This window comes from Ixodes scapularis, unplaced genomic scaffold (genome assembly GCF_016920785.2).
Source record: "Ixodes scapularis isolate PalLabHiFi unplaced genomic scaffold, ASM1692078v2 PGA_scaffold4__175_contigs__length_147842914, whole genome shotgun sequence".
NCBI classification, from domain to species: Eukaryota; Metazoa; Arthropoda; class Arachnida; order Ixodida; family Ixodidae; genus Ixodes; species Ixodes scapularis.
The window spans coordinates 144,748,440-144,820,528 of NW_024609879.1; the positions used below are offsets into that span (position 1 = coordinate 144,748,440).

The window sequence follows — 72,089 nt, forward strand, 5'->3', positions numbered from 1 at the left end:
CTTAACTTAATTCTTCTTGTGGTTTATAAAAAAAGAAAAGTAGCCGCAGCGTTCTTTTTATTTTTGACTCGGGCTCCGGGGGGGGGGGCGAGATTTTTGACGGCAGTCGGCACTCCATTTCGCATTCAGTCAGACCACAGCCGACACTAAGATCCAATGAAGCCAATCAAACAACGCCAAATACGCATCGTCACGACGCTCGTCATATTTGTGCGCTTTCTATCACTGACTACAGGAATCACGCACTAGCAGCGATGCTGCGTTGTTTTTTTGTTTTTTTTTTGTGCGCGATTGGTTTCGCCCAGGGATGGGCAGTATTTCAAACACAAGTATTTGAAATACGTATTTCAAATACTTTGTGTATTTTGCATTTGCATTTAATTACAAATTGGGTAATGTATTTGACGTGTGTATTTAAATACTAAAACGTGGGTATTTCAAATACAATTGTAATTAAATACAATTTTGTGGGCAAAAATACATTCCTCAAATTTATTGTCACTGTCCAGAGCAGGAAAAAAACTACGTTCTGCACCGAATGCAGTGTCTCTCAATCAAGCACGAGTGTTTTGTGACTTTGTGATTACGGGGCTAGTCCAGGGCAAGAATAGTGACGAAATCGACGTTCACAGGCAGAGTGGCTAAATAAGTGCCTGTGACAACTTGTGATGCTTTCCAGCCTGATTTTCATCCATGTTTTTGCCTGGAACATTCTAAATGCGCAAGTCGTCCAGATTTTCGTAACTGGTGCGAGTTGCAACAATAAAAAAATTCTCTAGCTAGTGCTGCGCGTGTTGGTCGTCTCGGTTCTTTGTTGGTCTATACCAAAATGTAATCGACAAAAAAAGCTGCTTGAAGCTTTGTGCTTTTTTCACCTATTACGTCCAAGCTGATTACATTTTTGTGATTACATTTCTATTAGGTTACTAGAGCCTCGCACACTAACTCCCGAGTGTGCGATGCAAAATTAAAATGAGATACCCAGAAACCCGTTGCAGGTGCCCTGAAGTCGCTGACGCAAATTTTGAGGAAAGTATTTGGAAAAGTATTTAGAGAAAACCCAATACATTTGGTTGTATTTGTATCTTGTACTTAAATGCTTTTTCGGAAATGCAATTAGATTTGCAATTAAATACATTTTTGACGAAGTATTTTGTATTTGTATTTCGATACATATTTGCACGTATTTCGCCCATCCCTGGCTTCGCCAATGATATTTGACCCCCAAAGAAAGGGAACACGCGACGAATCGTTTTTAGCGCTGCTTGATTGACTTATCGAATCGTAGTATTGGCCGCGACCGGACTTAAAGTCAAACAGAGTTAACAACACCACTGCTTCCCTTAAATTGTCTAAAGAAACTTGGGTTCTAGAGTTTACACGCAATACATTGTGATACCTTCCCGAATCTTCACGTTCCACGAAACCAGCAACGCTCCTGTTAATCTGCACGTGGTTTTGCAGTGCCACGGATCAATAGGGATGAAAATTGCGAAAAAAGTGAAACGACTGAGGCTACCTTAGTACAGCCGAGGAAAAGTGACCTTATAGCGACAGCAATGAGCCTCTGGCGCGCAGTCATACCTGTTACCAAGGTATAACGGACAAATAGTGTTTTAGGATGGAGGGATAAAGCAGGATGAGGCACGGGGACTGAGACTCAAGAACAATATATTCCGTGACATGGCCGCACTCCTCTCCAGATGTTTGGAGAGTCTGAGGAAGCGCGACGGTTCTTTGCTTTGATTTGCTCAACTCCGGTGGAACTCTGACCGTAGCTTGGATTTGTAAAAATAATGGTCTCTCTGTTTAATGGCCTAAACCTTTCTGAGAAATATCTCAGTCTGTAGCAGAAATAATGCCGTAAATCTGTGGCAAAAAACAAAAACAAAAATATAGGCGTAAATGGGCGTCAGGCAAAAAAAAACAACATTTTGTTGGACTGATTAAAATTTACAAACAAGAACGTGAGGCAAACATTAAATGAACGGAGTTACATGTGGGCTGATGTTTTTCGCATTGCCTGGTATTCTTACAATCTTACCATTGACGACTGACATATCTGACACATTACAAGTTTCACTAACCACAATTACTCCAAAGCAGTTCAAGTTGAAATCGCAGAGATATTTACTACTTACTGCAGCTGTCAGAACGGCAGCGTAAAGCGCCACATCCATTGGTTTTGTATAATGTTCATACCGGTCAATGTCCGTCAGAATTGCTAATTCAGGGTGCACATTTTGGGGCATTTTACCTGGTTGGAAATAAAATCTTCCAATTTGTTAGCTCATAAAGTAATATTCCTTCTGCCTCAGGAGTCAAAATCACAACTACTGTACCTTGTGAATTCCTCGGCGTGATGAGTTTAACAGGCAGATCAGACTCCGGTACTGGAAACGCTGCGGGTTGTTTAAATATTAGTACTTTAGCATACTGGAGTTTCTATGAATCATAGTTCTGGTAAAATGTCCGCTATATCTACGATAAAATTCCTCACATGCGCGAATATAAGTGTCGATGGCTTACTCACTGTCGCCGTCTGTACTTGGAAAAGTATCTTGAACCTCAAAAATTTCATGAACAATGAATTCATCATTCGATCGCTCCAATAGGGCAGCTGGTCTTATTCGCAGTGAGTCGTGGATTATTCCTTCCTGCGAGGCAGATGTAAGCCAACATTTACGTTGTGGAAATGTATACATTATAGTAGTGTGCAGAGTTTACGCACAGAGACGTTCTAAAGTGTTAGTATTTCGATAGATGACCTTAACTAACGAGTCATTAAATTTCAATTTAAAAACGAAGCAATTGACCCTGCAAGTTAACACCAACCATCTCTAAATTAAAAAAAAAGATCCTAAATCAGTCTGTTTCTTTTTTTTTTTTAATATGGGTTTCAGCTTAGCTTTTAGCTCCTACAATGGTCCTGAACAAGAATCAGTAGTATAAATAAATAAAAAAATTAGCTATGATTTATGTATCGTTCTGCACGAAAGTTTAATTCGACGTTCACTAGACGAATAAGGGTACGATTATTTTTGCCCCAATGAAGTTTCTTTTAGCGTAGAGCGTGTGTACGCATTGCTATTATTAAAAAAAGAAAATGAAGTACTTTTCGAGAGATATGAGTTAAAAGCGGACTTCCATAGCTTTTAGTCTTGTGAATTCAGTTATCACACTTATCTTGGGAAGAGATAAACGTAAACCGCATTTAGTTTGACAAATATGTGCACGATTGCCGCCGGGCATGCGGTGTTCTTCTCTGCCGCCCATTATTTGTCTAGAGTGTCGTGACGTCATTGACGGCATCCCAGCTTAGGGGCAAGCATGGGTCATCTGACCCAGCTGATCTCTTCGCTTTTGCAAGTATTCATATCCTTTCTCGCGCGTTCTTACCTGTCGGCGCACAGCAACGTGCAGGTTTACGTTGATATTTTAATTGACTATTAAATGCTCCTACTATTAAGATCGAAATAAAGCTTCCAACATGTGACTTCTAAGGTCTCTAGATTACAACTTTTACTGTTTGTTTATTTGAATTAAAGACCTCTGCAGCTTTCCTGTAATGCATTACTGGTTTCTTTTATTTATCTTCTAGTCGTGACGTATTTTGGCGCAATAATCCTCAGTCAGTGAACTTCAGCGCTTTATTTACGAAAATGCGCTCATTTCTGCACATGAAATAGGCACTGAAGTACATCCATCATAGTTAATCATTTAAAATAGCCCCAAAAGAAAGACACGTACAAGAAGTATCCAAGACAAGCGTCTTGTATACTTGAAGGTAAATTTAGCTCAAATTGTAGAATGAATACTGGATGCTGCAACATAATGACAACTTTATATCCTTCAAGCTTTACAGTTTTGCAGATTGACAATTTACATATTGAGGGGGCCAGTGTTACCTGTCGTGATAAATTTCAAACTTAGTAACAAGATACTCCCAACCGTTGCCCAATGTTTCTGCGCTACAATTGGCTGATGTTATTTTCTTGTTCACGGTTACCAAGACAGATGTAGTAAACATGTTGTCGCTGCAAGATTTCCACTCTCTCTTGTTCCTTGAATGCAGCTTGTAACAACGCTTGCAATTTGGCACTATAGACACATACATTCATAATTTCTACAAAATGATACATATTGTGGAATTTTGTATCACTGCGGAGCCAAAATATCTGTGCCAGATCATTTACACAACATATTACATTCCCCAGATATTTCGGCCTCTGTTCCTATATTTGAAATGCATTAGTGAATTTCATGTTTACACGGAAGGTGTACAAACGTATTTTTAGTTCTGCAAAATCTATTCAAGGATATGTATTGAGAAAGGTTGATAATGTTATATCTTATAAAGCATAATGGCTCGATCACCTAACTGCTTTTATCTGAGTGCTCTTGAAGTATTATTATATTCGTAAAATTGTTAAAGTAAGTAGCAGTCTCAAAAATAAGTGTCTGCATTTGTCTGTCTCCATCATCTCAACGCACTCGGATGAAGCACAGGCATCACAGAAGTCATATTATATCCTTCATATTTGTAGTTTTAACAACACATAAAATTCAAGCAAATATAAAGTTACCACGTGCAGTCCATTATCTTTTTTAAGTGAAACAACCGCCCTTTGATCCTCATCATAATATACCATCTTTCTAAGTTCCGCACCCTTAATCTGAAATGCAAAAGAAACAGAATGAAACTACACTTTTATCATATATTGTTATATCAGTGGTTGGAACATGAAAAAAATTACTGAAAACTCTTACGTATTGGTTTACTGAGATTTCCCCATCATTGAACTGTAGCAAAAACTTATCCGGAAAAATGTCGACTGGTTGCAAAGATAATGTGATTTTCTCATTGATGAAAAGCGTCAGCAGATTACCAGAACTGCGAGACTCTATTAAACGCGGGTACACAAGCCTTGTATCTCCAAGTCCTGTAATGCAAAAAAAAAAAATCAGGAAGAATATAAGGTCGTTTTATCGCACTGTAAATAGGCCGCTCACAATATAGCGAGGAAGAGGAAATGCTTTATAATAATAATAATCCTTTATTTGTATAATGCCCCAGAACAACCTATTGGTTACAGTGTGGTGGCACATAAAAAGTTTAAAAAAAGAAAAAAAAAGAACACCTAAAACAGTACACAATCTCAAGCCCCCCCCCCCCCCCCCCGACATATGCTCTCGAAATTAAAACATTTCACAATCATAAACCAAAAATATGCATATCAAGTAGTCGTTTGAACGCAGCAAAATTTAAGAATATGTCTACATGAGTCGGAAATTCATTTAAACAAATTTGCATTCTAGCCAAAGGGGACGGTCTCGTTTGGATAGATCTATAAAACACGCTTGAGTTTCTAACGACTCGGGCCGCTACATGAAAGTTTAAAGACGACACAAGATTGCTATTAATTTGGCCGTGAACCACTTTGTATAAAAATATAATGTCACGAGCAATCCTTCTTTTTGAAAGGTTCTGGAGTGAAAGTTCTCTAAGAAGGTATTCATAATCAAAATAACATTTTCTATCAAAATATCTATCGTAAACAAGGCGTATAAATCGCTTCTGAACTCTTTCTATCCGTGCAACGTCGGTCATTGTTAGCGAATTCCACACTGAACTCCAAAACTCAAGTTTAACTCGTACAAGGGAACAAAACAATCGAACTACGCACATTATATTTGAAAAATCATGCGTCAAACGTGATATCATCCCCATTGTTCTAAAGGCAGAAGCAACAATTTGTGTAACATGATATGAAAAGGTAAGATTACTATCGAAATAAACACCAAGGTCACGAACTTGTTCCACACGTTCAATGGTGGAATTGCCGATAAAATATTGATGTAAAATTCTTTCACGTTTTCTGCACATAGATAGCACTTTTGTTTTATCTGGATTGACTAGCAAAAAGTTACATGAGCACCAGTTTGAGATACGTGATACATCTTCTTGCAAAAGAGCACAATCATCTTCCGAATGGATACTAAGATAAAGCTTAATATTGTCCGCAAATAAGAGCAGTTTCGCATTTTGTATGCACAATTCTATATCACTGATGAATATAAGAAAAAGTAGCGGCCCCAAATTCGATCCCTGAGGGACTTCCGAAGTTGGAGTAAATACATCTGGGAAACAATTCAAGATTCTTATTCTACTCTTTCTATCCGACAGATAACTACGGAATAAGTTTAAAAGAGACGACGAAACGCCGTATAAAAAGAGCTTATACAAGAGTAAGTCATGATTAACCTTATCGAAGGCTTTTGATAAGTCAAAATACACAATATCAACTTGCCCACGTGTAAGAACAAATGGGACAGTATAATCAAGGAGAGAACAAAGGTTCGTTTCTACTGAACGCCCTTTTATAAATCCATGCTGAACGGTGCTTAGTTTTCGACAAAAGTAAAAAGAAAGACGAACATGTAAAACTATCTCAAAAACCTTTGAAAAAGAACACAACAAAGACACGAGGCGGTAGTTATCTACCCTAGACGCGTCACCGGCTTTGTGTATTGGCACTATCACTGACCTTTTCCAAAGACATGGGAAAACACCATTTCTCAGCGATAGGTTAAATATGTGCATAAGTAAAGGGGCAAACAAATCAGCGCATCCTTTAATAATAAAGTTAGGTATTGTATCATCTCCCGCTGACTTCTTCGGTTTTAATTTTTGAATTGCCTCTAAAATATCATTTATGTCGACCTCACTAAATGTGAAATTGTCGTTCCAACCAGTAGCGCAGATTGAAGACTTGCTTTTGAATTCTTCCTTGGAATAGCATTCACGAAAGTAAGTTTGGAATAAATTAGCTATTTTTTCAGGGTTTGTAACGTAGTCCGTATCAGTACGTAAATAAATATTTCTTGCAGACTCTTTCGTGTGCTTCCTGACAAATCGCCAGAATTTATCAGGCTCACGGTAGAGACTTTTTTCTACCGATTTTTTATAAATGAATTTGTCGTGTTTAAACAGTTTCTTTACAAGTGCTCTGTAAACACTGAACTTTATGTACCATAACTCAATGCCGGTTCTTTTAAACAGTTTATGATAGTGTTATTTTTTACGCATGTAGTGTTTCAGCTCCCTTGAGAACCAGAACTGGTATTTAGAGGGCTTAGACAATCGCTTTGGAATGAACGCATCGATTGCATTTTTCACTATCTTCGTCAAGGATTCAGTCGCAGAATCTACACAGCTATCATGAAGAACCGTTGACCAGTTATTATCACGAAGGAACGTATATAAACCTAAATAATCACCCTTATGATAGTCATATCTGGTTAAATTTTGTCTGTCACGAGACCTCACCGGCAAAAAGAACATACGATGAAGGGCGGGTGAAAAACGTCAGGTTTCACAAGAGTATCGCTAACTGGCATGACACTGTCTATAGGGCAGTTTGAAAGAAAAAGATCAAGAACATTCCCGGCCGTGTTCGTGAACTGATTATGCTGAGTTAGACCATTAAAATTAATAAATCTACTAGACGTGACACTTTTACCACCGTTTGATTATTTTCACTACTGCTTATGCCGGTCGACCAGTTCACTCCTGGTAGATTAAAATCGCCGTACATATGTACTTTAAATTTCGAAAAATCAATTTGCTGCTCAAGCTTTTGTAAATGGTTTACGAACACACTCGAATCCGAGAGCGGAGGAAAATAATAGTTTCCGACGAGGTAATTAAACCCATCGCGTGTTAATAATTCAACCCATACGCACTCTGCATAGGTTTCCAAATCTACCCTTCTGCATGATTTAATGTTATCCCGCACGGCTGTCAACACCCCCCCGCCAAATTTCTTCCCGGTTGCACCGTTATCCCTGTCCCTTCGATAAACACTGTATGATGTTGGAAAGTAACTGGTGCTGCAAATTTCTTTCAATAGCCAAGTTTCAGTTAAACAGAACATGTCAAAATTAGTGGAAACAATAGCTGACATACAGTCATCTGCTTTTGTCCTCAAACCGCGAATGTTCTGATAATAGCATTTAATCTTAATCTTTCGAATGGCTACGCTGTAAGGGCTGGTATTTTTAATATTAAAGGAGTAGCAACGTGGGTTTTAAGTCTTTTTTGTGGCTCAAATTTTGAAAATTGCATTCATGCATGGCCATTTGGTATTAAAAAAATGTGATCCAGGATCGCGTTATTATACTATTCTGAGTCATATCTCACGATTATTAATAATGACCTCCTTTACAGCTGGAATTACAACATCACTATTAAACATTGACGAAATTTTATAAAAAGCTATTTATTTATCCTACTGGTGATGACGGTCATCCTCTAATCAAATATATATGGGTGTTTTTTTTTTCAATTGAAACCTGGTTTGAGGTTCAATTTCAAGTTTGACCGAACATATATGTTTTGTGAGAATTCTTGAACTGAAGAGGCGCAAACTTGAAGCTTGGCGGACCTTTTGTTTCCAAGTTATGTACTATTGAAGTGGCAGCGTCAAAAACAAATATGTTTTTCCCACCTGTCTTCGACTGCATGCATGAAGGCTATTTTTTTTTCTCAAAAATCAAACCCTCAGAACGAACTGTTTTGTGACACCTAAGTAAATTTAATTAGGCCTAAGAAAATAAAAAACCGTATATTTTAAAAGAATAGTTCTTAAACGTCACTGTGTTCGTTTGATGATTTTTAGCTGTATGGGACGTTTTACGTGCGAAATAATTAAACTGGCAATACGTGATATTGAGACAGGAGAATACCTCTAGAATGTTTTCTATTGTCGTGACAGCCTCCTCTCGCTCTTCCCCTACCCACACTAATCGTTCACTGTTCAACAAACCAAAGGTAACACTTACCCCTTACACCAAAAAGAACGTTGAGTGACTAAAGGAACTAAGTTAAGATAAGATCTTGGTAAGTGTGATTTTATCCTGCATGCATAGACACTATCAGTGCTTCGGGAATAGCCGTTTGGAACGGGGAGCGCAGGTTACACTTCGTAGTTTATGTAAAATGTTTAAGAAGGGCTTCGTAATGACCCGAAATAGCGCGATTACAGTTTGGGAGGGCGGCAAACATATCAAACGGGAAAGGAGATTAAGACAAGTTCACAAATTTGGTCTGTCATGTAGTGATGTGTGTTCTTGCCCCGGCAGATATGCAGCTGTTACGATATACCCGTGGTGTGCTGGGCGAGTAGGCGACATTCCTCAGGTGGGCGAGGAAGACTGGCTATATAATCAGACGCAGGGTCTGATGTAAGGACGGTAGAATTGTGAAGTATAAGTGCTTCTCGCCCATGAAGCACGCCGAATGGCGAGTATTGCGTGGGCTCTTGAGAGCAGTGTTATAAGCATAGGTCAAAAAATGAAGTATTTCGTCCCAGTTTTGCTGATCCTGCTGAATATATATTGCAACCCTAATGAAAAATACACCAGGCAATCCTGGTGTGACATCAGAGAATCCTGGTGTTACACCAGAATATCTGGTGTGCCCACCAGCGATGCTGATGTATCGAGCACAGCAGCCTCGTGTGCCCACCAGAAATGCTGGTGTACCCGCACATCAGCCTGTTGGGTACACCAAGAGAGTCTGGTGTCACACCACAAGGACTCATGCAACGACCAGGCAGCCTGGTGTGCACACCACGCAGTTTGATGTGAAACCAGAGTTGTGTTTTTGTTAACTTTTCCTCCCGTCCGCGCACGTGTTTTCTATTAGTTTGTGTGCCGCTCCGTCCCCCGACGGGGTGCCTTCTTTCCTCCCGTCTTGGTGGTCGCCGGAGACCCCGCGGTGGGCTCCTTTGTGCTCAAGAAGTGTCCCCCTTCGTCCCGAGCACTTTCCCTTGCGGCCTTGAGCAGCTTGGGGCGCTCGCCGGCTCGCCTCTTCGAGGGTTTCTCTTTCCCTTTCAGCCGCTATTCTTGTTTAAGTTTGAGAAAGTAAAGAAGTCTTCTTTGTGAATGGAAACCGAAAAGATGTGTTGGTGCGCTTTCCTTACTTCCGACGAGCTTGGTTTGGTAGCAAAGCAGCAAAGGAAGCTAGTAATTATTACAGTTTTTGGGGCCGAAATGCCTACTACGAGCGAGGAGGGCGTCGACCGTTTGAAGCGAAAGAGGATTACCCTGCGAGCCGCCACAACAAATATCATTAACGAGATTGGCGTCTGCTGGCCACGGATCCAACCGACATCGGTGAGCTCGAAGAAACATTTGATATTCTTCTACTTAAGGAGGCTTCCCTGAAAGAGCAGGACAAGGAAATCAAGCTATCTGTCGAATATGATGCCTTAGAAGAGGAAATTTCTAGTGCGGAGGGGAACGCGGAACGGATCAGCGTAACTAAGACACGAGTCAACCGCAAGCTGAAAGGCCAAGAATTGCGGAACGACAGGGCGTCCGGTTCTTCGACGCAGTGCAGTGGCTCCGGACAAACTCCAGTTGATCACGGGCAACTCCCTACAACAGTAAAGTTTCCGAAGCTGTACTGTTGTGCTTTTTTGCTTTTTTGAATAAAGTAATTATGGCAGCAGCGTTGTTGTCAAACTTATCATTGTACCCTTTTTTTGTGAGTAAAGCAACACCCAGTCAACAGGTGGTCTGGTATCACATTACAACAGATCCTGATGTCCCACCAGAACCCCAGATTTCTGGTGTAACATCAGAACACCAGATTTCTGGTGTCATACCAACACATCAGATTTCTGGTGTCACATCAGAACACCATATTTCTGATGTCACACCAGAAAATGTCCCAAATCACATCTGTGAAAAAGTCTGGTGTAACATCAAGTCACACCAGCCCTCGAGCTGGTGTATTTTTCACTAGGGAAGCATCGAGGGAAGTGCACGGTTAAATCGTTCCATTATACAATTGGTCTCAGGATGATATGCCGTGGCGGTTCGGTGGATGGTTCCGCAATTTCGGAGATGTTGTACTACGAATGACAAAAAGGATCTACCCCGATTGCTTACAAGTAATCGGGGAATCCGTGACAGAGAACAGTATTGTGAAGAACGAATAATGCGATTTCAAAGGTATTTGACGTGCTCAGTCCCTTTCTTTCCCCATACTTGGAAAGTTAGTCGGTGGAGACAACAACCCAGTGTTTGCATTGTGTGGACTTTGGAGAAGGTCCAAGAAAGGTCGATTCTGGTGCTCTCAAAAGGGTTATTGGGAGGTCGTAATGGGTGAAAGTTGCCAGCGAGAACGAGTGTGGGAATCTTGCGGCGTTGACATGCATCACATGATTCCACATACCTATGTATGCTGCTGTACAAATGGAAACAAAGAAAAAAAAAGACAAGAACGAAGATGGTTCTAAGTGCGAGATACACCTAAGAGTTCATCAGTGGGGTCATCATGAAGTGTCAGAAGAATATCATTCCACTGGTGATTGGGAATCACAAGAAGAAGGTGTTGTCCTATTGGCTCATAGTCTCACTTATGAAGATCCCGGGCAACTAGCACTTAAAGGTTGCTCAACTTGGCGCCTTGACTTCGGTGTGTATTGTCGCCCCTAATTTGGATGATGTGTAGCAGCTTGCGATCTCCGTGTTATTCATCGGGTATGTGAATCTCTGGAGCAAGAGTGGAAATAACAAAGTTCATGGTGTCAAAGTTGTCAACAGCGCGTTTGAGAGGAGGGCGAGACAATGCATTTCCGTCCTGGTGTGCGAGACCAGCCTTGTATAAAATTTCGACGTTGTATTCTTCTAGACGAAGGCACCGCAGCGCGAGACTATACAAATGACCATTAATGTTGGTCATAACAACACGAAAGGGTTGTCCAAATAGATGTGGTCTGAATTTCGTTATGATCCATATAATCGCCTGAAACTATTTCTCTGTTATGGGGTAGTTGATCTATAATTTTGTTAGTCTTCGGCTGGCGTACGCGATAACATGATCCTAGCTTTGATTTTTTTTTTAATTACTGCTCTATAAAAGTAATAAAGTCTGTTTCATACATTTGACTGAACGAACGTTTCGAACACCTAGCAAATTCAAAATCGAGTTTTTCAGAAACCCGATTTCTTATTTACTTCAATTTTTCATTTGTAGCACTAGCAATGTATGATAATGTTTTTCAAAAAATATATATATTTATATATCTAAGTATAATCTATAGCATTTTGCTGCTATCACCTAAATTACAGCTTAAACTTTGAAAGATGAGCATTCCCTTAAAAAAAAAAAAACATCTGTGGGGCCCATTTCGATGTCTTAAAAGTTTCAACGTACCTCATGGACAGAAATTAGCGATAAGCGCTTCTAGTTAATTTATCTGGCCTCACGAGGCGCATCCACCCTTAATTTTTACGCCGTGTGCTAATTCCCACCAAAGCGGAGTATGTGCCGAGGAAAAAAATGAAAGGCGTTTACAAATCCCTGTAACGCCGAATTGGAGCGCAGCTCTGGAGGATGAGTAGGAAAGGGTACTGAGGGGGGGTCACGTGACCTCGGGGGGAGGGGAGTCACGTGACCTCGGGGAGGGGTTCACGTGACCCTGAGGGGGTCACGTGACCTCTAGGGGGAGGGTCACGTGACTTGGGGAGTCACGTGACTTGGGGAGACTTGACTTTGGGTGTCACGTGACCTTGGGGGTCACGTGACCTTGTGGTGACCTTGGGGGTCGCGTGACCTTGGGATGACCTTGGGGGCCACGTGACCTTGGGGTGACCTTGGTTACGCCGATGGCGACGGCGACGGTGACGGCGACTCCGCTCAAGCCGGGAATGGGCCCCTAAGAGCTGCGTTCTAAAAACAACAGTAATTTCAAAAATAAAGAAGGACGAGATAATCACTGCATGGTTGGCGGTTGCAATATACTGATTACTTTTAGAGCGCAGCTCTTAGGCGCCCGGTTCCGGCTTGAGCAGCGTTGTCGTCGCCGTCGGCGTAACCGTAAGGTCATGTGACCCCCCAGGTCACGTGACCCCCGCCAGGTCACGTGACCCCCCAAAACACGTGCAGCTCTTGAGGAGGAGGCAAGGGTACTGAGGGGAGGGTATACCCCTCTTCCTTCATCCTCACCTCCTCATCTTCCCGGCTACTGCTCCTCCCCTCCTCCCTCCTCTTCATCCTTCTCCTACCCTCCTTCTCCACCTTCACCTCCTCCTTCCCACCTCTTTCAAGGTTCTCCCCTACCCTCCTCTCATCCTCCTCCCCCTTCCTCCTCTCCTCCTCCTCACTTTTCCACACCTTTCCTCCTGCTCTTCCCCCTCCTCCAGCACCTCCTCCTCCCCCTACCCTGCCCATCCTCCTCCTCTCCCTCTTCCTCCTCCCGTCCCCCTCGTCCTCCTCCCCCTTCTCCTCCTCCCGCGCGGTGCATCATGGGAAATATCCCATAATGCACCGCGCGAGACGGAAGTGACGTCACGAAAGTACCGAGTGGTGCATTATGGGACATTTCCCATAATGAACCGCGCAATTACGCCGACGGTGACGGCGACATCGACGGCGATGGCGAGGGCGACGCCGACGGCAACGGCGACAGCGACGCTGCTCAAGCCGGAAACGGGCGCCTCAAAAAATAAGAAATTTTAGTGTTTCGTAAACCCCTATGAATCATGCAATATATATATAAGAACATCCAAGAACCATATAAGAACTATATAAGATATATAAGAACCCTATAAGAGACTTGTGAGAAGTTTCTTATAAGTTTCTTATATGGTTCTTATATGTTCTCATACATCTTGTATGATTCCTATGTGTTTATTGGACACAAGGTATTTCTCATACAAACAGCTTTTTCACTAGGGGTGTCTTCTCAATATCTAATCGCAATGACTTTCTATTGTCCCAGTACCATAAATCGATGGCAAATTCTCGTAATAAAGTTTTACAACCGGGTTTGCCTTGCTAGCGGACGTCAGGATGGCTTCGCGGGCTCGGTGGTTCTCTCTAAGGGAGTCTGTGACTGCGTTGAATGGAGTTGGTGACGATCGATGAAACTTGTATTCTCGGGGTCAACTTTCTGCGGGATGTCGGAAGCAAAGGGTGCCCATACAGAGCTTCGATAGACGCTCGAGGTGTGCGAGCGGGCGAACGCCTTCAGTCAGTGTTGCGGAATGGGCACCCCCATTCCATTCCGGGGGAATTAGAGTTTCCGACAATTCCATCTTTTTCAACTTCTCAGAAAGGAGACACTGAGCCCATTGCCACTCCTGGAATGGCTGAACTCCACAATTCCATTCCTCGACTTCCTAAAAGCGAAAAAGGGCCATTGGCGGCTATATTGTGCTACTAGAAAAAAAGCAGCGTAAAACTGCTGACATCATACGCAGATATGACTGCAAAAGTATGCAAAAGCTTCCTCAAGGTCCTCATTCCAATAAGCCGAACGGTGGTCGGACGAAGCGCTTCGTGGCACTTGGTATCACTGCAGACATCGATCGCGGGATCAAGTGTAACAAGCTCGCGGGTCGTAACAAACGCTAAAAAATAGAACAACCGATTTTTTTTCGCAAACAGATCTTATACCTTCCGCAGATACATTGTTAGCGAGTTGCTTGTTTGATAAGGCCTTAAAATATCTAGTTTGTGCGTGGCGCAGGAAGCTATCTTGCTCTCTGCTTCGAGTACTTGTACAACAGCACCTAAGGGGCGCTGTTAGAAGCGACGCCGCGTGAGCCTGCCCCAAATTACTGCGGCAAGTACAGAAAACCGCTGACAAAGTTCAATCGGTAGACGGCGCCAGCACAAGCGACTGTAGCACTATATTATGGAACCTGCATTAGAACGAAAACATTTACGTTTGCTGCTAGATTCTAGCGCTTTCTTAACATATTGATTCCAGTTCTTTATTTGTGTTCCACACAAATACACTAGAAGATCGGCTGGCTTACAACTTAAAAACAGGGAGTCGAACCGGTCAATATGCTGTTTCGGTTCGGGTTCTGGTTCAGTAGCTTTGCATATTGTTCCGGTTCGGATCTGTAGTTTCAATAATGCTTTTGAAATAACGGTTCGGTTACCGGTTCCTCCGAGCACGAACCAGTTCAAACTGGTTCTTATAAAAATATCCACAGCCCCAGTCTTTAACAAGAAAAGATTAATTCTTCAACACGGCGTCACCTTCATTTTAAGAAAAACAATAGGTCACCAGAAGCCGTGCTGCGGAAGCGAGGACAGGAAAAGAAATATATGCCTAATTTCGTTTTGGGATCTTGATATTTTAACGGAAACGGCGTTTTATGAAAATTACGTGGTTATGCAGGTGCTTGGAAACTACGAAAGTACAGTGCTCACATCTGAAGTCAATCAGCCAGCACTCATAGTGATCATTTTTACCCAGGGTAGATGAGTTTAGCCATTATAGTAGGACTGCTAGCCTTTACGGGCTTACGCAGTAGTGGTACACGACCCCACACCGGTACTATGCTCATCCAGATCGAAATGGCAAACAACCCACGCCGCACGCTCAAACCACTTGCTCGAACCACTGAGTTGAAGAGAAGAAAGACAACGAAGGCAAATCAAATAATGATTAAAACAAAAAAAAAATATGGACAGGAATACAACGGGCAACTTGCTGTTTCTAGAAAACGCAAACACACACAAAAAAAAGCTTGTTCAAGCCTCGTTCAGGCACTGGGCGACTGTCGACCGGCGCCGCAGTGTCGCACTCGTCGCGACTTCGCCTCTTGGCATCTCCAGATTTCACCACAGCGGAACAAAAGCGCCGACAGCCGTCAACTTTTTGTTTTTATTTTGATAGTTATGTTCGCTTTCTCCTTCCTTGAGGAATATTGCTTAGCCCCAAGAACAGAAATCACGCGCACGTACAAAAATAACTGTTCTTTTGTCTTTCGGCATAGGCAGATACATTTCGTTTCACTTGGATGGACGCGACGACCTACACGAGCCAATCCATAGGTAATAGCTTGTCTCGTGACCTCACGTCCCCGCGTCGTTCCGCCCCACCGGAAGGACATGTGACACCCTCCGACCTATGAATTGACTCCGTGGCTGGTAGACTCCTTTGCGGTCTACGATGCGTGGAAATAAAAAAGGATAGAAGTGTAGGTCCCCTCACCGACGCCAATTCGTGCTCCACATAGACGTGAAATATACCCATTTGTTCAGTTATTATTGGGCTGGCTCCATTTCGTCGCTGCAGTTTGTTCAGTCAAAACTGAGCCACTGAGTCCACGCAGCGAACATTTATTGGCCTCGCGCCGCCACCCCCACGAAGGCGCGGCTCACATTTTATTTTGCTTAACCGTTCGAATGAACCGGTAAGCGCCACATAAAATTACAGTTCTGTTCGGGTTCGGATTCAATATCAAATGTTCGAGTTGGGTTACAATTTTGTTCCAGTTCAGTTGAAAATAACGGTTTCGCTCCGGTTTTCAGTTCGTGTTCGGTTCGACAGCTTGGTTAAATGCTACATACTAATCGCGAATGATTACAGAAGTCGCTTTGTCACGTCTCGGGGCGCGAGGAAAGACACCTTGTCTGGCTACAACTATTCAGCTTTGCTTGTATCACCGAAGACGTACCATATTCATCCTCGAAGGAGCATAAGCCAGTAAGACAACCAAACCGTAAGTCACCTTCAGCGCAATGATGCAGTTTTAAGAGCTGCTTACCAAGCGCTATCGAATTGCGACATCAGCCCGTAGGGGGCCTAGACGATAATCGACACAGCTCTCATACGAGCCAAGCCCATCCTTTCCAGCTCCACTCCGGGCGAAAAGATATATCCTATTCCATTTTCATTTCATTCCTCCCAGCACTGCCGCATTCCATTCCCATTCTATTCCGGGGTCGCGAAAATGCGGAATGATTCCGGAATCATTGCAACTCCGGAGTGGCAACTCCGCTACACTGCCTTCAGTGGAGATCGGTTCCGCAATATTTCGAAAGATGGAAACACTGTGAAGCCAGATCACGTATAATGACGACGTGCCGTGGATCAAGGTTGAAGTGTAGGCCAGCACACGTTTGAATGATATCTGACAGCATAGCTCTTCAGTGCACATATATGTGATCAAACGAGCACACATATATATATTGCCACGTGCATGGCCGAGATGGAACGCCTTTTGCCTGTTCCCCGCACCTCCACCAGACATGTCGCGGATGGCTGGAGCGAGAGTGAATGTGGCTTGCCATTGGGGGAATCTGATTGAGTCAGCAAAGCCCACGCTAGACTCCTTATCTACTACACTAGGCATCTTGAACATTCGATATAGAACGTTCAAGGCTCACTAGGCAAAGTTATTCTGGCCTCCTTGTCTTTTGCATTCGGGGTAAGACTAAACGCGAACATTCTAGATGTAAGGAGAACCGTTCCATCCCGGACGTGCGCGCGGCAACATAACTTGACGGTCTTCAGCGGCGACAGAGGCGTAGCTATAGTCGCCTGCCTTAGAGATTGTTGACTCTGGTTCATTTTGCATTGTGTTCTCAGTGGTGCCTGTGATTTCTTCTTTTTGGGGATTCAAGGCTGACTTTGCTTCGCGGAAACCCCCAAAATTCTTCTTAGGATAGATAATATTGTTCGGCTCTTTAATTCATTTTTACAGAAACGTGATATGGCTTGCTGCTTTCAACTGCATTTGGCGCATTTCACTGTCATGAAAGGACATACATCTGTCCCGTCATGGTGTTTGTTGCCCCCAACGGCGACAGGCACTCAGACATTAGCAGGCGACTTTCTTGTGGCGAAATTCATTACAATTGCGACATTGTAATGGTCTGTTTGTGAACGGTGAGACTGGATGACGAACGTGCCCTAGACGCGAAGCCCGTAGCCTCGCAGTTTAGCACTAGTGAAGGCGATCACCAAGTCGCGAGAGTGTCGAGGTCTCCGAACGCGGGCAATCTTGCAGCATGTCTTCAGCGTGGAGATATCGTGCAATCTCGACTTGGGCCATTTCAGCGTCGACACCTTACATGAAACCATATGTACTGAGGCCTGACAGTGGTCAGTAGGCTCTGACTGGAACAGCGCAGAGCACTGCAGTACTCTGCAGAGTTTTCACGGTCTGCCATTTGCGAACATAAACAGCGATTCAGGTTCAGTCGGTCGTTGGGGCGCACTTGGATGATGCACTCTTGGTAGAGCTTTTCAAGGGTGCCGGAAAATTTCAGACAGTTGAGCGCTGTAAGCCTGGTCTCCTCTTTTCCAGGAATGAAGATGACGGTGAGGCTAGTGTTATCTTGCTTCTTTGGTAGCTGCGGAACATTTGAAGGCGAGTCGCTATTTTTTGTACGAGTACGTTTCCTGCCGGATCTGCTTCATTGGCCTCCTGAATCTTCGCTCTCCATGTTGGCGAGGTGGCAATGCTACTCGCGCCGGATTGGCTCTTCTTCGAGGACGACGCTGCGCTGTCACACACAGCAACGGGCTGTTGCTTCGCCGGCCGGCAGAGGGCGCGTTGCGTGTGTATCACTTAAGGTCTCTATAAACTGAAAAGTAACGCAAACCATTGTTTGAAATAGAAAAGAGAAATTCCCTCGTCGCCTATGTCCTTTCCCTCTGAAAATGTATCTTTCCCCTCGCTTCAACTTGATAGGGCGCGACACGTGACCGTTACCTTCCTATGATACTGTGCGATTCGGTCGTCCGCTCTGAACTAGCGCCATTTTCCTGCGACGTATGGCGTTGGCTCTGTTGCTTACGGGACGGCTGTACGTTTTTTCCTTTTTTTTTATGTACCACGATTTCGGCGGCAACGCGATGCCATCTTGCTGCGCTCTGGGTTGTACTAGCAGCGTCGCGAAACGAAATAAGCTTTTTATCGTCCCGACGGGAAAAGAAAATCTTTCAGTGATGAAGGAAATGACTCCACTGGATCGGTCGGAAAAGTTTCGATCTCATTAAAACTTGGGTTTTGGCTTGTTGGTCTATTACTGATTAAGAGGTTTAAAAGCGCGAACAAACCGGCACAATGAAGAAACATGAACGACAGGACAGGCGCTTCACTCTCAACTGGTTTTATTATAACCATCGTCTCCTATATGTATAAACATTGACCAAACCATATCGCACCCAATCGCCACGATCAAAGGATTCAATCTGAAGCAGGTACACAGACGGAGCGCTGACGCATTGCTTTCCCTCTTATTTTTATATATAGAATGCCTATATAATCTCTCTTTCCGTTTTGTCTTTTGCCTTTCTTAAAAAAAAGAATCTTGTAGGAATCACGTCAGGCTTACACCCACATTGCCTACTATGGTCAGCAAGATGGCCCCGCGTTGTTGCGCACACACAGATTATGCTCTCGTGCCCCACCATTGAAGCAGCGCCCGGTCCACCCAATGTAGATTCCGCCACAACTAAACCGAATCTCGTACACCACGTTGATGATGCACGCAGTATATTGCACCGCCTGTTTCTTTGAACACGGTGATTTTTTTCTGTCTTGTCAGCATCGGACAGATCCTAACAAGTTTAAGCGGTACCGAAAAGACCAGGTTAATGTCGTATCTTCCAGCTACTCTTTCTAGAATATGTGACACGGTGTGCATGTACGGAATGACTGGTATTCATTCCCTTTCTTTAGTTGCCTCGCTGCCTTTTTTTTTTCTTTCTTTTAACTTTTAAAGCAAGCTCTCGCAATAGCTAGAGATTAGGTTAGGGGGCTCTCCCGCGTCTCTTAACCTTTTTGCTTCTCGTTCAAAACTGATTTTTATCTGATGACTGAAACTTTTTTCCGGAGCCACTCTTAGACATGTAAAGGCTATTTCCCTCTTTACAAGATTAGAGTGGGCACTTCCGAAGAAATCCAGGCTTTTTTTAGTACACGGACAATACTGCCAACAGGCATGTTCGCCAGAAAAAAGGATCAACATGTCTAAAACTGAATGCAGTTATACAAAGGCAATTCCCGGGTAAGATTAAGTCAGCCTGACAAGTCCTTAAACTCCTCGACGATCTTCTCAACCGCTTTCTCCCAAACCCGAGTTTCTATCTAAAATTAAAAGATAGTCGTCTACACATCTATACATCGGACATATCCTAGCAAGTTTACACGGTGCTGAAAAGACCACATGAGTATTTATCTGCCAGCTACTTTTAGTTTTAGATTATGAGATACGATATGCATTTACGAAATGACTTGTACTCGTTCCCTTTCTTTAGTTGCATTGCTCCCTTTTTCTTCTTTTTTTTTCTCTTTACCACATTAAAATCTGCAACCCTATATGAAATTTGCCGGTCCAGTGGTGCTAAGACAGTGTTGCACGGAACAGGGGCAACTGTCAAAGCAGTACACACACCAGACGTCTGTACGAAACATCGCTCGTCAAAACTGACGGCAGTCCACTGTAGCCAAAACACTAGCAGCTCCAAAAAAATTGTAAAAAAAGAAGAAAAAAGGCAGCAAGGCAACTAAAGAAAGGGAGCAAGTGCAAGTCATTCCGTAAACACATACCGTATCTCATAGTCTAAAAAAAAGGTAGCTGGCAGATGCGATATTAATGTAGTCTTTTCAGCCCCGTGTAAACTTGCTAGGATATGTCCGATGTTGACAAGGCAGAAAAAAATTGCCGCGTTCCAAGAGACACGTGGTTCAATATACTGCATGCGTCACCAACGTGGTATACGAGATTCCGTTTAGTTGTGGCAGAGTCAACGTTGGGCAGACTGGGCGCTGCTCCAATGAGAGCACGAGAGCACAATCTGTGTGGGCGAAACAATGCGGGGGGCCTTCTTGAAGACCATTGTAGGCGATGTAGATATAAACCTGACCTGATTTTCACTAAATTTTTGAGAAAGGCAAAAAACAGAACGTAAAGAGAGATTATATAGGCATTCTATACAGAAAAAAGGAAAGCTTTTGCGTCAGTTCTCCGTCTGTATTTCTGCTTCAGAGTGAATTGGCGTTTTCTGAATGGTTGCCTTTGATTGTGGCGATTCAGTGCGATGGGGTTTGGGCAATGTGTATATATATAGGTGACGATGGTTATAATATGAACCAGTTGAGAGGGAAGTGCCTGTTCTGTCGTCCGTGTTTCTACATTGTCCCCGTTTGTTCGCGCTTTTTAACCTTTTATTCATTTTCGATATCCTCCTAGGGAGATGAGTGTATTTGATGGGTAGTTAAATGCACCAGGTGCGTAAATAGCAGACATCGCGTATTGTCGCGTACGAATGTCTGAGCCAGCAGCTTGTTTCACTTCTACACCGCTCACTGGGGTTTGATCCCCGCCAGCGCTTGTCCATTTTATATGTATCCTATTTGCATGACTGGAATATTTCAGATGACCCAAGAATCTGGGGTCATCTGGATGATTGGGAAAGCAAGTAGGCATGCAAACAGGTTAAGGATAAACATAGTAACCCGAAGAGGTCTTTTATGACCAGAATATTTAATTTCTCTTTTTGTTAAATTCTACGCCGGCTAGATGTTTTTTACAATGACAAATATTGAATGCAGTGGTATTGGGGGGGGGGTCCATTTTGAACAATCACCATAAATCACGTTTTCAGATACAGTTTTCATTAATTGGTTAAAAGAAAATTGTACCTCTAAGTACTTGTTTACGAAACTGCATATCAACTGCATATCAACTGCATATCAACTGCATATCGCTAGTTTCGCAACCAGAGGCTAATGAAGAAAAGTGTAGCTAGTCTATTTAAATTACGGTGGCCTTCATGTGAAAACCACGATGTACTCGGTTAACGTTTGTAAAAACCTCTAAAACTATTTTCTTCATTCAAAAATAATCGGAACATAATTTTGTATATAATGTTTCCTCAAACATAGTCCTACCAGGTATGTGCTAGGATAGAAGATAATTAAGCAACAACGAAGCAAACTTACGTGAGGCTTCCAGAACTGCCGTCGTGAATGCCAAAATGAATATGAACAGCAGCTCGTGTGACATCTTGCAATTAGAAATGTGCTCTAACTTACTAGAAGTTCGGAAATTTATACGAATATTTGGTCTTAACCAGACCTTTTATATTTTGTCTTAGCACCACCTTTTATATTTTGTTTTAACCATTCCATTCTTTGTCTAAATCCAACACAGGCAATGAAACACAAAAAATCTAGCACCATTATGTGTTAAAAAGCATTTTAAATATCAGACTGACCATTTTAATGTTCTCAATTTTAGATGCCACTACGCATTTTAAACTGTATAAACTGTCACGTAGTCATGTCCTACTTGCATTCAGATACAAGGAACTTACCTAAATACCAACCTAAGTCTTTGATGGACAGCTGTGCAGAAAAAGAGTTCCATTGGCCAATTTGGAGAATTTCCGACAGAACAATGAAAATGTCACTTGTGTTGCTATTCTTTAAATTTTAAGCCAAATCTCAGTTGTGTATAAGTTCAGCTAATCTTGGGCTTTCCATGGTCTAAAATGAGTTCTATATTATTGTTTGTTCCTCATTTACTTATAATAATTTCACCACCAATAAAACGTCTAGCTTCTGTTCTAAATGATTCACCCAACTATTATGATGTGCAATGGAAACTGCGAAATTATGGTAGAGAGCAATATTACTACTACGTGGAGAAAAAAACAATAATAGAAGCACTTTTTACTGTCATCCTCATGGGAGACAGAGGGGTGCTTCGTGAATTTATGAGCAAAATGTACATACTGCTCACTCACGTATTTTTTCCCTTACGAATGTGGTGCATCTGTGGCTGGAAAAGTCCTTGCAACCCTTAATTGTTTTCATTCTGTATCCCCGATGCAATTTGTTTTTTTCGTTGCCAAATATCACAAGACGGGTTTTGATAGTTTCGTTGAAAAAGGGCAAAGGCAAACCTTTCAGAGACAGAATACGCAAACTTTGGGGACCAAACTTTTCAGTTTGAGGCATTTTGCGTTTAAAAAATTTGCGTTCCTCGCAAGAGGTTATACGAGTACATATCATTGACTGCTCTTGGTATATCCATTGAGACGAAATACATTATATGGTCCAAACATCGAAACCATCCTTAAAGCAGCGACGTATTTATTTGCACAATGTCAAGCTCTTGTCAGGTCATTTGGCATTGAAAATTAGCGTTCTTCCGTAGGCTTGAAACACCATATCACACCTTTTTGAATATATACAACACCAGATTGCAGTAAACGATCCCAGTGTATCGTAGCGCAAACCCTAAGGCATTTATTTTATTTTCGAAAATCATTGCCTGGGAAACTTTGTCCAGCCCGTCCGGGCAAATAGCAATGTACACCGAGAAACGGAGGGATAGAAGTAGACGACTGCGCGCTGGAACGTCAGGTTGGCATGTTTAGTGGGTAGACCTTTGTCTCTACTGTCTCCACATTCTCCACTGCGCTCGTCAAACCCTTTGTTTCCCCGCGCTCGTCGAACGCGTTCGAATGCGAGAGCCAAACATCAGATGCCGGCGTTCCGCGTTCTAACGCGTTGGACGATTACAGTGGAGACAAAAGCAGCTAGCCTTAGGTCAACCCACTAATCATTCCAACTCAAAGCTCGGCTTTCTTACGTCCCCGCGTGAATGTCGTCTCCTCGTCTCCCCCGGATTCTCGGCGCATATGTTAGGTGGTCTTTGTTAGAACTTTTTGTTTTATCCTGTAATACCTAGAGCGCTCGTCGTCATCACAGCGTGTCCATTGGATGCCATAGAACAAGGCCGTAGTGCTAGGGGTTCTACGTCACCTAAAGAAGCCAACGTGTGGCACGGTAGGGCCACGAGCGCTACGTCAGCGTTCAGCTGTGACTCGCTTCTTTTATCAGCGAGGATATATCGCGGATTGAACGCCAGTTTCTTCCGAACGCTGCACCCGGCACTTGTGGGAAACCTGTGCTCCGTTTGGGCTTCTTTAGGTGACTTGGAACGTTTAGCGCTACGGCCTTGTATATAGGAGCTGCTGGTGTGTAGGCGCAAAGCGACCCAAACGGCATCACTACAGTGGATCCACGCAGGATCACCTAGCTGTCGTCAGCGACAGTGTCATGGCGTCTCGTAGCGTCTCACGAAAAGCGCGACGCTAATGCGCCGCGGAGCTAAGACGGACAATGCAGTCGCTTTTCAGCGTCTCTCCCCGAGCTTCGGTGTGTTGGCCGCTTGGGGCGGGTCAGGGATCTACTGGCCATGACGGTATTTTTGCTTGGACGCCCGAAGTCTCTTCCGGATGGTATTGTGTGCAGTACCTGAAACCCCTATCGAAAAGAACCATCACAAAAAGTCTGGGGGACCATCACGCTGATGGTATGTCGAATTTCGGGACATGGATCGTTCGACGGTTTGATGGTGTGATGGTTCGATGGCTTGATGTTGTGATTGTTTGGTGGTTTTATCGTCTGTCGTAGTTTTATACACTGATGCTCTGTAGGTCTGTCACATTTTGTGACATATGGCGGCCTATTGGCTTGATGGTCAGTTGGTCTATTGGTCGGTATGAATTTTTAATCACAAACATGGTAGCGGCAGATGAAAAGATTGCATTTCAAACAAGTGAACGTTATGTTGTAACCAATATTATTTCAGAAAGGAACATTCGAAGCGTTAGGAAACCCTATTTTTTGACACCGGTCTAAGTTGGACAATTCGAATTAAGCTACAAACAAATGCCTTTAATGTTCCATCAGCCGTCAAATGAAAATGTTTGATGGTCTATCAGGGCACCGTCAAGTAAGCCTGACGGCCCATCAGAGAAGCGCGATGGGCCATCAAGAATGCCTGTTGGGTCATCAAGAAGGTTTTGAGACCATAAAAAGGTGTGATGGTCCGTCAAGAAGTTGTGACGGGCTGTCATGATGGTATGATGAACCATCAAGAAGGTCGGATGAGCCATCAAAAAAATTTGATGATCTAACAAACATTTCTGATAGTGTTCTTGATCGGGACGCGTCTCTGACGGTTGCGTTAAGCGTCCTATTTCGCCCATCCGTCGAAACCGTCCTCGAAGTTGCAACAAACGCCGTTACAAAATGCCTGGGTGACAAGCTGTCGAAATTCGCAACCCTAGCGGCTGACCGTAAAAGTTCTAAAAAAAAACAAAAAACGAGATAATGCGAGAGTCATGTCGTCGGGACGTCCAAACTCCTGGCTACCGAAATGTGCGTCGAATTTCAAACGGTAGAGCGACCCGCAGCAGAACAGGCGTCTAGCACAACTACCACCGCTGCTGTGGCAGCACCGGGATCGCAGATGGCGACAACGTGATAATGAGCAGAACGTAAGGGCGCAAGTGAGCTGGTGTAACATTTTAGTGAAAACCCCGAGACTTGTCCTTCCTTCCTCCTTCTCTTCCTTGTCGTCGTCTGTTCTACCTCTGGTTTTTCACTAAAATGTACAACGTGATAGTTATTTTACATCATCAGGCGGAAACTGAGGGACCCCAATTTCGGACGCGGTGAACATAGCAGTGGGAGAAGCGTGCCAGGCACCATAGCGCCGGGCGGTGCTAGTGGTTCCTCGTGTCAAAGTTCGTTTCTCCCGTTCGGTTTGCATCGCGTCACTCAGCTCAACATCCGATAGCTGTTTTCATATTGCTTAATAAAATATCTGGAGACTGTTTCTCAACTCGATAAAAATAAATAAACTTAGATCTTGCACGTCTTTAGTGCTTTGACATGCAGAGTGTTTTTGTGCGTATTTAATGTTTGATCGAGGTCATACTGACTGAATGAGTGGTAAAAACCGTAGGCTTTACCAACGCTCTGTCAAGTTTTTGCTTATTAGCTGAATATATTTTTTATAATAATAATAATAATTTTATTGCAAATGAACATAACGTATGTTAAGTCTGACCTGCCTAAGCCACATTGGGCTTGACTGGCAGCGTCTTAAAATCAGTGAAACCATGCCGTTTGCAAAAGAAAACATATCAAATAAAATCCACACAAAAAATCAGAATAACAAAAGCAAACTAGCGAGCACTTTACGATCTAGAATTTCTCAGGGCTTTCTTGAGCTTGTATTTTGTTCTTAAATTTAGAATACTAGAAGGTAGTTTGTTCATAAATGCTGGTACATAGTAACTCCGAGCTCTTTTTCCAAATCTTGTCGAACATCGAGGTATCCGGTAACGCTCTTTGGGTCTAAGAATACGAGAAGGTACATATGGAACTTTAAATTGACTAACCCAAAAATGAGTAGCCGTAGAATTACATAGCAATTCTACGGCTACTCGAGTAGGATTCTTCTTTAATGCTTATTAGTTTTAATTCTAAAACAACATTCACTGGATCGAGTTTTTAATGATGTTTTTGTTGTCTTATGTTGTCATCGCTAGCTGAATAAATCAGAGACTTCCGATGCCAGGTATATGCCCGAAGTATTCATGTCACTCCAATACGAATTGCTGACATAAATTACAAAACAATTAATCTAGAACAGGTTATAAAAACACATATGCATTTGTTTTCTCGTAGTGCCCAATAAATGTCAATAAATAGAATACATTGAGAGCTTGCCAAATGGAAAGCACTCGAAGTATTTTCAGAAAAATAAATAAGACTTCCCACGTCACGAAGAGCACAACGTTTCACTTACTCGTGTCATGAAGCATGTCACGTTGCAAGTGGTGTTGTTAGGACAGAACGTGTCTTTGCCGGGTTGTTGGTCGTGTACTGTGCTATGAATCGCAGAGATTGGCCTTACGAGTGGATTAAGCGCATTGTTTCTTCCGCGAAGCCGTGCTTCATCTCTGGTGCACCTACAGGAACGGTCCGCAACAACATTGCTCGATCGAGACTCCCTCAAAGAACCGGAACCAAGGCTTTCGAACATCTGCCATAGTTACCAACGTCAATGGGTCTTTGTCTTTCTCGTCTTTTAGCATCAAGAGAAGCTGCTTCTGCGAAGCCATAAACCTCCAGGGCAATGACCGGGGCTGTTGAACATAACTTTTATCGATGACAAGAGCCACCTTTAATCACACCAGGATCCCGCCGGTGAAGCTAGATCATCACGTCACCGTGGGGGCCCGCAAACTCGCGCGGAGGAGACAGAATGGGACTTACCATGGGACGCTATCATCATCTAATCATGTCCCATTAAAGCATCGTCATCCCTCAGCCCAAACTCGGTCTCGAGCCTGTCCATCCCCCAGCTCTCTACAGTGGCTGTCATAGTCACACTGACAGGGCGATAACCGCAGGGATGTATTTCAGTTGACTAGCCTCCAGCGCGAGCTACGTACCTCTGATAACGCTTCGGCATCTTCTTAGCTTCGAGCGTGAAGTCGCAGCCAAGGTACGACAGAAGTCAGCGCGCGGGTGCTACAAGGCCTGACACACAAAAGCTTCCCTACTTGTCCGGTCAGTGATTATTAGAGCTAAGGTGCATCTTCGGTGCCCTATTATATATACTTACTCTAGCCTTCGCCTCCGATCTTATGATAAAACCATGTACATTTGAAGCATAGGAGTGTGCACTCCTTTTGATAGACTTGTCATCACTCGGCTGCCAGCCGTCGGTATGTATGTACTAGAGTGACTAAATACCCTATTCAGTGACCTAATCAGTGACTCTTGTCTGTTCAATGACTTTAGTCTATTCAGTGACTCTAGTACATACTCGAAGAGCTTGCTGAAGAGCTTATTACGAGGTGCCTGAAGCAAGTAGACTGGACACTAAAAGCAATTAACACGAACGAGCAATTTCCAAGCCGACGAAAGAGCGATACGTGGCTATGGTGTGATGCTATTAAGATTTCCTGGCGGTTGTCAAGCTCAAAGCCGGGTGGAGATCGGCGACCATTAGCTATTCCCACAGCGCGCTTTTGGAATGCAGCTCTCTGCCTCGGGCTTTTCTCGGTGAAGTGTGATTTTTTTCACGGTGTCCCGTTTTGATCACGTCTTAAGAGCAGCGATATCTTCGTTTCTATTCACCATGTTAACGTAATTGTTGTTTTTTAAGAGTGAACTGGCAAGGTTCATGGATGAGAGTATAGATGTAGCAAAATATTTTTTGCGAGAAGTAAACGTCTGCTGAAACACATCTGAGATAAATTGGTAAGTTGAAGTGAAACCACCCCCAACTCTTTTCGCTCTCATGTATTCACGAATGCAGGGCCGCGAAAATCGATTCAGCCTTTCAGGGCGTCGCCTACTTGCGGTGATATTTTATTGCCGACCGCAAGTCAGACAAGACAATTCGCTATCGTATTTATCCGTCAATAGTTAAGCTCCGTCAAAACAAACCTGTATTTCTGTTGAATACCGTAAAACCCTTAATGTTCGCGAGCCTTTAATTTCTGCGCATTTCGAGAAAGGAAAAATTCGCAAAATTGAAGGGTTCGCTCAAGTATCGATCTTTAAGAGTTTCAATGCAGGCGTCTGGATATCGCGAAATGTAGGGGCGACGATTACGTCCTCTGCGACCGATCTGCGACAAATAGGGACCCCCCCAAAAAGGGTTTTACAGTATCTCTATATGAAAGACGCCGTGTATACTTGTCGGGGGGATTTTCGATGCTAAATACACATAAAGATTTAAATTTTAAACCATGATCCGAATATAGCAAAGATGGGGTAACTATATATATTAATTAATCAAGGCCTGTCGTGACAAGGAGGTGAAATGCTCGTATGAGTACTTTCAGTTTCCGAGTGGGCGACACTTCTCTGAGATAACGCATGGTGAGTAAGCCATTTGTTGCCTATGCATAGCTATAAATAACATGTCTCTCATTGAGCCAATATAAGTGAGTTCAAAATTAATTTAGTTTTGAAGGCAAGGACTGTTGTTGCGACGAAAACGTAATTGATAGTTTTAATAACTCTGTTTGAACAGATATCAAACAGTCTACTCATATCTGGCGTAATGAAGGAAGAAATTGAGCTCTCTTTATTTTCTCAAAACAATAAGCAACGAGCTCTCTTTAGTGTGTTGTGAGGACGCACTGAGCCAACAGTGAAAAAAAGTGCATGAACTTATGTGTATTGCTTAAATAACAAATTAAAACAACAAAATCTTCTAGCCACGATGGACGAGGCAGGAGGCTGAACAAGTAACGCAACCTGTTTATTTAGCAAGCGTGACCGCATCAAGAACTAGATGAGCTCTTCCGGCGCTCTTATAAATACAACAAATTGTCACGCTAGTGACGTCATCCGCGCGTGGGCATTACACCAGATTCCTTTCCCCTTAAATAGTAGAGCGCTGCAGAGCTTCTGGTTGTAGAGGTGACGTGGAGGCGCGATGCTTCGACTGCGATGCGGAACTTGGGTGCGGATTGGCATCCCACTGATCAGAAGGAGCCTCCTCAGGTGGCGCCTGCTGTGGTGCTGCAGGGTTCTAGGACCCCGCCGTTGGCAGGAGAGACCACCTGGTAGATGTCTCCCGCATGGAGTCTGCAACCGAACTTGACACCGAGTAAGGAAACGCACCAGTCACAGTTTCAGCATCTTCGAAAGAGCACCGACGTAATTTGTCTGCATGCACAAATCTGTTCTCCTGTCTCACACGGACAATGTAGGTGCATACACTGCACCGCACTTTGATGACGCCAGGCCACTACCTGGCGTCGCCAGGACGAAGACATTGTACCAGTACGCGGTTTTGCACTTTCAACAATCTACATGGCCCTTTTCGTGCGTCTGATTTCCTCTTCGCTTAGGAGAACCGCTCGTGCATGTGACTCTCCAGGCTTGGGTGCAGAAGGCTCAGACATGTGCGAGGCTTCAACAAGAGCAACTGTTCCGCAGGGGCCTGCTCCGTGGTAGCGGTAGGTGTGTTCCGATACCCAAAGAAGAACAGGTTGACCCGATGCTGCACTCTTAGAAAAAAGGGTATGGATAGTCCTCCTTTAGGGGAGGAACGGTCTTGTAACCTATGTTCCTTTAGAAAGGGAGAAACTTTCGTCCCTGAAGCAGGGGAGCAACTAGTTCCTCCGTCGCCTGCATCTCATCATGGCGGCCCTGAATCGAGCAAATCGAGCTCAATAAGGCTTAACGAGAACACTAAGTCTATTGTACGGCACGAGAGAAGCAGCAATTAAAAGCGTGACACGAGCTTTCCGCGAACTGTGTTTTTTTTTTAAGCCAGATTCCCCCCACAGGTACAGAAACTTGTGTTTCGAAAGCATTTACTCAGTCTTCTCGTCGACAGCACTGCGATGTTAAACGGAGACAACCGATACCCAGTTAGTTCGAGGAAATTTGCGTCTTACCTTTGGTGTTCCTCGAGTCACAAATCCTTCGTCAACCGCACATCACGGAGAACGGCAAACTCAATCCGCGAAACCAAAAGCCGCTCTCGAACGAACAAACTCGAAGCCGCTGTTTATCGCGTAGCGTGAAAGAAGGTTAAATCGCTAGCCACCAGATGGCGGGGTGAAGCAGAGTAATTGCTATTGTGTGCCGTTTTTTAGGGTTCCGTTCTCGAGGGAACCAACGATCAGGACGGCCTATATACAACAGGAAAAACAAGAACCAAGCACCACTACGTCGTGTGCCAGATGTGCAACACGACTACCCAGAAGTGGATTCGTATGCACCCAATGTCCACTGTCACACTACGAGACGACAGATGATGCCCGGAAGCTCCGGACACAAGCAAACACCATCAGCGATTGGTCCAGAGTTTCATCCGGAGTACCTCAAGGAATGCCCACCACTAGTGAGAGCAGAGATGAGGACTCCCCCTGTCTGCCCAACATGGCATGGACACCTTCAAAGAGAAGTTCACACGATACCACCGATGAAAGGCACCGATCACAGGGACAGAACGGATGCGGTGTGGGAAAACTCAGACAGGCCCCGAACCCCAGCTGCCGCCCCTTTCCTACACGCGAGATCAGCCAATCAGCTAGAAAGGCTTTCCCCTATGCCGAACCTCCGACCAAATCCGTGGGTTCCCGGAGACTTCCCTCGACCCTCTCCTGCCCTCTCAGCACTGGAGTTGACACACTTTGTACACCAAGAAGTGCGACACCAGATCGAAGCGATGCAGAATCAGAAGTAACAAAGATGTGGAGAGTGAGTGCGAAAGACGCAGGTGATCGCACTTCTATTCCTAATCGGAGAGCAAATAAGAGCAAGCGAAAACAGGAAGGTGTACTACTAGGTTTTTTGATTATGAATGGTGCGAGACGTGAACGGAAGTGGCATGAGTTGTACAGTTCTCTCCACACAAGGTCTGTGTCTCTATTTGGCGTAGCGGATACACACTTGCGTGACATGGAAGAACCGCCGATTGATCCAGAATGGTGTTGGGCTGGATGCAATAGATTTGAAGGGGAGAGCCGAGGTGGAGGTGTTGGACTTCTTTGGGCAAGTAATGGGCCAACATGGCTTCGGAGATCTAAGGACTGCAGGGAACACATATGGGTTCAAAGGAAAATAGGTAATGTTCCGACAGCGGTCTGCATTATTTATGTTTCGATGGGAAACGCCCGCAAAGAAGAGAACATTGCCATCTTCGAATGTGTTCGTCGAGATATCCACAACATGGACCACGGTCTCTCTGTGCTTATAATGGGAGATTTTAACGGCCACCTGGTTGAATTGGACGGACGAGACAATAACAACGGCAGAATGATGAGACAGCTGGCGGAGGACCTTGACTTGGAGATCTTGAATTTAAGAGATGACTGTAAGGGACAACATACGTGGTCTGTGCGAGACCGACGGACTTGCATAGACTATGCGCTCGCGTCGAATAGACTTGGGATTCATCTTCAAAAGATATTTGTTGATGAAGAGGGCACCTGGAGCATCAGCAGTGACCACAACAGCATTTTTCTACACTTTGACACTGTTAAAAGAACTCGAGATAGCAACCAGCGCAAAACTATAACCCGGCTACACGAGGAAGACATAGATGCTGTCGTTCAGAACTTTGACGAAAGTACTCGGCGTGTGCAAGCACTCAGCTATGATGATAACGCAAAAGAGCTTAGAATAATCATTGCTAAATACTCCACAGTGAAGAGTGCCAAAGGAAAACGAAAACTCGTGTCGTGGTGGGATTTAGAAATCAAGAAATCGATTCGTATACGACAAAACGCTAAACGGCGGCACAGACATGCGTTAAAGACTCTTGGAAAGGATCCTGTGGCTCTACAGCTATGGGAAGGGTATCGCAAGTGCAAAGCAGAGACGCAAGATATGGTAGAAGCGAAAAAACAAGCACATGATGGTAAGGTGATGGCGGACATAAGAAACGGCGGAAAGAAAGAAGTAGAAAAGTTCTGGAGATATATAGCTTCGCTAGACGGCAAGGACAAAGCTCCAGAACTGCTGGATTACGACAGTGGATGTCCAGTTCAGCATATTGGGGAACTGCTTGAGAAACAACTTGTAATCCTTTTTGGTGCTACGGATGTCGCAAGCTCGCCAGAAGAAAGGAGCAATACGAGTCTGCTCGCCGAAAGCCTCACGCTATCGACATCTACTGATGATGGTACAACCCTAGTGGGACGGGTGCAAGTCGATCGCGCACTCATGCGGTTCAGCGGGAATACTTCCCAGGGATTAGACGGGATATCAGCAAAGGTGTTGAAGAACTTGAGACCAGACTCACGAGAACATTTAGCACACCTGTTTACTCGAATAATTCGCGGCGAAGAGCCAATACCAAGTGACTGGAGGCGCGGTCGAGTCACGTTCATTTTCAAGAAAGGTGGTAACAAACAACATCTGTGTGACTACCGCCCACTTACTGTCACGGCTGTGGCATACAGGGTGTTTGCGACAATTATCAATTGGCGAATCTCATCTTGGGCCGAAGATGCTTAGGTTCTTACGGAACTACAAAACGGTCTTCGTAGGGATCGTCGACTAGAGGACAACGTGTTCACTCTAACTCAATGCATAGAGATCGCTCGGGCGCAAAAGCGAAATCTTATATGTTGCTTTTTGGACATAGCCAAAGCCTACGACTGCGTACCACATACGTTGCTAATCAGGAGGCTACAACAACTCGATATTCCGGAACCCTGGGTGAGACTTATCCAGCGTATCTATGATGAAAACCACGTAATGGCAACATTCAACGGGACCACATCTGGGGATGTTCCGGTGCACAGGGGACTACGTCAGGGCTGCCCGTTATCCCCCGTTCTGTATATGCTATATACGTCCGGCATAGAGAAGGCACTGGTAAAAACCGGTATCGGTTTCACTCTACAACACAGGCAGCACGGGGACATGGTCAAATGGCGGCTCCCTGGTCTTGCTTTTGCCGACGATCTTGTGCTGATGGCCGACAATGTGGCAGACATGAAGGTACTGTTGACCACCTGCGAAGCAGAAGCGGCTCAGCTTCGACAGCATTTCAATGCCAGTAAGTCAGCCGTGGTGCTGTTTTCCGGTCAGGGCGAGGTCCTTGAACCCCTTACCATCCAGGATGAAGCACTTCCTCTTAGTACCCGATACAGATACCTTGGTGTTACACTGACCTGTTCCGAAGATTATCTAAAAGAACACAATGAAAATCTCAAGGCATCGGCACTAAGAAAGCGAAACATGCTGCGTCGAAAAAGTCTATGGAGCTGTGACCGGTATCTAGTAACTCGAGAACTTTGGAAAGCGGTCGCGGTACCAGGATTGACTTTCGCCAATAGTGTTACGTGTACACCCAGCGAGATCCGGGAATACATTGAAAGACGACAACGAGAGATTGGACGCCAGGCACTAGGATGCCACAGCAGGGTGGCCAATCAACTTGTTCAAGGATATCTCAGATGGTCCTCTTTCGAGGCACGTGAAGCCAGTAGCAAACTCGAATATTATGCCCGACTTCGACATATGAATGGAGGCTGCTGGGCGAGGAGAATTTTCGTATACCTGCATCTAAAAAACGTGCACACAACGTGGAGGCGTCGAGTCATTCGACTTGGAACAAAGTATGGTGCCTTCTCAATGACCGACGAGCCATCTACAAAGAAAGACTGGGTAGCCAAGGTTAGAGGGCAGATAGAGACTGTCGAGGCAGACCACTGGAGGGCAGACATGCAAGAACATTCAAGTATGCACCTCTACGCGTCTCACAAGACCGACATCGCTCCTATCCACTGGTGTGGAAATACGTTGGGAAGTCGGCTCCTTGCCGAGGCCCGCGGTGGTGCCTTGCGTACCCGTCTGTACAGAAGAAGATATGACACCAACGTAACGGACGTGCTGTGCAGTGCATGTGGTGATGCGGACGAAACTTTACAACATTTGCTTCTCGAGTGTCCAGCACTGGAACCTGTAGCAGGCGTCGGTACTCGCATTGAGCAAGCTCTTGGATTTACAGAAGAAACCAATTTTGTGGCGTGCGCGAAGCGGAGGCTCGAGGCTTGGTGGGCGATTCACCTGTAACGCTCGCCGAGAAGGCATTGCTGGAGACGCTGCTGCGAGACTCGTGCCAACAGATCGACTACTCTGACAAGGAGCGGAAGGCTCTGCTTAGGGTGAACGAGCGAATGGCAGGCAAGATAACTTTAATGCACATCACCATTCATGGTTTAGAAGATGCTTCCCGACGTAGCGCCATTGTTGCTTCCGAGGCAAACAAGGTGGTGGAGAAGGGGAAGGTGTTGGCAGAGGAGATGGGGGCATACCTGCTGGAGAAAGAGGAGAAACACAGGCAGGCCCCAGAGAAAATGTGGCAGGAGTTTGAGGAGAAGCTACACTTGTCAAACGAAGCACCTCTTGTTGAGCAGGAGCGTGCGACGAAGGTGACAGAGAACGAAGTGGCGCTGACACTATACAAGCGTCTGCTGCCCTCTATGAAGGAGGAGGTGCTTCAGCGCAAGGCTGAGGCGCAGGAACGCGTGGGCATGCTACAGAAAGCCATTGAGGAGTCCAAAGATGACCTGGAGCAGTGCAAAGCAAGGCAACGTTCGGACGGCTGCACAAAGCTCAAGGCGCAGCTGGACGATGCCGTAAAGGATCTCACCATTCATCGGGAGATGTCAAACAACCAGAAGTGCTATTTCGAGAGAAAGCAAAGAAGCTGAAGCAAAGAGCACAGGACAACATCGAGGAGTGCAAGATGCAGGACAAGAGAGGATTGTCTAGGGTGAAGGAGTTGAAGAGGCAGTTCCAGACGGAAAGAAGACGGGCAGACAAGCTTCAGGAGAGACTTTAGGAAGTTCTCAACGGCACGAGTCACGGGAGATCTGACGAGCTGTTTCGGCCCATTAACTACGAGGAGCGCCAGTGCGGTGACTCCAGCAGCAACCATACTCCAATTTCTTCTTCTTTTTTTCTGGGGGGGGGGGGGGGGGGGGGGCGTGTCTGTTTTGCAGACGCTCGTTGCAAAGAGCAAGCGCCGCATAAATACATCCATATATACATACATTGCAAGTAGCTAGGCTAGGTGGCGCTAGGTACCGCCGAATTCATGTTCTACAAAAAATAATTTGCTTTCCTCAGGCCACTACTGCGCTTGGGGATCCTCTACTATACACACATTACGCTTATTACAAGCATCAGGTGAACATACATTGAGCACATACACGGCACACACAAATATCAATACAATGAACACCACACTAACCCGAACAGTACACCCGTACTCTGCGTTTCCGTGTTTTATACTGGTCGTTTTGAACGTACGGAACTTTTCGTTGACTCCCTAAGCAATAAAAACTATTCCCAGCATGTTGATTTTTTCCCAGCAATGTCGTACCTCTGAGAGTATTTTGAATGTTTTTTTTTCCATTGCTCAGGGGATGAATCTCTTATTAAAAAGTAAACGCTCGATCATGCCGTAATTATTTGAAAGCCAATAAATCAAGCCGCTCCAATGCGGTTCGAAGCCATGAGTTTGTTTCCCCACACGGCACGTCGTAGCCTGTATTTCTATTGGTTTTTCTATTTGTGGTGTTCGCGCAAAGCTGCAATTGCCGTCTTGAATTAATCTGTGTAGAGTGGATATTCACTCAGCTGGAAGTGATGCTTCACGGGCTGAGAAATCGCTTTTCGATCAACTTGAATGCAGTCAAAGCCGCGACTTGCGGCAGGTGTTAAGAGTACGGAGCTACGCCGTGGCGTGCCCGAAAACTTCTAGCGCTCATTCCAACGCGCCACTTGGACGGCGGTTTCTCCAGGAACCGTAGTATATTTAAGCAGCAAAATAAAGGGTAGCTTTTTTTTTTTCAATTTTACCTACTATTGTTTTTTTAATGCCGAAATTCCATACTGTAAATATACGTACTTTCCGTCACGATTTCGTACTGTTCAGTCCTTGCCCCAGAGCACAATCGCTCTCGGGGACGAGACAATTCCGACAGTCACATTGGCCACTCTACGATAGCGATAGGAGCTTCTACTGTCCAGACCAGCGTTCCAACATGACTATCCGCACGTTGATCGATTGCACGTAATCCCTCAAGTGGTATTAAACTTTTTAATGTAAAGCGGAATGTCAACCTGCGAAACCCCGTCCCCTCCGATCACGGCCCGACCAGCGGCATCAATGCGCGACCAGTTTAAGTCATCTCATCTTCTTGTTAGTACACCACTGATACGCGAACACACGGTCACATATGCGATAATTCCAGTCTTTTGTTCCCAACCCCCAACACTGCAATCACGATGTTGCAGCTATGTTGCTGACACGCACAAATACAGAACCACGTTGAACGTCGGTTGCACTCGGCATCGGAAAACAGAACCGAACCCAGCACGGAAGGCACCCAGGCAGCCGGCAGCAAAGCCTGCCTGTCTTGGACGCAGTTCCTGCGGTTTCCATAACGTCGAAAACGTCGACACAGTTCCGCGTGGTTTCGCTACTGTAGTGACTGTAGTTCCGTGCTGCGCGAGCAAGGAGGATAGAAGGGTAGGAGAGGGCATGACGTCGGCCGCATAGCCTCCACAAGCAATGCTCCCTTGACGCCTCGCCTCTTTCTCATTTTTATCCTTACTCTCCTCACTTACCATGCCAACGTGACCACATCACGTGACAGCAGCTGGCCTTCGACTTGCTGTGGGGTACTAGAATACACCACAGTCTAGCCTTCGATCTGATAAAACCTACCGGACGGGGCGCGCGCAAGCCCGCAAGGAGTCCTTCTACAATCAACCATCCATCTCACACGTGGCATGTAAGGCGCACCAATCGCCAGAGAGATCTGTGGTCACGCTGGGCACAAAATCGTTTAAACTTTTTTATGACTAGGCTTCACCAATATTGCAACGTGCCCCCTCCTAGTACTTATAACCTCCTTGTGCGCGAGTCCCGCAATCCGGAGACGGCCATCTTACCCAGTGTACGTGGCGCTTCTGGCACTGCTCCGGAACTTCGCTGTTTCTAGCGGCTTCGTTTGCTCGTTTGATGAAATTAGAGATAAAAACGTCAATGCAACCGAAATATTCTGCACATTTAGACTAGAAGATGGAATTACAGGCTGCCTTCGCTGCCGCTGAAGCTCAATCAACTCAACAGCCATTTATTAAACAACGTGCGCGACCTGCTCGAAAAACGAAACCGAAAGAAGATGAGTCGGGAGGGCGAAAGCTTTCTCCCGTCTGCCTGGAGAAGGAGAAAAACGTTTTGTTCCTCCCCTTTTCTCGTGTCCGCTTGGGGGCGCGTCAGTAGAAGGGAGGAAGACGCGCCGTTGCTACTTTTTTCCTGCCATTTTTTTTAGAGTGTGTAGGGTCTCCTTGATAATTGTTGTTCTCCCGTCGAAAAGCTGGAACAGCAGGTCTCGTTTCACTGTCTGCACGCATCGCTCGGCGCTCCCATTAAAAGCAGGGTGGTAGGGTGGGGTCCTGGTATGACGGAATCCGTTCTTCTGCAAAACGTCCGCGAAGGTCTTTCCTCTAAACTGGGCCCCGTTGTCTGTAACAACTTCTTCCGGAACCCCGTACGTCGCAAAGACAGGCCGTAGCTTTTCGATGGTCTTGTCCGCTGTTGTTGACGTCATCACGAGCACCTTTACCCATTTTGAGTGTGCGTCAACAAGCGCCAACAACCAGTGGGTCTCCGTGAAGATAAAATCTAGGGAGATTCGTTGCCATCTGGGGGTTGGCCCCCCTCGTCTGCAGTGGTACACTCGGTGATGCATTTTGCGCCAACTGGCAGGCGCTGCAGCTTCTGACAATATGTTACATGTCTTGTGTGAGCTGAAGCCACCAGACATAACTACGGGCTAGCATTTCCATGTGCGTCCTTCCCGAGTGTCCTTCATGCAACGGATGCAGCACCTGTTTACGCAAGCTGTGAGGAATTATTATACGAGTCCCCAACGTGACACACAGCTGGTCTACAGGCAGTTTACGTCGCCTAAAAAAGTACGCTGCCAACTCGCTGTCCGTTATATACCCGGCCCAACCGTGCATATTAGACAGCACTTTTGACAGCACCCTATCAGTGCGTGTGTATTTCTGGATCTTGACAGCAGGTAACGGCACATTATCAACAACCTAAAAGAAGTGTATGTAATCCCAGACATCCTTTGCATTGGCAAGCGGCCACCGCAAAGTGCGTCAGCGTTTCCAATATTGCTGACCTTGCGGTACACCCAACAATCATTGTAAGCCACGAGCAATAAAGCCCAGCGCTGCATTCGGGCAATTGACATTGACAATTGGCTTGCCCTGACCCAAAAGACCAGCTAGTGATTGGTGATCGGAATATATGACGACGCTGCGCCCATACAGGTACTTCTGAAACGTTTTCAGGCCAAACACCACGACAAGAGCATTTTGTTTTGATGTAACCATAACCTTGCTTTGCTTTGCTCAATACCCTGGACGCGCAAGCCATTCGCTTTTTATCTCTTCCGATCTTATGAAACAGAATGACGGCCTCGCCGTAAGCCGACCGTGTACACACAAGCCAAATCTCTTTCCTTTGGTCGTAGTAAGTCAAAACGTCCCCTTGCGTGAGCCATGCTTTACATTGCTGGAAAACTTGCTCTGCCGCATGGGACCACTGAAACATTTTTCGTGGTTTAGTTCATCGTACCGAAGCGTAAGCATGGCAGCCATGTTAGAAACAAACTTTTTATAAAAGGAAGCCAAGGTAGGCTCGCCACTCTGCTTCATTCTTTGGAGTAGGCGCCTCTTTTATCGAATTTACCTTTCTATCTGACTGCCGTATGCCCTTCTCATGAAAAATGTGCCCAAGGGAGGTATATATATATATATATATATATATATACCTCCCTTATATATATACCTCCCTATATATACCTCCCTTATATATTTATATATATATATAAACAAAACAGAAGGGAACTTTCACTGGTAGCGTGCAGTTGCGCAACAAATTAAGAGCATACACCCAAAAAGTGCTATTAGAAAAATGTACATATACAATTTAGAGAAAAATACTGCTCAGGATACAAATAAAATTCAGGAGCACCAAATGAATCAAACAAGCCCTCTGAATTCCGCTTAAACATCAAGTCCGGTAAAGTCACAAAATAGTAAGAAAGCTTAGACTATTCCGGCCTTTTACAGATAACGCGAGTGGAGAAAACAAAGCAAGCTAGTGCGTGACCTAGCGCAGGGGTCTCAAAACGCCGGCCCGGGGTCCAGATACTACCCGCGGAGGTCTTCTGCCCGGCCTGCGGCTGGCCCGCGGTCTTTTCATTGAAGCCCGGCCCGCGGCCCATTTGCACCAGACGCGCTACTAGCAGCGCAAAAAGGAAGTCTGCGTAAAGAAACGGCAAGCGATGCGCTTCAAGTGCGCAAACTAAGATACCAGAAAGAACGAGACAAACTGCAACGTAACACGAGACCTTTTGCCTATAGTTACTTTATTATTTTCTTTACTAGTTTTCTAATTCTGAGTCCCTGCTTGATATCGGTGAAACTATGCTAAAATTCCTATTCGTTCTTATGTACATTGTGCTTAGCGTCCTCTGTCAAAACTATTACATATTGTCAGCCTTTGTTCCATCTTTCTCATTAGTCTTTTGCACTACGCGAACGTTCCAAAGTTTCTTTGCGCTTTGATTTATGCCTGGTGAGTTTTCGTCATCACAAGATTTGTGTAATGTCAAGATAAGCTAAATATTTAACTCCGAATTTTAATATAGGATTCCATTCCCCTTAGGTTTCCTTTTAGTACTTACTCAAACATTCATTTCTATGTTTAAATTCTTATGTAAATTTATTTATTTTGTTTTTCTTCATTTACAATCACCCTGTTTTGGCCCTTGAAACTGTCAGAGATCGCTAATCCTACCCCTTAGCCAAAAGAGTTTGGAGAACCCTGATCTAGTGAGTTGAACGTGGCATGAGTGTTCAAGCTTGGAACACGTGTTCCCGACATAATGGTAGGATTTGTATTATATCTTGCTTTTTTTCTGCTGCAGAAGTCAAGAGAGTCGTTCTTGGCCTTTGCGCCTAGCCTGCCTAACTCCATAGATGGAATCAAGTCGGTATACCACATGAGAGATTTCTTGAATAAAAAAAAAAATTACACCATCTTCCCGAGAGGAACCATGGGGTGATGCGGAGCATCGCGGATCGTTATTAACGGTGTTATTAACGGTGTTTGTAACGTTGTTGAACTTCACGGTCCCGAACCTCAGGTTCTGCTGCTCGACGTTCACGAGCCAACGCGGCTTCCGGTTCTCGAAGGTCGGGTTCCGCCGCTCGCTTCGTACGTTTACGTTGAACTTCACGGTCCCGAACCTCAGGTTCTGCTGCTCGACGTTCTCGAACCGCCGCTGCTTCACGTTGTCGTGGTTCAGCATCCGTCGCTCGACGTTGACGAATGGACGCCGCTTCTCGTTGCCGTAGTTCAGGGTCTGCCGCTCGCTTCAAGCGTTTGCGCTCAGCGTGGCGTGCCCTTCGCTGCTTTGTCTTCAGTGGACGTAGCGTTGCTGTTAGTTTGTGGGGTGGTGCTGACGCTTGCTTGCGCCAACCCACTGACTGACGGGACTGTTGCTTCCATCACACTTCATCGGAAGAACGGAGTGAAGTGGAGTCAACAGTGGTGAACTGAACGCGCAGCGCGCTACCGGTACTTATATTCACACTTGAAGGAGAGGAGACTAGAGGAGGAGAGTTGCGCATGCGCGCGCGGTGTGAGTAGAAGCGAACGCACGCGAAGTGCACGCAGCTGGTAGAGAGAGAGAGCGGAGAGAGTAACTCGCAGCTGTTGGAGAGAGGGAAGGAGGAGAGTTGCGCATGCGTAGTGTGAGTGCGGACTACGACGCCGCGGGACATAGACCCGAGGAAGAGATGCTCCGCATCTAAAACAAGGAAGACTATGACACCTATGACATCGTCTACATGGTTACCGGGTAATTACACAACTTCTGCTATCCCCGAGACCGATTAATTCATATAGAGCCATTCGGTGCTTTGTGCACAATGTAAACGAAGTACTCTGCACATATTTATTCTTTATTTTTTGTTTAGTAACAATTTAAATACCTAAAGAGACAAAAACTTCAGATGAGTTTTTCAAACAAAACGAAACAAATGAATATAGACAATGATTTCGGACGTTGTGTTTCTTATAATCCCAATATCTCATTTAGTGGTGTTGCTCCAAAATTATAATTTGCTTTTCCAACTCTTCGCTAATGCTGGGGAGACATTCAACATGAATATGACATATATAATGTCATCCTGAGCTAAAAGTGGGGGCATAAGACGTGTCAAATTTAGAATATTCTCTGCCTAGTTGACACCCTGGTCAGGGGTGTGTCTGATATACAGGATGAAGGTTTGGTTTCTAACCGATCTTTTCAAAACGAAGTCACTTAAGACTGCTAACGTGTCGGAATGCAAAAGCATTCGTATACGTAGCGCATTTCTACAAGCTGCGATCCGCTCTGAGCCCGGACGGACTCTCTCTGCGGAGACTGCCCGGGCGGGCTGTGAGGTAGGCCGCTCTGCAGAGCACGGCCACTCACCCTGTTACCGGCGGCCGGGTCGTTGCTCCATGAATAGGGATCCTCTGTGAGGTGGCGGTCTTTGGAACTATGCCGCGCCACAGGCCAATGGTAGTTTATTCATGAATTCGTTGCTACATACTACAGCCCCGCTCCATGGGACAGGGAAATTACGTGGCAGAGCTTCAAAAGTTGACAACTTCGGTTTACTCTATGGGACCAGTTAATGCTTTCGCATTAAAACAAGAGTGAGAGTTAGACAGTGCCGTCTTCATAATGCATTTATTAGGCTCGGCGGACATTAGGTGAGAGGACACTCGTAATTCTAAGCTGGCTAATAAAAGAAAACAGTGAATTAACTTTTTAAATATTGATTTGCCAGGTTATGTTGATGTGATGTTGCAGTATTGAACGGAATTACTATTAGAGGCCAGATTATTCGAAAGAATTTGCGAAAACCTAATAGTGTTTTTACACGTTATTCAACAAAAGTTAGCAGTTTTTAGCCCGATTTAAACATTCTTGCCCAGAGAGCACGTCGAGCCCCGCCCACAATGAATCTTAGAAGAGTTACGCAACAGTTTCAGTCACTTCATCACTCGTGTCGTCGGCGCACCCACAAAGAACACGCTGCCCAGGTAGCGACGACATGATTGAAATGACTACGTCACGGCCAAAAGCGTCATTGTGGCTTGCGGTGGTCTTTTTTCGCGTAAGTTGTAAATCTGACTAAAACGTTATAATAATTAAGGATATTCAAAAAAATCTGATAAATACATAATAAAGACAGCACACTTCCAAATCACTCTTTAAAAAAAGTGTTCAAAAATACAATCTGACAGCCTATACATCGCAGTAGGGTTACAATAAGTAGCACGGCTAATATCAAAGGTGATGAAGACCTCGGTACCTTTACATTTAGTGAACAATGAAATGGTCTTAATATTCTTGAACGAGTCGCTAAATGTGAACTAACGTGTCAAACAGCCCAATCCACCATGAGACATCGAGGGCCTTAGGTAACATAGCATGAAAACATGCTAAAGCAGAATACCAGAGCATCGCGTTATTCGCATTGCTTTGGAGTGTGTCCGCAGGAATCTTATCATGACCTGATCGAACTGCTTAAGGAACAGAGTGACGGTAAAAAGGAATTGCGTTACCAGTTTATGCACAGTTGGAAATGAGCCCAGTGTAGCATGGTATACACTTACAGGGTTAAACCAATTGCCCGTTCAGATGTTTAAATATATAGCGTTCGAGATAGTAACGGGCGTATTTTTACCATTTTTCGTTTACATTGAAACAAACAGAGGTATGTCATAAATAAATCTGTGTGTTACCAAGCAACACAGTGTTAGGGCCAATATGAAACCGGAAAGGTTCACCTGGGTCTCTGCAGGGTTCAAAGAACCAACTGTCAACAAAAGACGGGACACACAAACATTTTAATTCCTTTATTATTAAGAAACATTCAACACCACTTGAACTCATTGTAATATAGAGCAGTAATAGGCAATCCTAAACAAGATAGTATTTTACAATACCTTCTTAGCTTCGCATGCAAAAAATAAAAATAATATGACTGATATAATCTTTACGAATATGAACAGTCTTGATTTTTTTATGCTTTTTTGTTGTTGTTGTTGTTTTGTTGTTTTTTTTTGTTTTTTTTTGTTTTTTTAAACTAGTTAACTGATGGTCGAAAATTGTTGAAAAATTTGTAGCATATGCATTAACCGGAATGAAAATTCAAAACAAAATCAGCATTATCTGTATCAACAAATCCGTTTTTTATTAATTTAAATAATGGTGCTTAAGATAAAAGTGTAAATATCCTAGAATTCTAAAGTATGATTATGTTATCCACATTTGATCCGCGTGTTTTCTCATGGCTCACGCCACATCAAGAAGGGACATGTTCATACTGACTGGGCCACAAGTCGACAAAGGCCACTGGGGTAAGATATAAGCGTCATATAATGCAATTTGAAGTAAAATTTGTGACCAATAAAATATCAAGCTAATACAAAATGTTAATAATGAAATCACGATTCTAAACTTACATTGAGGTCCGTTACTTTTGCTCATATTTTGGGCGCCCGCTTTACCTTTCCAGGGTTCGCGTTTATTGCCGCGCCATGTGGATCAAGTAGAGTGGGACTAGGAGAAGACAAGGCAAATACCTACTTGGGAGTACGTCATATGACTCATGAACTGGAACACATGTGAGCACGTGAAATATTGTTATTTTTTTTTATACGTGTGTAATCAAACGGAGATCACTGTTGAATTATGTTTACTCGGTATATAAGGCTGGAGGGTTTCCCTGTAGACTACAAGGAGTACTCCGGCCGTTCTGTGAGCTACTCGTACAAATTGAATTTTCTGACTTCTCGGACTTTAGTCTTCACAGTACGCTATTTATTTTCTAGAAATTCAGAACAGCAATTTAGAGAACTGTAATTGATGATGATGCCGAAACCAGTGTTCAGATTTCCGCGCTCTCTCCAGTGGTGTGACGTCTCGAAATGTACAGATTAATTACCCCACCAAAACTGAAAATAATTACACTGGCACAGAACACCGCAATCAAGCAATAGCTTGATTGCAATGTTTAGCACAGTGTACTGCATTTCAGCACTGCATTGTCAAGATAATTCATCGAACTTATTCAGAAGAAAATTATTTAATTTTAGTTAATTAGCCTAATGATCTACATTTGCTTTGCTCGGGGTGTTGAATTAAGAGATGGGGGCTATTCCTCCAGACAATTCAAATAATGTATTAAGTAAGAGTAATATTTACTCCACCTTTCCGTGTTTATGTGCCAAATGATAGCAGTCACCGAAAATATCGGATTCAAAAATAAGACTGCTATATATAGAGCTAGTGGGAACTTGGCGTACGTAGAGAGACGAGGGGGTCCGGTGTTGCTGCGTTGTTGCTGTTGTGTGCGTGGTTGTTCTGCGTGTGTTCCGTGTATTCTGTATGTTCAGTGAAGTATGTGCACCATGCAGCGTTCGAAAGTCGGCAATACCTAAAGAAAGAAAAAAAATGACGCCTCTCCGACTTTTTTTTTTGCCGTTTTGAGCGCCATCTGTTGAAAGCTATATCACTTACACGAGGGGAGGAAGTTTCCTCCATTGAGTGAAAAAAAGGTGGCAATTTTCCTCCCTTGTTAGGGGAGCAAATTTCCTCCCCGTTTTGTAGGAGGAAATTTCCTCCCTTTATAGAGCAATATAAGGGACACGCGAGTTCCTCCTTTAAGGGAGGAAGTACTACTCCCTTTTTTTTTAGAGTGTAGTCTTAAACAAAGCATATGGAGCGTTTTTGCGTGCTTGTCAGTGAATCAGTTACCAAGCATTCTTTTCCCAACATCGAACGTCTTGTAATCAGTTGGGAACATAGCGTACTGCCCACTTTGTACCATTTCTGTAGTCACACTTCAATGTTGCCAGTAGGCACTCCCGGTCTGAGAAACACGGTGAAAACAAAATTCATAAATCCAATAACTTCGCGAAATGTTTTTGTTTTCACACAATACTTGGGGAACTGGTACAGCCGCGTCTATTGGTGTGTTGAGGCAGTTTTCTGGAAAATCAGTGACATAAAAAAATCACCGCTAAACTTCTTCAAAATAAAATTTGAATGTCAATATGATGCAGGTGCACATTCCGTTGCAGGAATTTATACACTTTACAAATAAATTGCGTGACAATATTTGACTACAGTCAAACGCCAAATGAGCAGCACTAACAACTACTTGTCAATATACGAGAGGTGATCAATAATGTTTGGTTCGTAGGCCTGCAGATCTTTTTATTTTTCCAAAAAGAAGGAACTGAAATCTGGTGCATTTGAGTGAAAGTTTAGAATCTTCTCTTTCCCAGTCGCACTTAACTTTTCAATGTAGTCCGGTCACTACCGGTCACTGCTTTCCGCATGCAGTCGCAGATGATTGAGGGCGGCTGTTGGCACCAACGGCGCACTGCATCGGTAACCTCGTCGCTGGACGAAAACCTTGCACCCTTCAGACGTGCTTTTATCTTAGAGAATAGCCAAACGTCGGCTTGCACGAGGTCCGGGTTGTGAGTTGAATGAGGCAAGACATCTTGGGAACTACAACCCCTACAGCACGATGTTGGTATTGTAGAAAGCCGCCCTCTGTCATCTACGAAGGCATGTGGAGAGTAATGCACGGGTAGCGGAAGTGCTTCGTCACCGGTGGGAACTATGTTGGAAAGTTATGTGCTCCTGCGCCAGAAGAGATTTCAAACTTTGCTTGGAATATAACATATTTTAATTCATCACTCATTAAAATGCTACAGCCTAGGAGGTAAAAAACTCCTGACCACCCTTCGTGTATTTTTTAGCACTTAGCTTGAGCATCCACGCGAATTGATTTTGTAATACATACTTTTTCTTCTGTAAGGTGGTCAGTAGGAATATATTATAAAAGATAAAACAACAAACAGCGTAAACTAATAAAATACACATTGTGGGGGTAAAAATCAAGGCCTTCGAAAACAAATATTGAACATAGCAACTCCTCTTTCGGTGTAAATGCCAGAGTTCCGTCAAAAGCGTTCCTACTTGGTGTCATTCACATTAAGATATCACCTCTGGTCAAGTATACTTACAACACACACTTCCCACCTCATCAAAGATGATGATACTATAATGAGTGACAAGGTATGAGTTCCGGCCGAATTTGTCCCACCTCTCCCCACTACAGCAGAGAGGACGCTGGGGAGGAGGCGACTTCTATCCAGCGTTCACTCTACTAAAGGAAAAAAGAGCTGGGAGGAGCTTCTGCAGTACTTTTAACCTGTTACCGATTATAGTAATTTTAATCGTTCACGCTTCACAGAATGGGATGCCCTCACGACGGCGACCCTGCACCTTCTCATATTGAAGGTCCCGGATCTACAGGTTGTCCTTTTGCTGACGGATACCTTATGAGCTATTACGTACACAATACGAACCAGTACAAATTCTCCTCGTGTTGCAAGAACGAGATGAGCCGTATGGCCAGGTATGATAATTACGTGCATGTCACACCTGTCTGTAGTCTCGCAAAAGCAATGTATGTTGCCATTAATTTTTTTTAGACATTTCAGCGGTTTACGCGTAAAGGGTAACTCTTGGATTTCTGAGCGACACACAGATCTTACAGCTATATTTTCTGCAATGTATGAGCTCTTTGCATTATAGTTGCCATCGGAAATTCGAGGCAGTCAGAAATGCCTAAGTCGTTTTTGTTAGTTCTTTCTCCCAGTCGCTCAGAAGAGGCTCAAAGGACCAATACTGATGTCACTGACTGTACAATAAATGCAGCACCCTTAGAAATCAGAAAGATATCAGGTGAATGGAACTGCGAACTTTTACCTACCGAGCGACCGATGGAGCGATTCTCCCTCCTTTCCTAGCATCTGTTACCGCCTAAACGCCCTAAGTAAAAAACAAGTTGAATGTTACCTCCCGGATGATGCGTGTCTTGACAGCTGCGATTGGCTCGGGTCGGCCCGAATCATACCCTTTCCACGACGATTCGGCCGCAAACCACAGCGCTACTTGGTTTCCTCTTATGACACGAGAATCGCTTGCAATTCATCGCTCACGCGTGAACCAGCCCCTGCCAGGCGGGGGCGCGGGAACCTCTTGACCCATACCGGCTGCTGCTAATGTGTCGTAATTAGAGTTCCGTCTTTTGGGAAATTAAAAAAAAAAAAAAAACCGAAAACTACCCGCCGCTAAAAATTTAATCAACTCGGATTTATCCGATCAACTCCGAATTTCAATGTGCCGACCCCCCCCCCCCCCCACACACACACACACACGTGCACAATTATTTTGCAATTAGGTTTGATCAGCCCACAGAGTAAATCTACCTGGGAAAATGCCACCAAAGTTACCTTTCACATCTCGGTCAGGACGACATGTCATTGTATTTTCTGGTCATGGCAAAAGTCACTGTTTATGTTTCCAGTTTCGGTCATACTATTAGAGCTTCAGAGTATGAGAGGTTGTGCTTTTGTAACAGTGAAAGCTATAAAAATAAATAAATACATTGCACAGAGGTGGAAGGAGGGACAGTTGAAACTTCTTTATCATATGCTTTACCTCTCCACCTCGCGCGGCCGCGCTGTACGTTGGTGGAATAGGATGTAATCGATACAGGCTTCCAAGCGCTTACCTTCGGGAGTTTACTGATCTTAAGGTATCGACGTTTATCGAAGCAGCTCTTGTGTACAACTTTTGTCGTAGCACAATTTAGTATTGCCATTGATAATGGCACCGACGCCAAATCCATCTGAAGAAAATATTAATTAATACATGCATATCTTTTTTAGTCTAGCATACGTTGACAGCGGAATATTATTTATTTATTTTTAATATGAAACACCACGAAATTTAACTCCGAATTTCGGAAAATTGCGAATAAAAAAATAAAAAAAAACTCCGATAAACTCAGAGTTTTCGGCAAAAGATGAATTCCGAAAAAGACCCTCTGAATTGGCCGAAAAAAAACAAAAAAACTCCGAAAACACGGAACCCTAGTCATAACGGTCTTTCTTCGTAGGATACGAACATTCGAACGCGGCATACTTGCGTTTTAGAGCGCAGCTCTTAGGGGCCCGTTCCCGGCTTGAGCGGCGTCGCCGTCGGCGTCGCCGTCGGCGTCGCCGTTGGCGTCGCCGTCGCCGTCGGCGTCGGCGTCGGCGTCGGCGTAACCAAGGTCATCCCAAGGTCACGTGGCCCCAAGGTCATCCCAAGGTCACGTGACCCCCAAGGTCACCCCAAGGTCACGTGACCCCCCCCCCCGAAGTCACGTGACACCCCAGGTCACGTGACCACCCCCAGGGTCACGTGACCTCGCCGATGACGTCATCGTCACTGATGACGTCACCGGCATCCGCATCGTCATGGTCATCAGTGATGATGACGATGACGATGCGGATGGCGGTGAGGTCATCAGTGACGTCACTGATGACGTCATCAGTGATGATGACGATGACGATGCGGATGCCGGTGACGTCATCAGTGACGTCACTGGTGACGTCAGCAGTGATGATGACGATGACGATGCGGATGCCGGTGAGGTCATCAGTGACGTCACTGATGACGTCATCAGTGATGATGACGATGCAGATGCCGGTGACGTCATCAGTGACGTCACTGGTGACGTCAGCAGTGATGATGACGATGACGATGCGGATGCCGGTGAGGTCATCAGTGACGTCACTGATGAGCTCATCAGTGATGATGACGATGCGGATGCCGGTGACGTCATCAGTGACGATGACGTCATCGGGGAGGTCACGTGACCTCGGCGGGGGGTCACGTGATCCTGGGGTTGGTCACGTGACCTGGGGGTGTCACGTGACTTCTGGGGGCATCCGCATCGTCATCGTCATCATCACAGATGACGTCACCGACATCCGCATCGTCATCGTCATCATCGCTGATGACGTCATCGGAGTCCACATCGTCATCGTCACTGATGACGTCACCAGTGACGTCACTGATAACATCATCGGCATCGTCACGTGACCCCCCAAGGTCACGTGACCCCCCAAGGTCACGTGACCCCCCAAGGTCACGTGACCCCCCCCCCCAGGTCACTTCACCCTTCCCCCAGTACCCTCCCCCCCTGCTCCTCAAGAGCTGCGCTCTAATTCGGTGTTACAGGGAGTTGTAAACGGCTTTCAATTTTTTTATTGTTTTGTTAGGCTCACTGTTTTCATTTTACGAAGCCACTGAGGGCACAGCATTGGCGTCTTTTAAATATCCAAGTCGTGTGCACCATATAGAGGTATGTAAATGATCTTCCTTGGTGACAGTTGTCTACGGTTGTGATAGCACTGAGAAGGCAACCCCCCTTTTTCCACAAGAGAGGGGTGACGGACATGTTTGCACGTTCGTAGACGTCGAACATTCGGTGAAATCAGCGTGCAGAGTGAACGTATACGAAAGGATTGGACAATCGAAGTTCATAAATGACAAGAACTAAAATTACTCGCGCTTACGCGAGCGCATATATAGAACCCTCACATATGTTCTTACCAGCCGCGTCGCCAGAGGATTTGGGGTGCTTGTGTGGGGAAAGGGGAAAGGGGGGAGAGGGGGCGGAAGCGGCGGACGGGACTTCAAAGCCATTCGGAGCCGGGCGTGAAGAAGGCGCAATATTGCCGCGCGCCAAGTAGGCAGCGCGGCCGTAGCCTAACGGTTATCGCGCTTGCCTCCCACGCGAAGGGCCAGGGTTCGATTCCTGGCCGCGGCTATGCATTTTTGTTGACACTGTAATGTGATGTTCTGGTGAAATCGAGAGCCGTCTAGCTGATTCGAGGTCAGAATGTTCTACGCGTCGAACCTTCTACGTCGAACGCTCCAGAAGCCAACGTGTGTACAAAAGCGGCTCCGCGGGCAAGCCGGAGTCAGTTTCGCCCCAGCGTTCGACTCTGCTGCTACGCCGACTTCGACGCCCGCGACGCTCTGTTATTATCTTTTGTACCCTTTTATTTTTGGCACAAGTTCGCCACATTAAACGTTTATTTCTTCCTGTTTATTTCTTGTTTATTGGTCACCACCCGTGACAATATGTATCGGGGGGTCGCCAACATTTAGAGCGGGAGGGAGACGGGGGTTTTCTTCTTTTGGTGCCAGTGGTGTGTCGCGCCCAACGTTGAATAGCGCACTGAGAATCGTGTAAAATCATATATTTTCGCTGATCATGAACTGATTAGGTATTATTTACCGGTGTCTTTCCACCTTTCTGACTGATCCTCAATGTGGTTTATATTTGTAGCACAGGACGTTAAATTGATTTTAATGTAATGGATATTCTTTTACGATTTAGCGAAGGTTGATTATTTTCTTTATAGCCAACCGTGACCTTACATTGAAGTTGCAAATATAAATGCCCGAGCTAACTAAGCGTGCGCATCCGAACCAGTTAGGGATGCATATCAGGGAATGATACGAGACTAGCAATCATTTTGTTGGCACCTTCCCATTTTCTACGCTTCTGATCTCTAAAGTTTGATCATTCAACATATAAAGTTCGATGGCTCCTGCTGGCGTATGTTGAAGTTGATTGGACACAGTTTCCTTCCGTTCTGCCTCAACATTCAAGGGTGATTTCGTCGAGGGCCCTGGTCGTCTACTGAGGACCACCGCAAGCTGCTGTTGCTGCCACCTTAGTATTAGTCAACTCGTAAACAGCACTTCTTAACACTTTTTTTTTTTGCAGGTACGAGTAGTCTTATATTTTATTTTTAAATTCTTTTTCGAATTCGGGCACTTCGGTGCAGGCTTTGATTTTTATCTTGGTGTTTCTGCTGTTTCCACATTTTTCAGAGAAAACTGGGCGTATACTTAGGTAAACGGTCAGCTAGAACGATAGGGACAATACACAAGCAGGGAGAAGCAGAGACATACATAACGTACCAAATAGCTCAACTTAAGCCGGCTATGCTTAGTCTAAATGAATGAGGGGAAGGCACACAGGGCGCGTGCGTCTGTATTTTGGTGAGTGATTATGCTTTTTTTTTGTCTATGTTCTTGCGGGCATGATGATATATATCCTCAGTAAACACAGACGACGAAGAGGAAACGAAGATGTCACCAGGACGTCTGACTCGCGCCTGATGTTTATTGTATAAAATAGAAACAAAGATATTTTTGAAACTGATTACAGACACAGAGATTAAAATGCACGCCTACCGGGCAACAAGAGGCTCTCAGTGTGATATCTCATTACAAATTGGCACGTCATGATAGACCAAAGGTACACCCGTGGGCGATACGAAGGTGAACAGCCGTCTTGTTTTTGACGCTCCCGCAAGTTTTGGAAGAAGCTCTGTTCCAGAAGAGGGCTAGAACGCAAAGTTTAGACCCAAAGCCACGTACCATTTGAGACGATGAGAGTTAATATAGCTTTAGGGAGCCGTAAAACAGGCGAGAAACCAGGTAAGGTGTTCACCTTCATATTGCCGGCGGGTGTACGTTTTATTACACTTCCTTTGCGGGTCACCCGCTGTCCTGTCGCGTTCGTTTCCTCTTCGTCGTCCGTGTTTGCCGAGGCTGTATTTCATCCTATTTTGCTGTTACCAACTGGCCTAATTTACGACCCTACTTTATATCCTTGCTAGATGTTTCGGTTGGGTATTGTAGGTCTGGTAAATCACTTCAACAAAATTACTTAGAAATTGGTTAGGTTGATCCACATTTGTAAAGTATTCCACAATATTATTGTTTGTGTGTTTCTATTGGTGTCTTCTAATGATTCCAGTTACGCGAATGTCTGGCTCATTGTAACGCTGTTTTCACTTTCAGCGTTCTTGTTTCTCACAAGAATTAGGATCGACTCCGAATAAGTTCCCACAAGTGTATTTTCGTGTCGTAGCACCAATGTACTTGCAGGGTTTGACGGAATTATTAAGGAAACTCTTCAAATAACAACTGTTTTTGTGTTCTTTCCTTTCGATGCCCACGTCCTTTCTAGCTTCATGACAAAAGTGGTAAACATATATATCTACATCCTAAGTAATCTTGGAGCGACTACGTTCACGGAATGCACTTGCGGGAGCCAGTCGGCGCAATCTACGAAGCGCGCTTGGCGAGTGACGCGGCTAGTCTGCTTAGACCTAAAAAAAAAGAACAGTCAGCAGTGTGGCACGCAGTATGAAGTTTTACTATGCCCAGGGCCAGAGCACAGGCAGTTTTGTCTTTTTTTGCATTTTTTAGATCTAAACATTTTTGTCCCGTAAATTACCGAACTTGATGGCATGCTCCTTAGATCGGAGGGGTTTATTCTATCCAGTGATTTACGAGAAAGTAGATGTTCTGCATTTTTTAGTGTCGTTACCTTAAAAGGGGGTAAAACCAGAACCCTTAAAACAGGTATTCAAGATTCACCTCACAGGAGGCAAACACAGCACGTTGAAGCATGGGCTGCTATTCACAAAAGGAGGTAAAATATGCTTGAAACATGTATTCATACCCCAAAATGAGGTTAAAATAGCCCATTAAGGAAAAACTAAAATTTAAAAAAAAATCGTTTTAAGGCTTTAAATTTGACATCTATTTTTTAAAGTTTTGTACGAAACAAATTTGTTTTCACGCAGTATTTACTGAGAGGCAGTTTAGGTGGAGGTCACGTACTGCTTTGAACCCCCCACACATATGATTGGCATCACTCATTAATACTGGATTGGCCTGGCTGTTCGGCCATACACGCTCGAGGGTCTAGTGCCTTCCTATCGCAACGTCCGGTGATTCTAGTCTCGCGCCTCCCACAGCCTGCTAGTCGTGCGAGCAGATGCGTGGAAACCATTGGCGTCCTCTGCAATTCCACCACCGTCTACGGTTGTTTAAACGGCCGTAAGACGCGGCCGTGAAAGCGGCGCGTCCGCGTCCGCCTTCGCCTGTGTTTGTCTGCTCTAGACATGGTTCAAAAGTTATGTGCCCATTAAAAAGGAAAATCGGATCAGCTACACATTGATGGTAGGAACGACATTGCCGAACGTGCACGTAGCGCGAGCGGGTATCTTGGACTTATACTGCCGTTGCACGAGGGCTCGTGGGTCGGGACGCATTTGAACGCAAGAAGCTAGCACTTGTGTCCGCCATTGTGAAGGAACTCCGCAGATTCCAACAGAGGCCACAATTTCCAAAGGGCCCTATTCCGACCCCATCTAAAACCGTCTGCGAGGCTCGCAAGACATGACCATGAAAGCGGATTCTAGCGTTCTATCGTGCACAAACCGTGGTCTAATACGAGCGTCTCTCAGCGTTTTTCGATGTGCAACAAAAGATGACCCGAATGACTAAAAAAATTATGCTGGCCTTTAAGTTGTTCTGTTCTTGCTCTCTTGTTGTTGTTTTGTTTCGTGTGTGATCCTTGAGCAAGGTGGGTGAACATCAAGACGCACAATACAAGCGCGACGTATAAATTTTGCTTTGGCAGATAAGGTGCCCTGCAATGCTTGCCTTTCGAAGCGGAATGACGGTAATATGCCTGAACAGATTCGATGCGAGCCGAGCACCCGCGTTTCATCCTAAAGGGAACTCCCAATTTCTTACCTGTGAAAGTGTATTCTTACTACTGAAAACCGTGGTCGCAATCTCGACGGTTCCATAAATCACAGGTTTATGATTTATGAGAGGAGGCACTTGAACCAAAGAAAGGCGCTAAGGCCCGATTTTCTGGTTTTGAACGTACATGTAAAAGTGGAAACTCTTATCTTACTTGATCAGGGTTTCACTGTACAAATGATTGCATGAGCCAGTAAAGCTTACTACGAAAGACGGCGCCATGCACTTCTCGTGGCGATGTGCCTAAAGACAACGAGTTGATCTCCGATTACTGACTGAGAAACGATTACGATGCGATTCAAATCTCCAATTATTAGTAACGCTCCGTAGCCATTGAGAACATTTTATTAGACGGTAAAAATGCTAAAGAACTACTCATATAGCAAACGTAAAACTGTTTACATGCCGTGTATCTTAAGCTGTCACTGACCCTTTTTACTAAAGTTTGCTTATTTATTTTGTCAAATAATTTAAAAAAAAAGGTTAAGCGAAAGTTTACAGGAAGGGTTGATAGGTATTCACTGAATGCAAAATAGAGACCGTTGTATAAAATTTAGAATAATATTTAGGACAATGGTCACGGAAAACATGCACACGGACGCCCTACCAAGTCCTCGAATTTAATTATAACATCGAAAGACCGAATTATGTTTGTTTTTTTTTATGTAAAGATTGATCAAGTTAAAGTAACCAATCTAAATAAACAATTACTTGAGGGTGAAGAACGTTTTTCGCAATAAAGTTTCTCGTTTAAGGAAAATATAAAGAATAAATAAACACGAAAGAAAGAGTAACAATATCTGCAATTCTGATCCGGTCAGCATTGCGTTCTTCTTGACCTCTGTGTTTTTTGTTTTTGTTTTTCTTTTCTCACATTTCCCGTTTCCCTCTCTAATGCATACTGAATAAAACGCGCGCCTCTTTATTAGGTCGCTACGAGCAAAATGCCTGCCCATTAAAAGTGCCAAATCTAAAGTAAAAAAGAGGGATAAGAGCTTGCCTGGAGAGGGAGTGCCCAAGACAGCTCAATGCAAGAGAGCATTCCCTGATTTGAAAGAAACGTACCATATGAAGGCATGTTCCTTTTCTTTTTTAATGGAAGCATGCGAAGTCCTTTGTTCTTTTCATAAACTTTTTTTTGTTTTTGTTTTTTTTCAGGACAAGCCGGTCGTAAAGTGTGGAATGCAGTGTTTTATTCCCAAACGACTGTACGGCTACGCTACACACATCATGGTTTCACTAATGGATGGGACAACATGCAACAAAAGAGGGCATGTAGGTCTTTCCGTGACATTGTTGGAACGTCACGGCTACTTTAGACTTTTGCATTCGAGTGTGATTGACTGCGTTGAGACCGTCTGCAACTGCTTGTGACGAAACAATCCACTGGTGCCATCTATCAAGCAGCCCTGGAACAGATCCGCTCTGAGTGTACCTATAGACTAAATGTTTTCTTTTTCTTTAAATTTGCGATATCAAAAACTTGTATGCACTATATCGGCAAGAAATGGCGTCTAATAACATTGCAATAATTATTTGAGACACGCAGTGAACGAGTGATGCGAAATACATGTACGTACTCAAACCCGAAATGTTCTAGGTCTGTCCAATAGATAGTGCCGGACTGTTAACAATATTGATGATAATATTTATTTTGGTTCAGGAGAACCGCGGCGCCGCAGAAAGGCAAGTGTCCCATACCATGAAGGCCTGCGGCGCCGCATCTAATGACGGTGGGATGAAATTGTGTACAGAAGACATAGAGGTGCTGACAATGTTGAAATGGAGCTTGCGGGCGAGGGCGGCGGGATGATGCTACGAATGATGGGGGTCCGATGTTGATTAGTGAGTTGCTCGCTGGGACGCTTATCTTTCAACTGGTCTCAAGTCTGGCTGAACCCGGGGAAGCGTCCGGGCAAGACCTCCAGGGTGGTGTACGGTGGCTTCACCGTGCGTGTTCTACCTTCGTGAACGGTTTCATGCTGTTGCGACACAGTTACTTACTCTAAAACGTACATATGTGAAAGAGCCTTCACCGTTCTTTGAACGTAGTACGTTATGAGACTTTTCTAAACCTTAAACACGGTGAGGAATGAGTTTCCCATTCTTATCTCACCCTTAAAAAGGCATCCCGAACCTCTTGATGGCAAACTGAACAGTAAATAGCCTACGCGAGCTCAATGTTTGGTAACCAAGTGGCGGCGTTACGTTTGGGGGACACTGCGCATGTCGGAGGAAAGTAGAAGCCTCGTTTCCCCTTAACTTCTATGTGTAGAAATTTTGTGTGCGCTTTTAAGTACGTAGTCACAAAGCAAAAACGAGCAAAACACGAAACAAATAATGTAACTTGTTTTTACAGCGGAACTGTTAAGGGTTAGTTTCCCCAGGATTGTGTCCCCCGCCGACATCTGGACGCGTACCGCCATTTATGAGCAACGGCGGCCAGTCACATATCTGGTGGCCGCCGTCACTCATAGATGGCGCAGCCTTTCCACTCTGGCTTGCCGACTTGAGACCGGCCATTACTTCCCATGGTACAGCTCCGCTGGCCTCTCTTCTTTACCAGAGTGGAAAGGCGGAAAGTTTTTAAGGGGCAAAGCTCCTTAAGGGCTAGCCACGTGGGGCTAGCCATGTCCGTATGTCCGTCCGCCGTCGGGTGCACGTGCTCCTGCTCGCGAGCTCACGTGCTCGTGTAGGGCAAAAAAACAAACAAAAAAACAACCGTATCTCCACGTGGTGAATGATGTTGATTGGGGCGAAGCTCTGGTGGTGCTTGTCTGCGTGGATGCTGAGCAGCAGCATGCCGAGCCTTTCGTTCGTTTTCATCCATGTCACGCTGCGGTTAAATGCTCAAATGAGCATATAACCACGTTCCACACATTGTCTTTCTGACATGGATGAAAACGAACGAAAGGCTCGACATGCTGCGGCTCACCGTCTACGCAGACAAGCACCACCAGACCTTCACCCCAATCAACATCATTCACCACGTGGAGATGCGGTTGTTTTTTTGTGTTTTTTTTTGTTGCTGTTGTCTCTTCCAACATAGATAGGGCCTACAACTACACTTTTTCTGAAATGTGATCCTACAAGGCGCGAAGAAAAGCGTTAAAATTCACTTCCACCAAACATTGTTAATTTTTATTTTGAGCGAATCTTCTGGGCAGTGTCGAAGTCTCCCAAAATGACCTCTTCTGCGATATTCTCTCCTGCGACGCGAAAATATCTCTGGGAGGACGATCGTTTGCAATATAAATATGATAAAAAAAGAACACGGTAAAATTCGTTCCAGCGTTTTTTTTTGTTTTTGTTTTTTTAATTCGAAGAGTTTTTTCTAACGAGATAAGCAACTGGCTTACAAGATGCCATTGAAATGCTTTCTTTTTCTCATCCACGCTCGATTTCACGACGCAAAATGAATGCGCGGATTGTGGGTCGGTTCCGGTTCGGAATTTTGCCGATGCTGTTTGGATGCGAATACAGGCGGCGGATTGGACGGGGACGCAATAATATGAGAACATTAGGGATGCGAATCGGATGCAAATCACCATACTGTTGTCCGCGCAGGGCTCGAACCATGGGATATTATATACATTTTGTATGGGTGATGCGTTTATTGGTTTTTCGGGGTTGCTCAGTAAACAATTGTTTACTTTGTATCGTTTGTACTTTATTCGGAGAGCAAGTCCCCTGCTCCTTGCACGAGGGGTTCCGGTGACGTCAGACCGATGCCGACTTTTGATTGGCCTTGGTCGGAAGGATAGTGGGTGTACCTCAAAGCTAGATGCCTCGAGATCTACCCACTATTTTGTTTTTCGATCAGCCGATAACAGCTCAGCGTTCTGGCATTATCGCAACCCGTGTGCAAGAAGCAGACGAACTCGCACTCCCCATAGCTGACTGTGGAGATCAGGCCTAACTAACCTTACGGGTTTCATTATTTTTCTAGGTCTGCATTAACGGCCGCTGCAGGAAGAAGCAAAAAAGATATCTGTCTTAAGTCACGGAAATATAATCGAAATGTTCCTCTGACACAAATCACGTCTCTGCACTAAATCTGCGTCGTACATTAAAAAAAAAAGCAAAAAAAAAAAACGAACACGTTTAGGTTTAGTATATTAGCGTGATAAATAAACGTATTAAAGAAACATGATCGTGTCACTTAAACAATTTTAAAGCAGCCAAGTTACCGACGGCGTTTTTCTCATCCTAATTACTTCTTCGGTATTCTTATGGGCAAATTCAGCGATCCTGTATTACGCAGCGAAGATGAGAAGGTAGGGACACGCCACGACCTGCCTTTCTTAAGCGGTCGCTAACAATGGTGTCTCTACAGCCAATCTTAATAGAAAAAATTGCTATTCCTTTTTTATAATAAATTAGTTGCAGCTCACGAACGAACGGAGTATTCAACGTTTCGTGTAAGGTTCAATTCAACTGAATTTTCAATAAAACATGGAAGCAAAACGACTGGGTTTGATTTGAGATGCAACTTTGTTCCCATCGAAAATGCTGATGTAAATTAGAGTTGACACCAGACACTGTTGGCGCGGTGGGCCATGTCGGTGCGATTAAGCTATAATGCACGACTGCGTAAGTGAGAAATAACATTTTTTTGCCCATCTCAAGTGGAGTGTTAGATATTAGACGGAGGGCGTCGCTCAACCGCTCTGTTTAGTACGACAAGCAAAAATAAAGCGTTCGATGGCCGCTGTTAAGTTGTCCAACACAGAACAAAGTTTTCAGCTATCCAGAAAAAAGGTTTAGAGATGTGAGTATTTGGGGAAACTAGTATAATCATGTTTCGATAAACGAGTTATTTGTTAGCAAAACTAGAGAGAGTCTTTGTGACCTACCCAATTGTGGATATCTGTGCGCGTGGCCATCTTGATAGCGTTAAGAGTTTTGTGGTTCAGCTCCTCAGCATTGCGATGTAAGTTGGTCATTACAAGTGGCTGTGATATAGTGAATTCGTGGTTTTTCGGATTCAAATCTCTTTAGCAGGAGCAGACTTTAGCAGGAGCAGACTTATGGCTCAAACTTGAGGGAAGGCTGGGGGGGGGGGGGGGGGGGGGGGGGGGCGGGGCGTTTGAAGGGAAACCCGGTGCCACGGGCGAAGCATAGAGCAGATATACCTTATTAGATTAATATTTGCAATTCCACCTCAAAGTACACATTTATTTTTAAAAATGAGACTGTATGTCGCCTTTAAGAACATTGCCCTTGAGAAGCTGAGGGAAGGTGGATAGTAAATAAATGCCTTCATATATACTTACAGTTTCCTTACCTCTAAGTTAACAAAATCACAATAAAAACACATATATCCTCTTAAGAGAATAAAACTATTTTAAATATCCCCCCTGGAAGTCTTATTAGCCGCGTCCCACTAAAGCGGCAAACAGCACCAAACGACAGCGACACGCGACAACGAGCGACAGACGACACCGACGGGCAGCCTGTTTGTCGGAGTCCGCCGTCCCACCTGGCGGACACAACGCAGAACACGGGGACAAGGAAACTTTAAGGCCTGCCCAAACAGGCTCCTACGAAAATCGTCAGGCCGCACGACTCCCGCAAAAATCGTGAAAATTGAAGCGTCCGGTAGCCGTCGGTCGTTTGTCTGTCTGGACACCGGCCAAGCCAAATTCACGACTCTCCTCCTCGCCTCCTCCACTTCTCTTTGACGTCGGTGCTCGCCACACTTAACGCCACAGCCACCTGCCAATGGTGTTCCTGATGCTTTCCTATCTCCTACGGCTCACCTCCGCCCCCTATCGTCATTTACAACGCTCACGACCACGACGAAGTCGCCGACCTTGCTACCGCCGGCACCTCAGCAGGAAGGCCAAAGAGATCCGGCTTCGGGTGGATTTGGAAGATTCCTGCTTCGAAGCGCGTGTTTCGGCCACCCCGGCTCAGCTTCCCTTGTCAAAATAAACGTTCGTAGCTCGAAAAAAAAGAAAGAAATAAAGTGCAGTGCGCGACAGTGAGACTTTTAGTGGCATGCAGAATGTTTTACTCAACTCCAAACCAACCAGGTTTGTTTGTCTATACGAGGCAAGTTGGGAACAAGAGCCGCGGGAATCCGATCCAATCCACAGAACTGCTGGAAGATACCTTGGACACGACGCACGCTCTCCTGGCTTTCCCCTCACACTCGAGTGTTCCCTTTGCCGTTTTCGGGACTTCCAAACCGGAGGAGGCCTTGAGCGATGGACCGACAGCCAACAGAGCGTGTGAGTGGCTCTCCGGACCCACGTGATGAGCAGAGCAAGGCCGCCGTGGAGGTAGCGAGGGGGACATTTGACGGGGAGAAGTTTCCCTCCAGTAGATTTGACAGGGGGAAATTCCCCCCCGGCAGCCGGAAGCGGAGCGCCTGACGATGTGTCGGAGTCGTGAGTTTTGTAGTATCCTGTTTGGACGCCCCTCCAAGCTGCTCGTCGTTAAAAAAGCAATACAAATACGGATAACGCACCAAGTGTGTTCTTCATGCTAGCCACAGATCCCTACCACCAATGTTCAATAAACCCCATTTTTACAGCGAAGCTGTATACCTCTACCAGGCAAAAAAATCTTCGTGTCGTTGGCGTTATAAGGAAACAACTCCCGGCGAACAATTGAAGGCAAAACAGCATATCTCCTTTGAAATCAGTCATTTTAATAAAGAAAACCACAAAACAAGCATCAAAACCACGTGATGGTTGTTAAGGCGCGTGTGAAGAATAAGAACACCCTCCCACGCGTTCCGGTAAAGGCTACGGCTGTCGGAATTGTTTGCGGTTCAATCAACTCGGGGCTCGATTATTGATCGTGGTTTGACCTCGCGTCTCGAGAAGCGACGCGGATTACTTTTCAGCTGCGAGCGTTTGCTTCGTTTTGCTTCGTAGACTCGTAAGATTGACGAGAGAGGGTGTTGATTTTTGTCAGCTGCAGTTGACCGTTGTCGCCTAACTCCCATCCATTTTTTTTTTTCCTTCGCTAAAAGAATTTGCTTAGTTTTGGCCGAACGTTCTTAGGCTGTTGTGCTGGTAACACCAAGAATGCTTTCATATACACGTATATCACGTTAATTGTATTGTAGGATGTCCCAATATTCGTAATGCCTATTACAAGCGCAGGCGAAACTATGCACTAGACTTCGCAAGACTCATTTACTGCCATCTATAGCAAACACGTGTCGTTACACAACGCAAAAGATCGTCGGATCATAAACGTGACTGCCTCGCACACTCTCAAGAAAAAAGGGTGTATCTTTACACCCTTTGTCCCATATAATACACCCCAAAACTTCATTTCGACGTACAGCACCCTATAGTCGAACAGACGGCCCCAAATTTTGCGAGGGGCTTGATAACGGTGTGATATAACTTTTTTAAATAGCTAAAGTGCGTATCAAAGACCATATAAAGAAAACACGGAGTTTTTGCAGTAGGGCCAAGAAAACCCCGATTATTTTTTTTTAGTCAGTAACACGTACATTAACTATTTTACTAAGTTGTACCACACGGCTATCAAGCCCCTCGTAAAATTTCGGGCCGTCTGTTCGACTGTAGGGCGCAGTACGTCGAATTGTCGTTTTGGAGTGTATTATAAGGGACAGAGGGTGTAACGATTCATCCTTTTACATCCTTTTTTCTTGAGAATGTATATTTTTTCTTATTATATGATCTCTTAGGCTGAACCACGTTGAAATACATTTTCTGAGGTGCGATGCCCGAGTGTGCGTGCGAGGAACTGCGCCTTTTACTACGCCTACTATTCGAAAATTGGCACGAGCACAGGAGAAACCATGCAAGAGTTCCACGCACCGAAGGAACATTCCTAATATGATTTCTCGAGCTTCTTTTGTTTTATCAACATCCTTAACCGGACCGCCGGCTTGACACAGCATTCCAAAGGCCGTAACGCATGCTTAAGAAGGTTGCCGAGGAGCAGGGGACAGCTGTTGGGACTATTCGGTGTGATCTCCGTCGCGGCTCATTTCAGGGTTTGCAAATACTTCATTCTCCATTAGTATACAATTTGGGCGGGAGGTGTACGTTGATATGAGGAAGAATTTGCGCTTATTTGCGTGCCGTAGGGAGGGCAAAAGCATTGTGTTTCGTTTATTTGCTTTTGCCAGTGACGGGCGTGTACAGCGAAGCCAAGGCTCGTTTTTTGTAGCAGTAGCTGTAGTATTTTTTCGCGCTCGTGCACCAAGGCGTCACGAAAAGGTGTATAGCCCGTACACCAAGTGTCTGTGAAGCTCTACTTGATGTGACAAAGTTGCAAGCTACAGGAAAACCAAGCACCTTTCGTGCTTGCACTAACCAAATATTGGTTATGCTGCAGCAGTACTGAAATGTTTACTTTAAACTGAGCCCACAGAGTCAGAATTTGAGCGGCGAGGTACGTATTTGACAGACCTGCAAGCGGTGCATTCGGTCACTACGTGATGCCGCACCGAAGGTGCCAATGAAAAACGAAACTTGGCTGGTAACCGGTACGGAGAGTTCTGCCGAGCGTCTCACCGTCAGGAATGCTTCGAGTTTTAAAAAGGTTAACGAAGCTATATTTAATCGCCTCGATTTGAGATTGTGGCTCTTTTCTCACGATGTCTCGTTGGTCCTTCGAGGTGACTACATAAATTGACTTCTCAATTGCGTCGCGCGATGACAGCGCAGCAGAGGTTGGTTGCACTATCTCTCCACGGGGCGCGGTGCCGCGGAGATGCGCTCCGATAACAAGCAACTTAAACACCGGTCGAATTTGTGCGATTTTTCACAAAAGCCGTAAAATGCTTCGCGTTCCTTCTATCGTTCTGCAATTTGTTGATTTAGTGGTTTTCGATGATGCTGAGCAATTTTCTAATTTAAACCATGCCCTTAAACACAATATTAAAAAAGGTAATTACGCAAAAATAATTAACGAGTTAATTATCCGGGACTTTAATAATTTTCTTATATGGGCCTCTGGCCTAGGATCAAAACGCCACGAGCCTTTTTTTGTTGTGATAAGTAGTTTTTGCAGGAGCGATTTGGCCTGCGTTCTCTGAAACACCCTGTATATGTATTTTTGGGGGGAAGAAGGGGGGAGGGTCGGGGCCGTTGTCACTGTCTTCGTGGGAGGGTGTTGAGGGCTGTCGGGGGGGGGGGGGGGGGTGCATAAATCCCCGAGCGCTGTGCTTCGCAGGAGTGCCTATATTATATGTTAAGCAAATGGCTTATCGTGAAAGACTACGTGGTTTCTTAACGCGTTTTAGAGTAAATAACAAAATGAAACCTTTGTACGGTGTTGTAATACAAATATATGTCTTCCTCATAATAGTGCTCCGGAGTTTACCAAAAGGGAAGTAACGTTCCACTGGTCTTTGACACGGCATTGAAATTTAGAACGACATAGGCTGACAATATGGTCACAGATGGAAACTGATCAGTGAATGTATGACTGAATGTAGAAATTTAACGAGGCGAACTTGGGCTTACAAACTTAAAGCGAAAGGTACCACCATCTTGCGTCGGCGACGGAAGGGCAAATGTTCGGAAGCAACGCGTTATCGCAGGTTTGATGCTCACGGTACGTTCAGGAATGTTCCGAACCAGAACACTCGATGACAGACGAGATTAAGCTGGAATATTCCAGAAAATAACAGAATTACAAAAGGAAGGTCCCGGGAGAGTTGGGTTCGAACCCTTTTCCTCCGAGTGGCAGCCGCGTGTGTTGCCAACGCCTACACTATAAAAGACGACAGAAAAAAATCTACGAAACTTCTGCCATTAAAACGGTAATTTGACACTGGCTTAAACTAGATCCCGAAAAAAGCCTTAGGAATCTACGCACTCTGTTAGCTGTTAAATGCCTCAATGAATACGTTATATTTTGGAAACGAGGTATAAAAAAAGCAAAGCAATAGGTATACTAATATTTTTAAACAATGTTGTAGGCTAAGTTTTGCAGAGAGGCAAAATTTTTAAAACTGGATAATTATTTCTCCCGATAAAAACAGAACCGCGTCTGTTTTAAGTTAATTAGTGTCCTAATATCTTTCGTGATGCTTTTCAGTAAGCCTCGGATATTTTCTAGCTGTATGCGAACAAAACCTATCATGACTCGAGACGAAACAAATTTATTCTAAGACATCTTATATATTATTAAAAAAATATATCATCACCCTGTCTACATGGGGGAAAACAACCTAAACATGTATTCCGTCATCTACATAAAAAAAAAAAACACATAGAAAGTGCCCACGCAGGATGCATCGGAGTGAGTACGGGATTCACAAGATCTTTACTTCTCTACTCTCTTTCCTGCTCGCCAAAATGAATACTACCTGAGTACGTAGCATGCTATGAGCGTCACACAAAATCAACGCCTTTCACTCACCTTCGAACACCGTAAAACCCAAGCTTATAAAAGCGATGCAAAAAAAAAAGACATTCGGCAGAGACACCTAAGACTGCTTACGTGTAGGAATGCGAATGTATTCCTACACGTAAGCAGTCTAAAATGTCTCTGCCACTGTGTGTAGGAATGCATTCCTACACGCAGCGCATTCTTACAAGCAGCGCGCCACGTCTTCCTTTTTCAGGCGGCACTCCGGCGGTGACATGACGCCCCCCGACGCAGGCGAGGCGATCCCCGCCCGCTTCATGACGGCTTCCATGACGAAGCATCTGCGTTGCTGTGCTTTTCTTTGTGTTTACTTTCTGAGGCGCGAGCTTGATGACGTATTGGTGTAGACACCTTAGGCTTTCTTAAAACTTGGAGAAGTGGAACCCCATATTGCCCGATGCGTCCCATAGATTTGTTCTTTCGTAAAAGCTTACGAATATGATGGGCCCGAGGAAGCCTTTTTTATAAAGCCTGTTGGCATTCTTCAACCATTTTGAGATCTTTCGCATTGGTATTGGGCAACGTGTCTTGAATTGAAAAGTACTTTAAAACAAATGTTACCTTTCCATTTTACGATACGAGGGCGAGTGTCCTTCAACACGATCAGTTTGCATAAAGGATACTATAATGTGCCCCAGTTTAGCTTAACTGAGGTAAGAACGTACATCAGCCTAACTCAACTAAGGTAAAAATGTACCTCAGTTTAACTTAATTGAGGTAAGAATGCGCCTCAGTTTAAATTAATTGAGGTATGGATTTAACGACATATACATATCTCCGAACACTTTTATAGAGATCGATTATTGTTCACCAAAAATAGCCTCCCTATTCTGAAAGTATACCACGATTTCATCTGGCATTACAGAATTCGTTTACTAGTACCTTGTGGTTATTCATATTTTTCCAAAAAGAGCGAACGTATGTTTTTTGATGTTGTAATCTGTCTTAACGGTGAAATTACTAGTGTAAAAAACATGATAATGTAGTGATTGCGCAGGCGAGCTGGTGGATGTTAACCATTTTGTTCTTAGCCCGAGACTGAGGCAGGAAAAGAGGAAAGTTTCGAAGTAGAAGAAAAATGAACAGTCGATTAGAGACGTGTCCTCGACTGTTCATTTTTCTTCTACTTCGAAACTTTCCTCTTTTCCTGCCTCAGTCTCGGGCTAAGAACAAAATGGTAAAAAACATGTTCCTCAGCTATTTCTTTTTCGGAAATTATTGAGCTGTTATAAGAACAATCTTATACGATCTTATCTTAGACGAAAGGTTTATTCTTCATCCGAGTCTCAGCAAATGATTATTTGAAGCACGCCCGAAGCTCTAAACCGATTTTTTTAAAAGTAAAACAAATAACATGAGAATTAGGGTCAAGAGTACAGGAAAGACGGCGTAAGAGATTATTCAAGCAGGACATATCCCATCGCACCAACTGTAGCTTTAAAGGGGCACTGACACATCAAAATCATATTTTTTTTATTATCCGAAACGATCGAAAACGATGCCGGGACATTACCCTCAAAATTTGAAATTTGGGAATTCAGTATTCGTGAAGTAAAAAAACAATTTCCAAATGCCGAATTCGAAGTTCCCGCGCGATCGGCGCCGGTGCCTTGACGTCAAAAATTGGTGAGACCTGAGAGTCCACTTTTTTTTCTCCACTCCCTGCTGTTGCCATGGCGACCCAAAGCGAGGAGGAAAGGAGCGAGCGCCGGCTCGTTACGGCGGACCGGTTTTGAGCGGTGTCGCCTGTTTTCCGTTGGAGGATACAAATCCAGGAGACGGCACCACAACGACCTCCCGATTTTTGGTATTTCAAAAAGAAGGGCCGTAGTGCGTTCGCAATTGCGTTAAAAAACATGTTTTAGGATTGCCGTAATTAAATGTTATAGAGATGTCGCCTACAAAGCTTCTAAATTTCCTGATTCTTGACGTCACCGATCAAAAGAAGCGAGGAGGCGAGAGGCGGGAAAATCAAAAGCCAAAAATAAAAAGGCGCGCGCGGGCCCGGGAAAAGTTTTTTTCGCGGTGCGGTTTTTTTTGCGTGTCTATGACTGCAACTTACATCGTTTTAGACAATAAAAATAAATACGACCTTTGGGGTGTCAGTGCCCCTTTAAAGCGTATAATATAAACAAAAGATATGCGCCCTTTTAATGGCATAAGCGGCCGTTACTATCCGAGTAACCAAAACGGGACGTGGACTGGAGCAGTAAAAAATCTCGCATAGGATGGGGTGCAACGAGCCGTTGGGAGCGAGACTGGAATGAACTGCCGCGCATTCAAGAACGCTGTGCTTTGGTATAATTGATAAGTTAAATATTTGCTTGGGACTTCATACATCAATTCACTTGTTGGCCTGGTGGTTAGCGTTTTATCGGACTAGCTCAGATTACTACCCCATTTACATTGCGTGCTTGTTTTAATGCGAAAGCACTAACTGGGGGTCCCATGGAGCGAGCCGACGTCATCAGCTTTGAAGCCGCACCCAACGGCACCTAAACTCCTTTCTCCAAGTTAAGCTGGCTCTCAGCTTTGAACCCACGCGAAAACCTTAGCCAAATGACGCCTAGTTTCCGCGATCCCAAAGGAGCGAAGTGATGATGATGGATTTCTGCTTCGGTCTCACTGGCTGGCGCGCGTCATAAATTGAAGAAACGAGGCTTCCATTGGCCGCTAGGCGTCAGTTTCAACGACCGCCACCCCATGGTGCTGCGTGTCCGCGAGGCAGCCACTCCACCGCTCCACGCTCAAGGTCAGCGCTCGACCATCAAACGCAAGTACTCCGCGGACGGATTAATAGCGCATTCACACTGGAAGCGGATCCGCGTTCGCGAAGCGGTCGCGTATGCGGTTCGCGAGCGACCCCGTTCAGACACACCGAGAGGCGGTTGACAGTTTCTCGGCGATCACGCGTGATATTTTGAGACTTGCGTTTGGCAACCCTATTTTACAATCCAAAATCCACTTTAATTCAAGATCCAAAGCCAATGTTTTGCTATTTTGACACTCGGAATATTTTTCTCCGGGATGTTCGCGCGCATCACGAGTTCAAGGAGCGAAAAAAGAAGCATGGACCCGTCAAACTCGCCTGATTCTCTTGACTTCGCCCACAAGCAGAGCCCAGCTAGGCGCGCCTTGCTGACTCAGAACAGGATGCCCCCGACCTTTTCTTCGAAGTGGACCCTTCCCGCATGAATAGCTGACCTTGTTTTCGGGATAGAGGGCCAGTTTTCCCCCCTCGTTGTTGTTCGCTCTTATCATTTTCAAAGTTTTGAGCGGTGGGGTGGGCCGTGGTGCGGGGGAATGTGTTCGGTGCTAGTCGGTCGTGGCTTCGTTGGTGGCGGACTCTCCTCTCGTCACTCGCTCGTCGATCGAGTCTACTGTTTGACATTAGGCTCAAATAAACGCCGTATGGATTACCTCTGCATTTCTGGTACGTACACTTTATTCCTTGAGTAGCTTCCCTTTATTCATTTTATTAGTAGTAAGCGTTACAGGTCGAGATAGCGGTACCCTGCCCCCTCCGCGGTAGTGCGTTGGCTACGCAATCAAGCTCATGAGGTCTCTGTCGGCCTTCGTCGTGGTCATGCACGGTGTCGAAAGCTTTCAATATTTCACGCGATTATCCTAGTTGGTAGAAAAGCTGACGATTCGGTCGATCAGGGGCGGGCTCCGACGTTCCACAGGCAGATATTAACAAGGCAGCGAGCTTGGGCTGTGGCACCCCGAATAATCAACAAACTCTTACCCGAACCAAATCACCGGTGCGAAGCCCGTTAAAATTACCCCAGTCAATTCTTTTCGCGGCGGATTCAAGTGACGGACGTGAACATCCAGTTTCTCCGTTGACTTGTCGAAAGCTAAGACTACAGCGCTAGGACTACAGCGCCTTGGACGCCTCACCAGCGACAGGTGCCATCTTGTTTCGAAAGTCACTGACGTCACGTCAGCGTCGCGTTGTGATTGGCTGCCGCTTTGCGGTTCGTCAAAGCGGTTAGGAGTAATCGATCCCGAAGCGGTTGGCAGAAACGCGCTCCAATAGGTCGATCCTAGCCACTTTGCGGTTGAGAACGCGCGGATCCGCTTCGCGAACGCGGATCCGCTTCCAGTGTGAACGCGCCATAAGGGAGCGGATGAGCGGCATGCATGCTTTCGCATTCACAACTCATAAGAAGTGCTTAAGTGTACCTCGAGCCGTTCTAGCTTGTTACTCGTATATAACCGAAAATGTTTTCCCGCGTGTCTTCCACAATGGACTTCTTCCAAAACCGACGCGCCCCATCGCGGCGAAATACCACGCAGTGCACTCTGGAAACTAGTTGGCCACTCAGTTTCGGTTTCGACTGAGCAGCTTCATCTCGTGCTATCACGCCGCGACCGAACGTGCTGCTTGCGTTTTCGATTATCTGACTTTTCACGAACGTACAATACACTCATTCTCGAGCGATACAAAACGAAGACCGGGGCACTTTCCTTGGTTCCCGAAACACCGGATATTGTGCGTGCGTATGCGAACGTAGGAAGTCGTGGCTTAGTCACCTCATCCCACGAGTGCATCTTTGAGCCCAATGTCAGTAATCCCGTCTAGTACCAGTGAACTACAACCGAAATTTGTTCGTCTGGAGCCTTACACGCATTTTGTTTGCCAAACGTCCGCTTCTCGTTCCTTCATTGGGCGAAAAGCAGGCCGCATCCTCACAGGGTATCAAAGCTGAGGCCAGCGTTTACGCATGAACTTTTAAGGAAACGCAATAAATTCGACCTCACTACTGCACAAAAGTTAGTATGATGTCCTCCTCGTGTCATCATATCTCTCCCACTAGAATTTTATGCTGATAGAAGATTAACTTTTCGCAAACGCTGAGATCGGCTAGCTACGACGGAGGCCCTAACAAGCGTCCCCTACTCCTCGCTAAGCCTTTTTGAACGAGCTTTTACTGACGCCCGAGATCTGGGCCGGGAATGGTGTGTCTGAAATTATCTCGGCATACTCAGGCAGGAAGAAAACAAACACATAACAAATATTATGGCCATTAGCAGCCGTCAAATGCGCTTTGAATTCGTTCGAGCACTTCTCTGAAGAATGTCGCACCGTGCGCCGGACGGGCATGCAATAACCCCAATGCGGTGCGCATAGGGGTTCATGCCCGTCTGACGCACTACCGGCGGACGGTGCGACATTCTTCACACAAGTGCTCGACTTTTGCATTCTTAAAACGGCCTGTATGCGCGAATTTGCTTATATGATTGCAGGATAACTTTATGCGCATACGCGATTTTTAATATTAGTGGAATGGAAGTGGGTGGGGACTTCACTTCGTGCAGTGCTGCGGGTCAGTACAGATAAGAGATAAGTGTGTTAAAATTGAGCTTTTCAATGGCACCTCCGAGTTTTACCTCGCGTACTCAGGCACATTAAGAAAAACAGTAATTACAAAAAGTAATATTTCGTCTATGGACGCACGAAGCAAACTTCCTGATCAACAACACTAATGTAAAGGCGCGAGCTCGATGTATGTATACTTATTGTTTGCTACAGCTTGTTGATTCGTACACAAGCAAGATCCCCGAGCACCCGAGCTTCGCAGCGTCGAGACTCCCAGCACTGGCTCGTCCACATACCTCGATTGAAACGCTAACAGGAAAGCTCAAGTACAAAAATACAACAAGCATATGTTAAGACAAGCTATACGTCTCGGGATTGTGCTAAAGCGTCGAGGTATGACCATTTAGGTTAGTTTAGAGACCACAAATGACGCTCTCGGGACCAGAAAACAATCTCTTGTCGACGTGTCGATCGAAACCGAAACCATGCCACCCTCCTCCCTGGCCAACTAGTTCCCAGAGTGCAACGCGCGCCGTGTTGCATGCAGGGCTTTATGGAAGTAGTCTATTCAGGATATGGAAGGTTTTCTGCAACGGGTAGAAATGACTTTTTTTTTTAAGTTTCAAGCAGTCGCTTTTGAAAAAGAGAGAATAAGGCGAATGCTTCTTATTCTTAATTTTCTTATCGTTGTTTACCCTACTTCTCTCTGGAAAGCTGTGATTCACACTGAAACAAAACAAAAAAACTATTATTCTTGCTTCTTGCTCAACAAAATATACATTTCCGTGCTTGTGGAAATACCAGCTACATGTTTTCAAATTTAAGAAAATGTTAGGAAACACAATGCTGACGTTTAGACCCACTTTCTTCGTGTGCAGTTTGTAGGTTACGTGGTAAATGTAGGCTTCATCGTTATGCTTTGGCTAATGTCAGACAAGGTATTTTTTGTTCAAGACTCGTACTAAAAAGTCAAATTTACTTTTTGTGAGAACAATATCATGCGCGTGACGAGTCATTTCTAAGGTCGTTCCTTTGTTGTAAAGCCAAAGCAAACATTTTGTCTCGAAGAAAGAACAAAATAAATGCTGTGTCAGTAAAAGTGAAAAGGCAATTTAAGTTGAAGACGGCAACCACCATGGTGCAGAATATATGTTATAAAATAGCAAAATATCCGTCACATCAATTAAACAAATTTAAAGGCTCAATTTGTGCAGTGCGTACGAATGAATCGGTTACTGAAGCATGACCTATGGAGCATCTGGAATTATATACCTGGGACAGGCTTGTACACTGATTTTATAAAAACAATTTCAAAACATACACATGTCCTTACTGAAATAGCGAAAAAACCTGTGTAAGAACCACACGCAATAAAAAAAAATAGAAATAAGTTTGAGAAATTAATCTCTGGGGAAGGGGAACAAGAGGGACAAAAGGCAAATACAAATCTTGAAACACAGCTAGGTGACTGGTGCGCGACCGAAAAAATCCGCCTGGTCCGGGTCTCGAACCCGAGACATCTCCATTTTCAGTGGAGCGCTCTTAGCTGTGTTTGGAGACTTGCGTTTGTCTATTGTCTCTCTTGTTCCCTTTTCTCCAGTGATTATTTTCGTTATACTTTTCCAGCTTGCTTGCTCCTTGGCATTTAATTGCATTATAATTATAGAAATAAGTAATGCAAAACGGTCAGTCGTATTTGGCCTCTTTATTGTTCACAGGAACCCATAAAATATGGTGAAATTAGGGTACTTGTGTATTGACGTTAGGTTATGCATTTAGGACACGCTTTTATTTATTTTATTTATTTATTTTCAAAATACTGCCGATCCCGATTGGGGGATTATAGCATGTATGGTACAAAAAAAAACACACACAAAATTTTTGAGGCGCTCGAAAAACAGTGATTTTTAGAAATCGTCACTCTTTTTCTTATTAAAACAACAAAACGGAACGTATTAGAAAGAACTAACTCAATTTACTCTGCAAACAATACTTTTCTTCACCCTTTGTCAATCACTAGGTGGAAGGAGCAAACATCTTTTCATTCTGATTATAATTATGTGCACTGCAAACCTGGTAAGATTGAAATAAAGCTGGAGTCGTGTATGAGACTCATTCTCTTTTTGAGAACTGTCTATAAAGGATCGTTCACATTTACGGTACAGAGCTACATCAAAACTAAAACAGCACGGACTTGAACTTAATAGGTAGGGAAATTACACCCCGAATTATCGGTTTCATTAGTTTTGTTCATTTCATACGTTTTATTTGGAGCGAAAAGAAAACTATGAACTGACCATTATAGGATCGAGAAAGTGTGCGCCGTGTATGATCCGAAAAGGTTTGCTTTAGGCGCGAAAGGGCAGCCGCTGAGCTGCCGTAAGCTGCCGGGGCCGATGCCGTCATCCGTCGGTTGTTGCTCCAATCAGAGGGTGCACAGTTAGCAGACGCTGTGCACCGTCTGACTGGGTGCACAGTTTGGTAGAAAAAAACAGTTATCGTTTTTTTTTACAATTGTTTTAGGTAAGTTCTTTTAAATTTCTATGCCATGATTTTACACCATATTCAGGCGCCTGTGGTAAATCGTAGCGTGATGG

At 44.7% G+C, this 72,089-nt stretch overlaps 2 protein-coding genes across 2 annotated transcripts; one reads left to right on the forward strand and one right to left on the reverse strand.

Moving 5' to 3' along the window:
• Window positions 1-4,535: 4,535 nt before the first annotated feature.
• On the reverse strand, window positions 4,536-21,838 carry LOC121837880. The gene is made up of 3 exons (XM_042293736.1): window positions 21,775-21,838; window positions 4,771-4,943; window positions 4,536-4,676 (listed from the first exon to the last, which is right to left on the reverse strand). The coding sequence occupies exons 1-3, from the start codon at window positions 21,836-21,838 to the stop codon at window positions 4,536-4,538; spliced, it is 378 nt and encodes a 125-aa protein (XP_042149670.1).
• Window positions 21,839-40,115: 18,277 nt separating this feature from the next.
• On the forward strand, window positions 40,116-57,792 carry LOC115324592 (venom metalloproteinase antarease-like TpachMP_B). The gene is made up of 8 exons (XM_040211063.2): window positions 40,116-40,251; window positions 41,045-41,093; window positions 43,602-43,651; window positions 43,810-43,918; window positions 46,564-46,728; window positions 54,722-54,866; window positions 54,951-55,067; window positions 57,742-57,792. The coding sequence occupies exons 1-8, from the start codon at window positions 40,116-40,118 to the stop codon at window positions 57,790-57,792; spliced, it is 822 nt and encodes a 273-aa protein (XP_040066997.2).
• The last annotated feature ends 14,297 nt before the right edge of the window (window positions 57,793-72,089 follow it).

Coding starts and splice junctions, on each gene's coding strand:
- LOC121837880 (XM_042293736.1), bottom strand. CDS start 21,838: ATGTCACACGAGCTGCTGTTCATATTCATTTTGGCATTCACGACGGCA. Junction 4,944..21,774: donor GGCAGTTCTGGAAGCCTCAC/GTAAGTTTGCTT, acceptor TTTGCATTACAG/GACTTGGAGATACAAGGCTT. Junction 4,677..4,770: donor AAATCTCAGTAAACCAATAC/GTAAGAGTTTTC, acceptor TTTGCATTTCAG/ATTAAGGGTGCGGAACTTAG.
- LOC115324592 (XM_040211063.2), top strand. CDS start 40,116: ATGGTAGGATTTGTATTATATCTTGCTTTTTTTCTGCTGCAGAAGTCA. Junction 46,729..54,721: donor GAGATGAGCCGTATGGCCAG/GTATGATAATTA, acceptor CCTCTTTATTAG/GTCGCTACGAGCAAAATGCC. Junction 54,867..54,950: donor AAGAAACGTACCATATGAAG/GCATGTTCCTTT, acceptor GTTTTTTTTCAG/GACAAGCCGGTCGTAAAGTG.